Below are 72089 nucleotides of genomic sequence, written 5' to 3' on the forward strand. Positions count from 1 at the left end.
ACTAATATTAAAGATATAGCCACAGGATATAGGATGTTCCAAGTAAAATGCCTTTTGTAATTGACTGGTGGTGATTTTGTCAATACCGATGATGTTGAAGGGATCCTCCAGGTGACTTGGAATTACACCCAAGGCTTCTGTTACTATTGGTACTAGCTCGATGATATCTGGATTATTACAAACACCTGAGCATCCTTCAAACTGACAACATCAACTACACTAACGTCAAGAAGACGTTAGAAAGTGAATACATCAAGAGAAGGAAGAACATCTAAAGGTCCAAGCTTTAAGAGTGCAGGAAATGCCATCAAGGCAATTAACACCTGGGCAATTCCGGTCATTAGATCCACAGCTGGAATAGTGGACTGGATTCAAGAAAGCCTTGACCAAAAGGTCTGGGTAGGAAGGCCAGAAAAATAATGAATCATATCCTTCCTCCATGCAGCACAGATACTTAATTTTTAATGTTAATCGCTGCAGGATCTAAAATGTTCCAAGCAAAGCTGCCTTTTGCAATTGACTGATGGTAATTATTGTAATGAATTTAGATGAAGAAAAGTAATTATGAATACACTGGAAGGAAATACTATTGCAATGAATTGGGAGAGAACAGATTATGAATACATTAGGAGGCAGAAGATATTTAGCAGTAGTATATTGCTATGAATGGGGAGAGAACAGATTATGAATGCATTGGGAGGGAAAAGATATTTATCATCACCATCATTGATCATCGCACAATCAACCAGATGTTCAGACTGGGTTTGGCATTTTTGTCTACCTGTCAACTCCTTACCAAGGACCTGAGATAGGCAGATGTGGATGTTTGATGGTGTTACGGATATCATCACAGGATGAAAGCTGTTCCCAGTAAAGCTTTTTCCTGCTGCTATTATTGTTGTAATTATTATTCAGAGTATGGGACTGGTAAAAACTTAACCGTTCAAGTCCTAACCAAGGACCTAAGAGCTGTTAAGGTAACGTCTGAGTATATAGGCAGTTCCAAGTAGGGTGTTTGTTTTTTTTTGCAAAGTCAGGATGATATGATGATGATGATGAAGAAGAAGAAGAAGAAAAAGAAAAAGAAGAATTGAGAGGGAACAGATTTTGAGTGGTTTAGCACCCAAAGGATATTATTATTATTGATCATCGCACAGTCAGCCAGATGTTCAGACTGGTTTTGGCATTTTTGTCTACCTATCGAGTCCTTACCAAGGACCTGGGATAGGCAGATGTAGATGTTTAATGGTATTATGGATATCGTCGCAGGATGGAAGCAGTTCCTAGTAAGACCGCCTCTTGCAATTGACTAATGGCGAATTTGTCAGTGCCAATGGTGTTCAAGTGGTGCTCCAATTGTTTTGGGATGATGATGATTATTATTATTATCAGGGCTTTTTTTGTCATAGAACCCTCAGAACGGAGTTCCGGCACCTTTTTTGAATGGAACCTTGTAGGATAGGCAAGGTGGGTTGTATGGCATGTGTGAGTTCCGGCACATTTTTCTTTTACAAAAAAAGCACTGATTATTATTATTATTATCAGTCTGAGATTGGTAAAAACTTAAACAGTTCAAGTCCTAACCAAGGACCTAAGAACTGTTAAGGTAGCGTCTGAGTATATAGGCTGTTCCAGGTTGGGTGGTTTTTTGCAAAGTCAGGATATTATTATTATTGTTTTATTATTACTATTGTTTTTATTATATCATATTATTACTATTATTATTGTGATGATGATTACTATTGCAATGAATTGGGAGGGAACAGATTATGAATATTTTAGGAGAAGTAACATATTTAGGAGAAGTAACATATACTATTGCAATGACTTGTGAGGAAACGATACTGGTGTCGATATCATTATCATTATTTTTGCAATGCAGCAAGATTTTTTTTAAAAAAAGATACTACAATTGCATGCATGTACTGGCAGCAAGTAACAAAAGACTTCTGTCTGTTATTATTAGAGGGGAGCCGAGGAAGAACCGCCCGAGCGCAGAGCCGGGCAAGAAGCAAGGAGGAGAGGCGGGGCAGGGCAGAAAAAGGCTGCAGTGGGGAGGAGGAACCCAAAGCGCGGCTCAAGCCGCCTCACCCGAGCCTGTCGCTCCAGCTGGGCGTGAAGTCCGGAACCTTTCAGCCTCTCCACGATCTGGGCGATGGTCAGGGAGAGGCCGTCATCCGGCGCGGCTAGCATGGCGCCCACGGACCAAGAAGGGCTTCTGATTTTCGGCTGTTGCGGCACGGGGGACCGAATTCAACGTCGCTCCCAGGCAAGGCTCAACGGGCCGAGTTGCCTGGCGTTGCCGGGCAACGGCGCGGGGCGGGGGACCGCGGGGAGGCGTTTCCCCAGGAAACGCCGCCTGGGAAAGCCGCGTTCCGCCCGCTTGCAGTGCCCTAGCGAGCAAAGCGCCGGAGATTAATAATAATAATAATAATAATAATAATAATAATAATAATAATAATAATAATAATAATAATAATAATAATAATAATAATAATAATAATAATAATAATAATAATAATAATAATAATAATAATAATGATAATTGATTAATAATAATAATAATAATATTGATAATTGATTAATAATAATAATAATAATAATAATAATAATAATAATAATAATAATAATAAAGCCGTTTGTAGAGACAGAGACTGTGCAAAATCATTTCACGCATACACACAAGCATACACACGTGTCCTCGTCTCGGAGTCCACATAAAACCAACCTGGAACAAAAAAAGGGGTTTGCAACTTGGCAGGGACCCAAAATGGGTTCATGCCATCTGCCAGGTCTTTTTGGAATGCATTCAGAATAACAGCTGGAAAGGACCTTTGAGGTAGAATAGAATAGAGCTGGAAGGGACCTTGGAGGTCTTCTAGTCCAGCCCCCTCCCCCACTCAAGCAGGAGGACCTATATCATCTCTTCTTAAGTCTCCAGTGGAGTGCCCACGATTTCTGGAGGCAAGCTGTCCCACTGGTTAATTGTTCTCACTGTCAGGAAGTTTCTCCTTAATTCCAGGTTGCTTCTCTCTTTGATCAGTTTCCAACCATTGTTTCTTGTCCTGCCCTCTGGTGCTTTGGTGAATAAGGTGAACTTTGAAGAAATAACAAGAACTTTCTCACAGTTGAAAATTGTTAATATAGTTCTGATTATGTGCTATCGACCACACAGAATAACCCTCTCCAAAACCCCTCTGAATGTAAGACATAGGCATAATTGAAAAGGAAATGCAATGCAAAATGAAATAATTACTATATTTCTGACACTATAGGTAAGAATGAATCCTGATAATAGTTTCAGAAAGACCTACTTTGACTGCTTCAAACCTGAAAAACAAAAAGAGAAAACAAAGATCTTTTTGCTATGTGTGGAGTAAGCAGTTGATAATGCTACAGTTTTCATGTTAGATAAATAGCTGTGCTACTTTGGTTTACCTTCGACATAAAACTCAAGTAACTGGAAAAAATGTATTAGTCAAATGGAGTATTTTAAAGGTTAATCTGTTTTCCTTAAAGGTGACAGAGAAGAAAATGAATCTGTGCATATTATCTCTGAACTCCAGGGCTCCTGTGTTCTAATGTGGAATTTTTATGATTAAATACAGTAATGCAGATGCAACTGGTTATTATAAATCTTCCTCGAAAAAAATGGCATCACATTTAAAACATAAAATTTAATAATATGATAAATTTCTTATTGTTGTAATACACTCTTAAGACCCCTATTGTTAATAAACTAAAATGCTTTCTCCTTTTGTATTTTAGTATTCCTCAATCTTTTCTCATACACATTGACAGGTAGTCTTTGACATATAGCAGTTCATTTAGTGATTGTGCAAAGTTACAACGGCACTCAAATTTATGATGCATCAAATTAACAAGGCAGTGTCCAAGAGTCACATGATCACCCTTTGCAGCCTTTAGACAAGCAAAGTCAATGGGGAAGCCAGAGTCACCTTACAACCGTGTTACTAACTTAACAACTGAGGCAAAACTCATTTAACAACTGTCTTGCTTAGCAACAGAAATTTTGGGCTCAGTTGTGGTCATCACTCAAGGGGCTAACTGTATTTTCCCTCCGTGTAGAAAAACAAGTTGCCTAGAAAAAGAATTCTCATTATAGCAGAGAGAACAAAACCTGGAGTTATTCATTAATTACGTGGGCTGACAATGTAAAGGAATGGTCCCTCTTAGAAGAATACGGTATATTTCTTCACACTGAATGTATACCAAGAGTATACATTCATCAGCTATATGTCAAAGGCTACATCATTCAGCTCCCGCAAAGCTTTCTGCTTAAATTAAGGTATGAAACAGATCAAAACAGTTGGCAATAAGTACCATTTTTTAAAAAAAATCATTTCCCTTTTCTCTTAAACAATTCAATATCATATAGCCTTTTTCGAATCCTGTACTCTGTCCAGAAAAGCTCCAGAGATCAAGTTTAGTTTTTGTGTGTCAGACCAAATTCTATTCATTTTTTTTTTTTGGTCTGGAAAAGGTCAGGCAAATCTCCAGGAGATTCAACAGTAGCTTGATTATTTTATATTTCTATATATTATTTATTAATTTTATGAGTTGTCAACAAAGGAAATTAAACTACTTTCCTATGCCTTCCAACTGTTTTTCCAGTATCAAACTATCACACTGAAGCAAGTCTGATTTTCAAAGTGATTTTTTTTTAAAAAAAATGACTAACAGTCATTAAATCCACCATGAATTGTTTTTATAATTTCCATTAAAGTGAAATAGATTGCTGCGATCCTCAATTGTTCTTTGGTGTTTACTTCATACATTTCTTGAAATGCCCTTCCTTTTAATGTCCTAAACTGAAGTTCTAATATTATGAAATCAAACTATTTCCATCTTGACATTATTTATATAACTTACCCTCATGTCCTTTCCTTGGTTCTTTGCTCTTCCAAAGAAATTAATTAATTATGATTTTGTTTTAAGAATTGCCATATTACACTTCACATTGCCCTCTAAAGTTAGCAAATCTATTTGAGACCTTTCCTTCACTTTTTAAATGCATTTCTCAGCCTTATTTATCACCATGACTCATCTGCTGATGATGTCATCTAATATTAAATCACAGCTTTCATAGCATCAAAAAGAGGCAATGAAAAAAAACTTGGAAATATCTATTCTTACCATGATCTTGCTGAATTAAGCATTAGTCCTCTTGTCCTTTCTAACAACAACAATTATAATGTTTTTAATGTATACGCCATGTATATTCTTAGTATCTGTTTAAAATAACAATAAGCTTTCCTGGATAATGTCCATTGTTTTATGCATTTTGACATAAGACCTTTATTGTGACCAGCTTTAGACTGAACACAGTGTGGTTCTGAAACTTAGGAATACTTCTTACATATCTGAAACAGCCATTCTTCACTAAGGGTGTACACAAGATTTGGTCCACAAAGTCCAGATGGTAACCTGTCATGGTTCTGACAGATGAAATTCTTCAAAGAACCTCGAGGCATTGTTTACTTTAAGGAGTCTTTAATCAAAAGAGCATAGCTTCCGCACGTACATGGTCAAGCCGAAATCTGGATTCCACTCCTCTAAGCACACGGTATCAAAGCACAGCTCCTCCTTCTAATTAACTATCATAAATCACATTCTCCAATTAGTTTGAGAAGCTTTCCCTCCTGTTAAACAACCCGCCAAATTCTTATCTTCTCTTATTTCAAAACAGCCTTGAGAGACATTCTTCCTACTCCCCCCCCCCCAGCATCAACCAATTCTAACTCTAAAAGTAACACACAGGATTTAAAGAAGCAAAGCTGCTTCTCCACATGTTGTCAAAGCAAGAACATCTGATGTTAGCAGCGTTGACATAACCATCAAATGGACGGAGCTTCATTTTGCACTCTTGTGGCCGTTATTTTGTTTAAACTCTGGATTCATCCCTATTCCTAACCTAGCACACTCAAGCTATGTTTGACTGCAACAAGCACAAGTGGGAAAAGTGAAAGAGAAATAGAGACAGAGCATATGTTCTTGTTCATAAACAGAGTTTTAATTCCAAGGGAATTTATCATTTCCACGTTTACTCAAACAGAATATTGAAATGCAGTCATTCTTGAAAAAAAAGGTATTGAATATTTGAATCCCTCTTCAGACTTCAAAGATTTACATTAGAAAAAAATTCCTTCCTTCCTTCCTTCCTTCCTTCCTTCCTTCCTTCCTTCCTTCCTTCCTTCCTTCCTTCTTTCCTTCCTTGCTTCCTCTCTTTCTTTCTTTCTTTCTTTCTTTCTTTCTTTCTTTCTTTCTTTCTTTCTCTTCTTTCTTTCTTTCTTTCCTTCCATTGCAAGTTGGTCCAACTTATTTTTATTTGGGAGTGAGGCTACCATCATAGTTCTTCTTCCCGCAACCCTGTATGTGCGAGTGCTCACACACACACACACACACACACACACACACACACACACAGAGAGAGAGAGAGAGAGAGAGAGAGAGAGAGAGAGAGAGAGAGAGAGAGAGAGAGAGAGAGAACACAATACGCTTTTATTTTCTTGAGGGTCTTTGTAAAGTTAAAGATTTTGGGGGTGTATGTTGGCTATAATGAGGAGGAAGGGATAAGAAACATTCCCATGTGCTAAGAATTGCCTCTCACACACTGTTTGCTACAGCCCATTTTAATTAAATTGCCGATTTCTTAGCAGAATTAACAGCATAGGGCAAGACAGAAGGCAAAAAACAGAGCAGTAAAATCAAGAAGGATCTGAAAGAAAGTCCACTTATACATCTCATTTCCTTCATAGACCACTTGCCTCTTTACTGCAATGCAGTCTTATCATCCTTGACTCAGTAAATATTTCAGGCAATGGTAGAAGCTACGGTAATACAGATAGCAAAGATGGTGCTGCTACTTGGAAAAGTATAATGGAGTGAATTGGGGCAACAAACAGAATGAAGAGTATATAGAAGAGAAAGACTAAAAATAATGGATGGGGACATGTGTGAGGGGAACACAATCAAAGAGGGAAGTTCCTCTAGGTTCCACTCATCTAGTTTGATAGGAACCCCATTGATAGATATTCCTCGATTTACGACCACAATTGAGCTCAACATTTCTGTTGCTAAGTGAGACATTTCTTAAGCGAGTTTTGCCCCATTGTACTATTTTTCTTAATCACTGCAGTGATTAAGTGAATCACTGCAGTTCTTAAATTGGTTGTTAAGTGAATCTGGATTCCCCATTAACCTTGCTTGTCAGAAGATCACAGAAAGTGATCACATAGCCCCGGGACATTGCGACCGTCATAAATAGGAGTCAGTTGCCAAGTGGTTGTAAGTGTGAAAAGCACTTTTTCCAGTGCCCTTGTAACTTCGAACAATCACTAAATGAACTGTTGTAAGTTGAGGACTAACTGTATTGCTACCAGGGAAATGTCATATTGTTTCCCAAAGTCAATTCAGACCAAAAAAAAATTGTGTTCTCTTCCGCCTACACTAAACTTTATACCAGGGGTCCCCAACCTATGGTCCGTGGCCCCGGAAATAGCTAGCAAGCCCCTCCTCCCACTCACGGTAGCCGTGCGGGCACTAGCACCATTTTTGCATGTGCAGGGATGCTACCACCACTGCCAGCATCACGTGGGCGCACATGGTCCATTTGCGCATGCACAGGGATGCAAGCGCCACCATCATGCGCGGACCCATTTGTACATGTGTGCACAGGCCATGTGCACATTTCCCTGCTGTTCCCTTTCCTTCCGGGCCACCAAACCAGAAAGATTGGGGAACTCTGCTCTATACCATTCCAATAACAAAACCTTCTTCTGTTCATCTCAGGGAAAAAACAAACATTGTGTGTGTGTGTGTGTGTTTGTGTGTGTGTTTTTATCAGCATTCATCATAATTCACTCAAACTCCACATGTTGTTTTTCAAAGTAAGTTAACTGAGAACTTTAGCTTTGTTGTTGTTGTTAGTTGCAAAGTCGTGTCCGACCCATCGCAACCCCATGGACAACGTTCCTTCCTGTCCTCTATCATCTTCTGGAGTCCATTTAGGCTCAGGCCTGCTGCTCAGTGACTCCATCCAGTCACCTCATTCTCTGTCGTCCCCTTCTTCTATTGCCCTCAATCTTTCCCAGCATTAGGCTCTTCTCCAGTGAGTCCTTCCTTCTCATGAGGTGGCCAAAGTATTTTTTTTAATTCCATTTATATCCCGCCCTTCTCCGAAGACTCAGGGCGGCTTACAAGCTTAGCAGTAGCCTTCATTCTATGTATATGCCTGCTTATTAGGGCTTTCATACACCCCCCAAGCGGCATTATTATTCAGTTCTATAAACAGAAAAAAAAAATGTTGGGGGGAGGCATTTGCCCACTGCTCCACCAAGAGCCTTGGTGGAGCAGTGGGCTAATGCCTCCTTAAGTAACACCAGCTGCCTGCAATTAGTGCAGGTTCGCATCCCACCAGGCTCAAGGTTGACTCAGCCTTCCATCCTTCCGAGGTAGGTAAAATGAGGACCCAGATTGTTGGGGGCAATAAGCTGACTTTGTAATAATGCCGCTTGGTGTGTGTGTGAAAGCCCTAGTAAGCAGGCATATACATAGAATGAAGGCTACTGCTAAGCTTGTAAGCCGCCCTGAGTCTTCGGAGAAGGGCGGGATATAAATGGAATTAAAATAATAAAAAAAATAAAAAAGTTGAGAAGCATTCCAATCCGTTCACACTACCAGTGCTTTTCAGAATAGAATAGAATAGAATAGAATAGAATAGAATAGAATAGAATAGAATAGAATAGAATAGAATAGAATAGAATAGAATAGAATAGAATAGAATAGAATAGAACTGGAAGGGACTTTGGAGGTCTTCTAGTCCAGCCCCTTGCTCAAGCAGGAGAACCTATACCATTTCAGACAGGTGAATGTCTAGTCTCTTCTTAAAAACCTCTAGTGATGGAGTGCCCACGATTTCCAGAGGCAAGCTGTTCCACTGGTTAATTGTCCTCACTGTCAAAAAGTTTCTCCTTAGTTCCAAGTTGCTTCTCTCTTTGATTAGTTTCCAACCATTGTTTCTTGTTTTGCCCACTAGTGCTCTGGAGAATAATTTGACCCCCTCTTCTTTGTGGCAGCTCCTCAAAAGATGGAACACTGCTATCATGTCACCCCTGTTTCTTCTTTTCTTTAGATTAGCCAAACCCAAGACTTGTAGCCGTTCTCTTTAATGCAACCAACCTGCATTGGTTTTCAGTGAAGAAAATAGAAAATAGATTCCTTTGGGAAATCAGCATAGACTCCGTGTCACATTCCTTTTGGTCCTTACCAAAAGAACAGTAGATGTCAAGATATGAGCAAGCTGAGTGATGTCAAAATAGCCAAGGGCTCAGAACCTTTCATCTAGCCACACTTTTCTCAAGAATTATATACCAACTGCACTCTAAAGAATAGCTAGATCGATGGATCTTGCTTTTGTAAATCACGGGCAAGATGCTGAGAAGTTGTGTAACAGTCAGAGTGGTTGGAAGCGGACATCTTCAATTTTGCCCTGAGCTGCTGTGGCTTTGTCTGATAATGCAACGTATTTATTTTCCTTAGGTATTTTACATGATATCATTAATACCTGTTTGGTTACATCATATTAAGTTCACTAACCCTCTTTTGGCCTGGTTAGAAACACAGGGGCAGGGAGAGGGGAAAAAAATAGAAAGTAGCCATGCATTTTTTTAATCTGATAAAATAACCATAGTTTTTGTTCGCTGTTGGTATTTCAGTTAATTTTTTTATTTATTTATTTTTATCCCATTTATATCCCGCCCTTCTCCGAAGACTCAGGGCGGCTTACAATCTAGGAAGCACAAATCAATGTGCTTAGCAATGCTTGTGTTTATCCAAAGGGGCTTTTTCAAAAGGCAACTGGACTTTGTTTTTCCTTGAAGGCTTTTTTTGTAAAAGAAAAAGGTGCCGGAACTCACACATGTCATACAACCTGCCTTGCCTACCCTACAAGGTTCCATCCAAAAAAGGTGCCGGAACTCCGTTCTGAGCGTTCTATGACAAAAAAAGCCCTGCTTGAAGTCATTTCGCTTCTCTTCCAAGAAGCTTCTTCAGCAAAGAACTGAAGAAGCTTCTCGGGTGAGAAGCAAAATCTCTTCGAGGTTAAACAAAGAAAATTTGGTTGCCTTTTGAAAAAACACCTTTTGGGACAACCATGACCTGGATGACTGAGAATCTCCATAGACACATGCTCGTATTTACATTTTTAAAAAAAACATTGATTACTGTTAAGCTATAGAAAACCAAAACTAAAAATTAAGTCATTTTCTTCTAATGATATAGTGCCTTTCCTGCATTATCTTTTAATTTCTCTTGTTACACAAGGCAGCTCCACTGAGCCCTTTGGCACTATGCAAATCTATTTCAATGTCATAAAATAAATCAGTGAATCACATTGGTGCTGCAGTTTATATGCAGAAAAAAAGAGTCCATTCAAGCTACTGGAAGAACCTAACAAATCAAAAGTGCTATCACAAAAGTATGTTGTATTTTTATTTTTTTATTATTATTTTTTTAAGAAAATGGATTTCAGATATTTTATGTACATGCTTCTCTACTGCCTGTGTTTTTCAGTTCCTGTTTTAGATACTTCAAATATAAATACAATTTTTGAACCAAATTAGCCTTAGAAAGCTGGCTCAGTAAGAAGTACACGCATATATATATATATATATGTACTTCTTACTGACCCAGCTTTATATATATATATATATATATATATATATATATATATATATATATATATATATATATATATATATATATATATATATATATATATATATATATATATATATATATATATATATATATATATATATATTTTCTGAGGTTTTCGCGGGTGCCTGTATGTGGATCCTTGGTTTTTCGGGTTTTTCCCCGCGTAGAACTAAAGGTGTGGGCGCAACGTTGCGCCCACACCTTTAGTTCTACGCGGGGAAAAACCCGAAAAACCAAGGATCCATATATATATATATATATATATATATATATATATATATATATATATATATATAACAGTCTATGACTAATACAGATTTGATTTGATACTCATGGAAGCTTAAGTTTTCCTAGAATTAGGAATTAAGAAGCACCTGTAGGAGATGACCAGGCTGAGCCTGAGGGAGGGGTCAAATGCATCATCAGTCACTTCGCACCCACAAGAGATTTAAGTTTTTAAAAGATTTTTAAAATATTTCCTTTTTAATTCCTGCTTATTTCCTTGACCTCTAGTAGCTCAGATTCGTGTAGAGAGCTTAAGCTTGCAATAAATCTTTATACACATTTGAACATCTTCCTTCCCCTGTCCTGACCACTTTCTACAGAGGGACGATCGAGAGTATCCTGTCATACGGCCTCAGAGTCTGGTTTGGAAGCACCACTGCTTTGGACAGAAAGGCAGTGCAGAGAGTGATGAGGATGGCAGAAAAGATCATTGGCAGTTCCCTCCCCTCCATCCAGGACATAGCACAGAAGCATTGCTTGATCAGGGTCCACAAGATTGTCTGGGACACCACACATCCTCTTCATGACCTGTTTTCCTTGTTACCTTCTGGGAGGAGGGGCCTCCGTGGTATCCGAAGCAAAACATCCAGATTCAGTCACAATTCTGTTCCATACAGTATCAACCTTGTGAATTCTCGAGCTTCCTCTTTCCACTGTGTATTCAAGATGGACAGTGATTAATATGGTGGTGGGATTCAAATATCTGAACAACCAGTTCTCTGTGTGGACGCTGCTTCTGGAAGTCCATTTTGGGCCTGGGCCTCCGAGGCCCAGAACGGGCTTCTGGAAGCAGTGTCCACGCTCTTCCAGTGGGCTGTTCTGGCCTTGGGAGGCCTTTCCCAGGTCTCTGATGGTCAGAACAGACTTCTGGAAGTGGCATCCATGCACTTCTGGTGGGCCATTCTGGGCCTTGCGAAAAAGGGCTAGGGCTTCAGCCGGTTTGCTGAAGTCAACAAAAAATTAGCTACCGGGGCTGCCGAAGTGGTGCGAACTGGCTGAATCCCACCACTGTTTATATGTATTTGTAGGTAAGGGTGTAGGTATACATATGTTGTATATAGCATGTTACTCGTCCCAGCTTCTGCCAACCTAGCAGTTCGAAAGCACGTAAAAATTCAAGTAGAAAAATAGGGACCACTACGGTGGGAAGGTAACAGCATTCCGTGCGCCTTTGGCATCTAGTCATGCCAGCCACATGACCACGGAGACGTCCTCGGACAAACGCTGGCTCTTCAGCTTTGAAACGGAGATGAGCACCAGCCCCTAGAGTTGGAAACGACTAGCACGCATGTGCGGGGGAACCTTTACCTTTATATAGCATGTTTATACAGTATGTGTGTTATATATATGTACACCTTTGAGAACAGGCAACATTTTTAATGTGTGCCAGTGTGCCCACAGTAAAAAAAAATAACAATAAAGGTTATCTATTTGCCTGGATCTCCTGAATTCCCCTCCATGTGACAGAACCTAGATTTAAGGATAAATTTCCTGTCAGTGAAAACAACCAGTGGAACAACTTGCTGCAGAAGTTGAGGGTGTTCCATCACTGGAGGTTCCCAAGAAGAGATTGGACAGCCATATTGTAATATACTGGCCTTACATGCTGTAATTGCTTACTAATGTTAAACTGTTTGCTAATGGCTGAATTCACTTGTATGTGTTGTAACTGTTGCTGAGCCAAACTAGACTGGCTGTCTCCAGCCGATTAAGTAGGTTTTTGGGCAGGAAACTGCTGGTTTAAATCTATTGGTCGCTGCTTAGAGGCCAACCGTATAAATAGCTGCACAGCAGCTACTAGATCGCTTCTGTTATGTTCTGACCTTCAATAAAGCCTGTTGCTGTTTGAACCCTCCGTCTCACTCAATGCCTGCAAGAACCGAATACAGAACACATATGTCTGGAATAGTAAAAGGTCTCCTGTTCGAGAAGTCCTCCAAAGTCCCTTCTCACCCTGTTATTCTATGTTCTGTGTCAGGGGTCTTCAAACTTGGCCCTTTTATGACTTGTGGACTTCAACTCCCAGAATTCCTCAGCCAGGCACGCTGGCTGAGGAATTCTGGCAGTTGAAGTCCACAAGTCATAAAAGGGCCAAGTCTGAAGATCCCTGTTCTATGTCTTTTGCAGGTGCTTTCCTCACAAAATATCAGCTTCATGATACCAACCTAATGTCCTGAAACTTTTGCTTTTATTCCAAAGCTTTGCGACCTAAGCTAATTAAAGAATGCTTACTTTTCGAAGGAGACCTACAAGACCACACACAATGTCACAGATGGAAGGTTACTGAAGGAATCTTTAGAATAGCAGGAATTAAAGTCTTGGGGAAAAGTGCCTTAACTTTTCTCAGATATATCTGGTTACACAACTGGGGATGGATCAGAGACAGGGCCATTGTTATCTTCATTGGTTTTATCCACAAAATAAACATATCCAACAACTTAATAACAACTCTGAAACCAATAAAAAGAAATGCAAGATACAGGTGACCAACAATAATTTTCATAGGAAACCCATAGGAATGTAAATTACCTCACACCAGTTGAGCTAGCCCAAATGTAACACAGCAAAACTCATCTTGCGTAAACCCATATGTGAATATATATATATATATATGAAATATTTTTAAAAAAAATTTACTTTGCCAAACTGACATCGAATCCTTGCATTTATCAGTCTGGGTAAGATACGTTTTTGCTAAGTAAGGCCCATTTATTAATATAGTGTACATGGCTTCAAGCCTTCTATTAATTTCTCCAGTTCAGACATTAAACAATGTTACACAAATAAAGTGTCCCATAATTTTACAGTTCCATTGACTTGAAGCCAATATTTTTGTTTTGAGCATTTATCTTTTTTATTTAATGTTTTGTTTATGACCATTATAAACCACTTCAGTCCCATCTGTCTCTAAGCATTAGTGCAACAGCCTCAAGCCAGTGCAGAACCAGAAACTTAAAAAAAACAAAAAAACCAAGCTATAAAGTTCTAAACCTTTGATATCAATTTCTTATTTAAGAATGTTCCAAAAAATCTTCAACAAAGAAAGAGGATGGAAACACCCTTGCAGTCACCACATATAAGGATTTTCGGATTATTTCCACCAAAAACTAAAATAGAAGGCATAGGCCATTTGTTTGCTTTAGCGTTTACATTTAAAAATCCATTTGAATTTGTCTACAGAATTTGTAGATTAAGCCAGAGAGCCTTTTGTTTAGAAAACTACTGTATTTATTTATTTATTTATTTAAAAAAAAAGGTAGCTTGGCATGTTGTTATCACAAATCTCTGACAGAAGCCATAATGGTGGGCTAAATGATCCTGCTTGTGTCATGAGCTTCCTGCACTTGTGTGTGTGTGTGTTTGCAGTCATGTCCTGAGGTACACGGAGTCTCTTCCCTTGCTTCCTCTGGCTCTCTATGGACACGCATGATTGCAAGGAAGTGGTGGTGGTGCAGGGGTTAGAATGTAGTATTGCAGGCTGACTCTGCCAACTGCCAGGAGTTCAATCCTGACTGCCTCAAGTTGACTTAGCCTTCCCTCCTTCCGAGGTCAGTAAAATGAGGACCTAGACTAGATCGTTGGGGGCAATATGCTGACACTGTAAACAGCTTAGAAGGGGCTATAAATCACTAGGGAGCAGTATATAAATGATGGTAATAATAATAATAATAATAATAATAATAATAATAATAATAATAATAACAATAACAACAACAACAACAACAGTAACAATAATAAAGTTGGAAGGGTTAGGGTCAGGGTTAGAGTTAATAATAATAATAATGTTGGAAGGGTTAGGGTTAGGGTTAGGGTTAGGGTTAGGGTTAGGGATAATAATAATAATAATAATAATAATAATAATAATAATAATAATAATAATAATAATAATAATAATAATGTTGGAAGAGACCTTGGAGGTCAGCTAGTCCAACCCCCTACTCAGGCAGGAAACCCTACTATTTTGGACAAATGGCTGTCCAGTCTCTTCTTAAAAACTTCCAGTGTTGGAGCATTCACATCTTCTGGAGGCAGGTGGTTCCGCTGGTTAATTGTTCTAACTGTCAGGAAGTTTCTCCTTAGTTCTAGGTTGCTTCTCTCCTTGACTAGTTTCCATCTGTTGCTTCTTGTTCTGTCTTCGGGCTCTTTGGAGAATAGCTTGACTCCCTCTTCTTTGGGGCAGCCCCTGAGATATTGGAAGGCTGCTATCATGTCACCCCTAGTCCTTCTCTTCATTAAACTAGACATACCCAATTCCAGCAACCGTTCCTCATATGTTTTAGCCTCCAATCCCCTAATCCAGTCCCCTAATCCTGGTCCAAACTGTCACTAGCTGGAGAATGCCAACTGCTCCCTAACACTTCTCCAAGGTTGTGTTTATTTACACAATTTATTTACTGAATTTTTTTCAGTTTTTTAGCCAAACCCGCCCCCTCCTACAAACCCTCACAAATGAATTTACAAGATAAAGTGGCAAAACAGGCCACGTTGAAAAAAGGGAGCGAAGAAAGTTCTTAAAATTAATTTAAAATTAAATATTTCTTAAAATTCAGGGGTCTGGAGGCTAAACCATATGACGAATGATTGAGGGAACCAGGTAGGTTTAATTTAACAAAGAGAAGGACTAGGATGTGATGGCAGTCTTCCAGTGCTTTAGGGGTTTTCACTGAGGTTGACTTATTTTCCAAAGCACCTGAAGGCAGGACGTGAAGTAATGGCCAGAACATCATTGAAGAGAATTCCAACCTAGATATGAGGAGAAATTTTCTGACAGTGAGAATAATCAGCGGAACAACTTGCCTCCAGAAGTTGTTGGTGTTCTATCACTGGAGGCTTTCAAAAGGAGACTGGACAGCCATTTGTCTGGAATGGTATAGGATCTCCTGCTTGAGCAGGTTGGACTAGAAGACCTCCAAGGCCCCTTCCATCCCCACTATTCTATGTTCTACGGTCTATGTTCACTTTTCAGAGTGGTGTAGCTCATTGAAAGGTCTTCATGATTAACTGAAGGGTCTTCATGGCTAAGGGATGTTGACAGTGGTGGGATTCAAATAGGTGAACAACCGGTTCTCTGTGTGGATGCCACTTCCGGAAGTCCGCTCTGGGCCTGGGCAGCAAAAAATTAATTACCGGTTCCGCCGAACTGGTGCGAACCGGCTGAATCCCACCACAAAATTTTCATTGTCAAACCAGTGTGAGAACCTCCATTTCTTCTAAAACGTTAAGACCAATACATTATTCTATTCCACGGCTTACTGAATGCTAAACAATTGTGAAGAGTTTTGTTTAAACATTCCCAGCCCATTTCAAGAGCAAGGTGCCAAGGATATGAGTTAACAAGTTATGATTTCAGAATTTTAATTGCCATTAACCTGCTGTTTACAGCTCCAGGACTTTTCATAAGTCAGTTTTTTTTAAATGTTCCTTTCCTTGCAGACCAATCTACTGTCATTCTGCCTATAGAATGCATACTTTAGCGTTTGTTTTATGGCGCCATAACATCACAATTTAGCCTTGTCGATTTCCACAGTGTAGCTGTGGAGGAATGATTGGGCTTCTACAGATATCTGAAAGGTCAAACACCATAATCAAGACAAATATTTATTCCTGTAACCCAGATTTACCACACATCCCCTGTCATAACTCTTAACACTCAAGTTGACATGTCAGGGGGAAAGGAGAAGCAGCTGAAAAGGTAAACTCAAAAAATAGAAACACTTGAAGCATGAGTTTGAACTAAACAGAGCTGTCTTCCATGAAGGAGTTACCTTCTTGGGAAGAAATGTTTTAATGCTATACAGAGCATTGTGGCACCATAACATCTTAAGTAGCTTTTTCAATTTCCACAGTGTAGCTATCGAAGAATGATTGGGCTTCCATAAATATCTGATAGGTCATAGTCTTTGTGTCAACGCTGCTGACCCCGGATGTTTTTGCATTGACAACAGATGGAGATGTAACCATTTTCTTCTTTTGCTTTTGCTTTTAGACTTAGAGTTAGATGATGCTGGGGGAGAGGAATTTGCATGAGACTTTAGCTAGACATAACAATACTGAACCTAGTGTGAGAACCAAGGTTATTGAAATAAGAGATGATAAAATATTGGTCGGGCTGGAGAGCTGGAGGGGAAGCCTGCATTTCAAACCAATTGGGGAATGTGATTTATGACTGCTAATTGGGGGAGGGAATTGTGCTTTGATGCTATGTGCTCAGGGGAGGGGAACTCAGATTTTGGCTTCAATTATGTTAGTGCCGATGCTATGCTACTCAAATAAAAATTCTTTAAGGTAAACAATGCCTCGAAGTTCTTTGAAGAGTTTCATCTGTCGGAACCATGACACCTTGTTTGACTATCCATGTGCAGGTTTGGTCCTTGCACACTTGTGTTTTAAAACATTTAATGGCTGGGGCCAAAATGATCTAAGAAACTATCCAATTTGTTCTGTTCAGTTTTTGAGAACTGGGTAGGTCTAGTCCAGGGGTCTTCAAACGTGGCCCTTTTATGACTTGTGGACTTCAACTCCCAGAATTCCTCAGCCAGCCATGCTGGCTGAGGAATTCTGGGAGTTGAAGTCCACAAGTCATAAAAGGGCCACGTTTGAAGACCCCTGGTCTAGTCTAACAAAGAGAAGGACTAGCTGAATAAAGATGTAAAACTTGAAGGCAACGTCTGGTTTCCTGTATATTTTATCAAGCAAAACCTCAGAACCTGTACAGCACTACCAACATTTGCGCCATAGCCATTTTCCGTGTGGTGCAGGGGAGAGTGACAATATCTGGATAAGAGAAACCATCGTTCAATAGTGTCTCCATCTTCTCAAGAATAAATTTCAGTATGGACCATAATTGCATCCATTCCTGTTTTCAAGCACAGTTCCTCTGCTTCATTTGACTCTCTTGCAAACGTCTGACAGATATGGATGCTATTGGAATATTGAAACAACATGTTATCTTTCCCAGAGGCAGCAGTGCATCCCATAAATGAATCAGGGATGACACTGAATAGATCTTCTGTAAATTCCTGCTTACAAACTGGCCCTTCTCTTAACCCTATCAGGGCTGGGTGAAAGGCAGGTGTCTCGGAGAAAGGAAGGGCGAGAATGGAAACACCCCACTGGCTCCATCATATGATTGGTGAGAAGCTGGGAAGCTTTTGACAGCAGAGAAAGTTGTAGAAACATTTATGAAAGATTTCAAGCAGCATTGCCTATCGATTCGGTACCGCCTTTGCTGCCTGCTGAGAGGCTGTCAATGGGTTTATAAAATCTTCCTTTTCAGTCTTGCAAGAAGAATCAGCTTTCTAAGTCTCTGGAGAGGTTTCAGCTTGCATCCTTGCCCCAATTAGAGCAGCAAGACAGAGCGCGTTCGGAATACAGAACAACAGTGTTGGAAGGGATTTTGAAAGTCGTCTAATCCAACACTCTGCTCAAGCAGGAGACCCTGTATCATTTAGGATGTGTTGGGGTTTTTATTGCGGTTTTTTACACTATTATTTATTGTTTTAGCTCGGGCTTATATTTAATTCTCTTTTAACTTTTGTACTTTGTATTTTATATGTGCCCTGTTCACCGCCCTGAGTCCTTCGGGAGAAGGGCGGTATACAAATATAATAAACTTAAACTTAAATGGCTGTCCAACCTCTTCTTAAAAACCTCCAGTGATGCAGCCCCCATTACTTCTGGAGCCAAGCCATTCCACTGATCGATTGTTCTCACCATTAGGAGATTTCTCCTGCGTGCTTCACATAGAGACGGACACAGAGCTGGGGTGAAGATGAGTTTATTCTGAACAGAACGAACTGGGGAAACAGGGAAGCCTGGCGTCTATTTGTACCTGCCCAGGTGGATGGCATCCAATCAGTTCAAACCTGGGCTTCCTGCCAGTGCAGGTGACAATGGGTGTAGATCCTGGCTTCCCACCAGGCTGACCATGCCTGGGGCTGTCAACAGCTTAAGTCATTAGGCTTATCCTGAGTGAGCAGTCATCACCCGGAGCTGTCCAGCCCCTCTGCTGATCTGCACCATCAGCCTCCTGCTGTGCTGTCCTTTGTGTATGCTGGGAGGCATACACTGCATCTCCTTCGTTCCATCCTTGATTAATTGATTCTCTCCTTGATTCTCTCCTTGATTAGTTTCCATCCATTGCTTCTTCTCCAGCCTTCAGTTGCTTTGGAGAATAGCTTGACTCCCTCTTCTCTGTGGCAACCTCTGAGATACTGGAACACTGCTATCATGTCACCTTTAGTCCTTCTTTTCACTAGAGTAGGCATACCCAATTCCTGCAAACGTTCTTCGTATGTTTTAGCCTCCAGCCCCCTAAACATCTTTGTTGCCCTGCCTTGCATTCTTTCTAGAATCTCAACGTCTTTTTTAAACCGTGGTGACCAAAACCGCATGCAAGTTTTCCAAGTATGGCCTAACCATGGCAGTTTTTAGCGGTACTGAACTTCACGTGATCTTGATTTTGTCCTTCGGTTAATGCAGCCTAGAACTGCATTGCCTTCCTTCATGGTTATTTGACTTTTTGCTTGACTTTCTAACCTTGCCGTAGGCTTTCTCTGTCTTTTCTTAATATTACTGGAAACTTTCTGTCAGTATTTATGCCGGATTCACTAAAGCCAAGACATCTTCGATGAACAGGTGAAGAACAAAATCTATACATCTAATAGGAGCTGTGGTGGCGCAGTGATTAGAATGCAGAATTGCTAATCCTGCAATTAGTTTGAGTCTCACCATCCTTCCGAGGTCAGCAAAATGAGAGCCCAGATCGTTGGAGGTAATTTGCTAACTCTGTAAACAGCTTAGAGAGGGCTGTAAAGGACTGTGAGGAGGTATATAACTCTAAGTACTATTGCTGGTTGTAATAACCATTTTGTACAGGATCTCATGTGAGAAGATGTGAAATATCTCCTCGATTCCTAACTCTTGTCCTTGAGCAATGTGTGCATCACTTTTATATATATATATATATATATATATATATATATATATATATATATATATATATATATATATCTGTGTGTGTGTGTGTGTGTGTGTGTGTGTGTGTGATTTTCAAATGTAACTTTTAAAAACTGCCCTAATATAAATGAAATCTGATAAATGAGAAGGAATATAAGATGTGTATCCTTCCAGTCCTGCTTACTCTCTGCAGGATATAATGCTCTATAAACAGAGGACATTGTCCAGATTACTTTGCGCCATTCCCCTCCAAAATGCATTTTCTTAAGGATAATACAGACAAAGCGTTATGGAGAAATCTGATAGCCTAATCTACAACATTCGTTCTTAGCGAGACTGGAAACTTTTCTTCTGGACAGCTGGCGGATAAGCCTCTTTGATGAGGTTATGTGGAAATAATTTAGTCTAATTTCATTTTTGTTTTATTCCTAATCATAGAAAGTAGAAGGCCAGATCCTGAAGTTGAAACTCAAATACTTTGGCCACCTAATGAGAAGGAAGGACTCAATGGAGAAGAGCCTCATGCTGGGAAAGGTTGAGGGCAAGAGAAGAAGGGGACGACAGAGAATGAGGTGGCTGGATGGAGTCACTGAAGCAGTAGGCCTGAGCTTAGATGGACTTCAGAAGATGGCAGAGGACAGGAAGGCCTGGAGGAACATTGTCCATGGGGTCACGATGGGTTGGACACGACTTCGCAGCTAACAACAACAAATTAAAAATGCCACATTGCGTGTGAGACATTCCTCTGGAAATCTTGACTTGTACCTGCCACAGAATTCAGGTAAGCCTATTAAAAACGCTGCAAGACGATCAAACCGGTCAGTCCTAGAGGAGATCAACCCTGACTGCTCTTTAGAAGGCCAGATCCTGAAGCTAAAACTCAAACACTTTGGCCACCTAATGAGAAGGAAGGACTCACTGGAGAAGAGCCTAATGCTGGGAAAGATTGAGGGCAAGAGAAGAATGGGACGACAGAGAATGAGGTGGCTGGATGGAGTCACTGAAGCAGTAGGCGTGAGCTTAAATGGACTCCAGAAGATGGTAGAGGACAGGAAGGCCTGGAGGAACGTTGTCCATGGGGTTGCGATGGGTTGGACATGACTTTGCAACTAACAGCAACAAACTCATAGAAACATGCAAGCTTGGAACTAGCAAGATGTCCAGAAAATGGGGGAAAATGGGGGAAAATAGCCAGATTTAGAATGTAGAATAACCAGGGTGGAAAAGACCTTTGGAGGTCTTCTAGTCCAATCCCCTGCTCAAGCAGAAGATGCTACACCATTCCAGACAACTGGTTGTCCAGACTCTTTGAAAATCTCCAGTGATAAGTATCCACAACTTCTAGAGTCAAGCTGTTCTACTAATTCATTTTTCTCTCTCCCAGGAAATTTCTATTTATTTCTAGGTTAAGTCTCTGCTGATCAGTTTCCATCCATTATTCCTTGTGTAGCCTTCATGTGCTTTGGAGAATAAGTTGGCCCCATTTTTTTCTGTGACAGCCCCTCAAATATTGGAAAACTGCTATCACGTCACCCCTGGGTCCTTCTCTTTGTTAGACGAGAAAAACCCAATTCCTGCTCATGGTATGTTTTAGCTTCCAGTCCCCTAATCGTGTTTGCTGCTCTTCTATGCACTCATTGAGCTACCAAGAACACTCCCACCGACAGGGACAAGCCACTTGCACATAAGAAAGCAACAAGCCCCACGCCCCTCTAGCGCTGATGATGTTACCTAGTTTGGTAATGAAACGTCTGTAAAGAAAACAACCCAGCTCAGGGGGCACCAGGGACCCGACAAAAGCATCTTGTTTTTTTAAAGTGCAAAACAAAGTAACATTCAAAACTGGCTCAGGAAGACACTTCACCGAACTGTAAGAAAAAGTAGGCGGTGATACAGCACAAACTGACTTGCAAAATTCTGTTATCAATTCTGGGGGCGGGGTGGGGTGGGGGGGCTGCTTGTTATTAATCAATTAAAGTCATTTCAGCCTTCCTGAGGAGTTGATTTCATGCTGTGGTCTTCCTGGTGGGGCTGATAAGTATTGCCACGATTCCCCAACAAGAATCTTTTTAGGAAACAATAAGTAAGTAAGTAAGTAAGTAAGTAAGTAAGTAAGTAAGTAAGTAAGTAAATAAATAAACAAACAAACAAACAAACAAATAAATAAATAAATAAAATATATATACTTTATTTTATTTACTTTATACTTTATTTACTTTATACACACACGTGTTTTTGTGTTTTTGTGTGTGTGTGTGTGTGTTGGGTAGATCACCCGGTCTATATATAAATATAATATAAAGCAGTCTGTTCTGCATTTTCGCTCCAGTCTAGGAGCATCTTTTGCTGGCAGATGTCACTACTGTGAACACTGTAAATTCAAAAGGTGCCGGAACTCACACATGTCATACAACCCGCCTTGCCTACCCTACAAGGTTCCATCCAAAAAAGGTGCCGGACCTCCGTTCTGAGAGTTCTATGACAAAAAAAGCCCTGTGTATATGTGTGTGTGTGTGTGTGTGTGTGTGTGTGTGTGTGTACACACACACACACACACATGCATGCATGCATACATACATACATACTGTGATGGTTGCAATACTGAACGATGAGCAAGGAATCCCAAATTCATGACAGTCCACCTTCTGCTATGGAAAATCCTAGTGTGACTTGGGGGGCAGTCCCTGTTTCCCTGGATTGCTGTTAGTGGAAGAAGGAAGGAATGGAAAGAGGAGTGCTTTGACATTGGCAAGACATTGACATTGATAAGACATTGACATGGACATTAAGATGACACTGACATGATATTGATATCAACATTGACATGACATTGACACTGATATTACATTGACACTACATTGACATTAGCATAACATTGACATCAATATTGACTCGACATTAATGTGACATTGAAGTGACTTTGACACTGACATTGATATTACATTGATATTGATGCTACATTGACATTGACATGACATTGACATCAACATTGATATTACATTGACATTGACATCAACATTGACTTGACATTAATGAGACATTGACATCAACATAGACTTGACATTAACAAGACATTGACGACATTGACTAGATATTAACGAAACACTGACATCAACTCAGCGATCCACTTAACAACTGTGGCAGGAAAGGTCCTAAAAGGGAGCAAAACTCACTTAACAAATGTCTCACTTAACGACAGAAATTTTGGGCTCCATTGTGGTTGTAAGTTGAGGACTATCTGAACCTTCTCAAGAAGTTCTCCTCAGATCATCACTCACGATAGAACCCCTCAACCATTGCTGCCCCTTTATATTCTCTTCACCATCCCAACTTCCAGGCTCCATCAACATGGCCTCTTAATACCTCGCTTAATGGAGTTACATCTATGCAATGGGGTGAAACTCAAGAGAAGGTGGGTTGCTGGTTGCAAACTGGCTTGTTTGCTTTCCTTCTTCTTTCTCTTGCCCAGCAGTGAGAAAGGGGAGTTGGGAGAAGACCGTAGCCGGTTGGCAGACCTGAATGATGGGGAAAACCTATCACTGGTTCTCCAAAAAGACTAAATCAGGTGTGGCAGCTTGTTCCTATTGGGAGTCCAAAGGTAAACAGAGTCAGATTTGCTTAAAATGCAGTGAGACAACTAAAAAAATCCCAAGGCTGTAGGAAAAAATTCAGAAAGCAACAGGGCCAAATCAATGTCAGACAGTTTAGAAGGAGCTGTCTATGAAATTTCCGGGAATCAAGATCGACTTGAAGGAAAAGATTTTCCTTTGCCTACTAGTAACCATGGGACAGATCTGCATTCAACGCAAACTCTTGTAAGTTTAGATTGTTGTAAAACGTAACAAGATAAAGGAGTCATTGTTCATGTATAATACATTCTCACTTATTTTATGTGTGGCGATTTTTGCAGAGACAGTAGGATTTGTTTCCTGGAGGTGGCAAACCTTCGTGGCATTGCTCATAAAATTCAAGCCACTTTCATTACCTCAGTGATCTATGTCTCCATTTTATATTACCTGAAACAGAAATTGTTAAATTATTTGGTTAACTTGCTGAATTCTGACCTGAGACTATAATAAAGAACTACTACTACTACTCTGAGAATATTTAATGACTCTAAGTGTTAGACAAGGACAGCCAGGTTCCAGGTCCCACTCAGCTGGAGAGGTTTGTGGGAAGACTTTGGTCCAGTCACTCTTTCTCACTCCAACCTACCTCAAAGCCTTGTGTTGAAGGAGAAGTCTACGTCATGGTTCAGTCCAAGCCGGGAATAAACAATGTGGCGGCTGCTTTAGAAAGAAGGTTGCAGTTTATTGAAGAGGAGAGCCAGAGAGAAAAGATGGCTCTGGAAGAAAAAAAGAGAGAGCACATGTAGGGAGTGGGTTTTTATATCCTCTGGGGCTTTTGTTTGGCGTTGTTTCCTGTTCCTGTTTGAGGCTTTGTGTTTCCTGTGTCATGTATTTTGATCTGTGTCCCTTTGGCATCTGTGGGTTAATCCTATTATGTCCTGTCTTAGAGTTTGGGTGAGGTATGTAGATTTAAGGTGTCTTTGTCTTCCTAAGCTTCTAGCTGGAAGGCTATAACCTTCCTGAATGGATTATCATATCTGTATTTCTACAGAGCTGGTTTCTGCTTGGGGGAGGGAGACTTGGGGCTATTAAGAAAAACTGGGCATGCTTTTCTGCCTCTTTAAGATCCTTTGAGGAAATATATTTTTCTGCCCTTTTAATATTTCCTTCTCTGTGGAGGGGCTGACTTCCCACACATGGTTGTGGGGTGGAAATGAATGGAACACTATCTAACCACCTCCTTGAATTCCTGAAGGAAAGGCTGACCCTTAATCAGATAAAGGGAGCAGCTAGAATTCCAAGATTCCAGAATCCCATGGAAACTTAAGATCATATCTTCAAGGGCTTCCAAGAAGAAGCCTACTCAAGAAATGAATGCCATCAATGAGTGAGTAGATAGCAACATGGCTCGATTATGCATGTGCAGAGAACGTTCTAGAGAAAGAGACATCTACAAAAACCCTAATTTCTCCCCTTGCCTAGCCTTTCAGCCTGAATGGGAAGGTCTTCTGGTCTGTATGAAGTGTGAAGAGCATTTCCAAGGAATACATTGGAGAGGAGGAGGAGGAGGAGGAGGAGGAGGAGGAGGAGATCTCCTGTGCGTATGTTCGAAGTGCAGAAGAGAGGGTGGACTGATAGTGAGGAAAGGGTTTCCCCACCCACCACCACCAAGACGACACAAGGAATTTTAGAAGGAAATAACAGGAAGGAAAAAAGATTCAACATCCATCCCGTCTCCTTGCTCCTAATGAAAACCTCCCTCACCTCGCCAACCTCTACTCAGATCACAGATCCAATGTTTTCGGTTGGATTAGTAGGATCCTTGCATTAAAACTGCTGAAATTAATTCTCTGTCAAAATCCAGAGGGTCCCAAAATTAATGCTTCAAAATTTGTCATCATTTCTGGAACTGTTCTTCTTAACAGCTTGGACTATGTATAACCCTACAGAGAGAGGGTTATGGGGTTTTTTTGGGGGGGGTTTGCAGTGGGCCTCACTTCTGGGTGCTTTCTTCGAAAAGCCAGAGCTGGCCCTCGTATTACACTCTTTCCAGTGTCAGGAATTTCTCTGTCGTTTTTTTTACAAGGCTGACCTTGTCTCTGCCCACCTGCAGTTTGCACAAAGAGCTGTGCCCGTTACAGAAATCGCTTCGATTGTATTTCCGTGCCCATCGCACACTGCCTTCGGATAACAGAGAATTTAGACATGTTTTTAAAGAAGAAACATTTACACAGTGGAGAAGCCTTAAAAAAAAAAAAGGCGGGCGTTTCTGCCTGTGTAAGAGAAACGCACAGCAGATAAAAAAGGTACACTCTCTCTTTTTTTTTTTTAATCAAACCTCAGGAAACACAATTGCCTCAAGCTGTCGTGTTCTGCATCTCTTAAAGTCCAGCTGAACTCCAGGAAGCACTTCGGACAAAAAAAAACAAACCCATCTTGAAAGGGGTTCTGGAAATCTGACTTGTGGCAGTTCAAACTGCAGCTGGCCGATTGCCTCGGAGATGGAAGAGGCTTGAGAAAAAGCAAGGTTACCAAGAGCGATGGCAGAAGGGGTTAATTCTGTAATCATTCTCCAGGACGGTTGTGATCCCCACAGTGGCCACAGTCAATTATAGGGAAGGGGTGGGTCTAGCAGACAGGGGTGGGGGGGGAAATAGAAAAAGATTTGTGCGGTGCACACATGCGTCTCTTCCTGCAGTAGCCAGCTTTCTCACGCCTTTCTCAGGCTCCTCATGCGCCTCAGACTACTTTGGACTTATCATTCCATACGGCCGGCCGTAGGACAGCTGTCTTGGATAACTGACCGTCTGTTTGCCAAGGCTCGCTTCCCTTTATCCAAGGATGGATGCTTAGCGGGCAAATTATGCAGCCTGCCGTAGAAACCCACTTCGGGGGGGAAAAAAAATAAAGGATGGATCTCTTTAACGACACTCTGATTGACCTCAAGTCCAATATCTCTGCCCTCTTCTGCAAACTTGACTTGGAAAATTACACCATTGTCTGCTTGAACCAACCTCCTCGGACTTTTAAAGGTGGGTGCTATTTTTAACATCAGGAGGAATCTCCTAGGAGCTACCGGTAATCTAAACTAAACAATTTGTGAAGGCTTTTAAAGTCAGGCTGTCTGAAAAGTGACATTTGTGGATCAAGGAAAGAGGAAAAGCAGTAACAAGACTCTTAATGTTCGGGTTAAGCTACCGTGGTGGCAGAAATGTTAAAAGTTGCAGGGCAGGATCGAAAAGACGTAAGAGATTAAAGCTAAAGTGGTTAAGTTAAAATTAAGTTTAAATATTCAACTGAATACTCCGAGTGCTACTCTATGGGAGGAATTAACCGCTAACGGTTAAAACAGGCAATTGTCTATCAGTCTCCGGCTGTCTAGTAGAATCACAGCACTAGAAAAATGGTAAAACTTTAAAGTTTAGCTGCATCATGGTGCAGCAAGCAGGAATAACGTTTTAGAACCCCCTTAAAAAACATAGCGCATGTTACAAAGAAAATGGGAAGAAATCAAAAGAGCACGTAGGCTGATTAACTCTATTTTAGAGGGTAATGAAAAGAACCAGAATTGCTCCGGAGGTTGCATCGGAATCGGTCGAGCAGAATAACAGAGAGTCGGAAGGGACCTTGGAGGTCATCTAGTCCAACCCCCTGCTCAAGCAGGAGACCCTATGCCATTTCAGACAAAAAGGTTGTCCAATCTCTTCTTTAAAAACCTCCAGTGTTGGAGCACCCAGAACTTCTGAAGGCAAGCCGTTCCACCGATTGTTTGTTCTGTCAGGAAATTTCTCCTTAGTTCTAGGTTGCTTCTCTCCTTGATTTTCCATCCATTCCTTCGTAGATAAGATATGATAACCTTTGTTGTCATTTTTTTTACTGTGAGCACCCTGGCCCACATTAAAAATGAATTTCTGTTGCCTACTCTCAAAAGAAATTATATATCTACCCATACACATATACACCTGCTATATGCATGCATACACACACACACACATACATACCTACACCCATACATACATATTATTGTTGCTTAGCTGCGAAGTTCTGTCCGGCCCATCGCAACCCCATGGACAACGTTCCTCCAGGCCTTTCTGTCCTCTACCATCTTCTGGAGTCCATTTAAGCTCACGCCTACTGCTTCAGTGACTCCATCCAGCCACCTCCTTCTCTGCCGTCCCCTTCTTCTCTTGCCTTCAATCTTTCCCAGCATTAGGCTCTTCTCCAGTGAGTCCTTCCTTCTCATTAGGTGGCCAAAGTATTTGAGTTGATAGATAGATAGATAGATAGATAGATAGATAGATAGATAGATAGATAGATAGATCTTTGGTCATTTGGGTTTTTTCCCACGTAGAATTGGAGGTATCAGGGCAACGTTTCGACGAAATCTCATCCGTCATCCTCAGGCTGGTGACTTCAGCTTCGTTCTTCTGGGAGAAGTGTGTGGTAGTGGCTTCTCCCAGAAGAACGAAGCTGAAGTCACCAGCCTGAGGATGACGGATGAGATTTCGTCGAAACGTTGCCCTGATACCTCCAATTCTACGTGGGGAAAAACCCAAATGACCAAAGATCTAGATACAAACACCTGCGAAAACCTCAGAAAACACACACAAACATATATATATCACTGTCCATTTTGAATACATAGGGGAAAGAGGAAACCTGAGAGGTCAAAAGTTTGATGCTATATGGAACAAAAGTAATACTGAATCTGGATGTTCGCTTCAGGTGCCTTCAGGTGCTTTAGAAAACAGGTTGACCCCCTCTTCTTTGTGATGGCCCCCTGTATAAGATTACTGCCCCTTCTTTTGTTAACTTTACCAATGTTGAGTTATCCTCCAGTTCCACTCACTTAGAACGCCACAGTTTTTCAACCCTTTGATTAGAAACACAAAACGGAGAGCAAATATAAAATTTCCAATCAGGCAGGCAGGCAGGCAGGAAGGAAAGAAGAAAGGAACGACGCTGTAGGAGAGAAGCACGAAGCAAGGGACGGGATTAGTCCTTTCCTCTATTTATCACGCTTTCCTGTTCTGAGCTAACTAGCTCAGATTGCTCAGGATCTAACGAGAGAGAAATCAAGTTGGAGCACGTGGCTCCTTTGATCCTCTGCGTATGATTTCTCCCCTCGAAATGTCCTCGGTCCCTCTGACCTCATTCCATTCTGAACCCACCGCTTGGTACCCCATAATTGCTGACGATGATTTCCAGACGTGCTGTAGTGGAGGAGGACACAGCTGGTGGGTTTGGAGTGGAGAAGACCTCTGGCAGAGGATGGGTGGGGGGCGAAAATGAAGACCTTTTCCTTCAAGTCATTGCAGGAGTCCCGCGCTTATGGAGGGCTAAGAGTAAGCAGCTCATGGTGGAGGCATTGCGTGCCCCACTGGTTCCTTTCTAGCTTTCAAGTCTCGGTGAGAAAAGCTTACCCTTTTTTTTTAGGGTAAAAAACGAGAAACCCTGGGTCCTTATTCTCCATGCATATCATCGCCCATGCACATCATCTCTCCCCACCTTAGCACACCACCTGTGATATTTTTTTTCCCCTCCACACAGTACTTCTTCTGATTCTGATCATTGCTCACTTTACCTTGCAGAATTGGACCAGACGGTACGGATCTTCCTCTATTCCTTGATTTTTTTGCTCAGCATCCTGGGGAACGCCCTGGTGATCACGGTGCTGATCAGAAACAAAAGGATAAGGACAGTCACCAACTTCTTCCTGCTGTCGCTGGCCATCAGCGACCTCATGTTGTGTTTCTTCTGCATGCCTTTCACCCTGATCCCCAACCTCTTACAGGATTTCATTTTCGGCAGCTCCCTCTGCAAAATTACCAGCTACTTCATGGGTGAGTCTGCAAAATTGCCCTTGTTTCGCCAGGAGTCCTTGTCGATTCCAGAGTGATCCAGTCTTGAATTGTTGGCTAAACACGCATGACATCTGGTAAGAGACTAGGACAGGTAGTCCTCCACTTACGACAGCCACGGAGCCCCAATTTTCCACGGCTCAAGCAAGACAGTTGTTAAGTGAGCGTTGCCCCATTTTGCGACCTTTCTTGCCACCCCCGTTAAGTGAATCGCTGCGGTTACTAAGTGAGTAACGCGGTGGTTAAGTGAATCTGGCTTCCCTATTAACTTTGCTTGTGAGAAAGTTGCCAAAGGGGCGACACTGCAACGGTCATATATCTGGCCCAGCACTTGAATTTTGATCACGTAATCACATGGATGCTGCAGTGGTCATAATTGTAGAAAATAGCCATAAAACGCTTTTTTTTCAATGCTGTTGTAATTTCAGTCATTAAACGAATGGACGTAAGTCAAGGACTACCAGTATACACGTGCCCAAGAAAGACCAGTCAGTCCTTTGTCTAATTCTGTTGCCTTTCTAACAAATCCAAAGTGCACAGCTGCCTCCGAGTTACCTGCAGAATGAGTAGGAGAAACAGCTACTTGAAAGAGAAATTTGTAGTTGATGCGGAATTTCGAGCTATGTGTCTCCTAGCCTTGTCCAACCCAAAGACCCCTTTCTGTGCTTCCTATATATTCATATAATTACAAATGGCAGAGAAGACCACCTCAGTGTCTTCAATGATCTCCTGAGTGTTTTCCAAAGAACTCCCAGCTTCCCAGGAATAGGAGTGGAAAATTAGATCATTGCCTGGAAAATGATGGAAATCAGAACTTCCCAACCTGGTCAATGGTTGGAAATGTGAGCTTCTAGGTCAGGGGTAGGCAATCTTGGCTCTTTTATGACTCATGGACTTCAACTCCCAGAATTCCTGAGCCAGCCATGCTGGCTCAGGAATTCTGGGAGTTGAAGTCCATGAGTCATAAAAGAGCCAAGGTTGCCTACCCCTGTTCTAGGTCAACCCCCAAGGATTGTTTTGTGCAATCATCAAAATCGGTGTCAACAAACAAACTTCCAGATATGTACACTCCAACTGGTAGCCAGCATGGCCACTGCGGAGAATCTGCATGTTGAAATCCACACATGCAGACCGCACCTAGGTCAGCCGCCCCTAATCTTTTGGGCATCAGGGACCTGTTCCGTGGAGAGAGGATTTTCCATGGACCAGGGGGACCGTGGCTTCACGTGCTGCCGGCATCCTGTAGGTGGAGCTTCGCTTGTTTGCACGGACCGGTTTGTGGCATGCCGTGGCCCGGTGCTGATCCACGGACCGGGGCTTGGGGACCCCTGATCTGGATGACGCTGATTTAGATGCTTGAAATAAAAAGTGGGGGGGGGGAGAATTTCAGCACTTCTAATCTTGGGTTGTGCCTTGGCTGTTGCTATTGGCACAATTTCTCCTATTTAGAAAGAGTCAAGCTGTTCAAGAGGCAGGAATTTAGCTGGGTGGCTTTGAATACCTTATCCCGCTCTCTACAGGGGGATTTTGCCCTTTGGAACACCCAGACACTGGAAGAACTCGACAGGTAGTCCTCAATATACGACGGTTCGTTTAGTAACCATTCGAGGTTACAACGGCACTGAGAAAATTGACTTATGACCGTTTGTCCCACTTACAACCGTTACAGCCTCCCCAGGGTCACTTGATCAAAACTCAGATGCTTGCCAACTGACTCATAGTTACGACGGTTGCAGTGTCCCGGAGTCATGTGATCCCCTTCTGACAAGCCAAGTCAATGGAGAGGCCGGGATCACTTAAGTCACCGTGTCGCTGACTTAACGGCTACAGTGATTCACTTAACAACGGTGGCAAGAAAGGTCGTAAAATGGGCCAAAAGCCCCATTGAACACGTGCCTCACTTAGCTACAGAAAATCTGGGGTCAGTTACGGTCATAGGTCAAGGACTGCCTGTATTATTATAGTTGCAATGGCGCGCTCTGCAAGAGGGTGAGCCAAGCTGTCCATACGTATGTCCCTCAGGCGTAAATCTCCTTTAACGCAGTGGATCATGTTTGCAAGCATTCATCTGTAAAATCAGGTTGCCCCTGTGTGCGCTCACTTGATGTTTTTTTTTCTTATCCTAAGCCTTGTACATAGCCTTAGGTAGAGGTGTCAACTGGGTAAAAAACTATAAACATTTCCAAATGACACGTTTCTTGTGAGTTTTGCACCGAGGCAATTCTCTTCAGAAGAAAAATCTGCTCTTCCTTAAGGCTACAAGATCTGCGCCACAAACATTGGATACTCATTAGAGTTAGCTTTCTGATTTCCACCCCACCCACCCACCCACACAAAACTATCTAAGTCACAGGTGTCCAGTCTTGGCAACTTTAAGGCCTGTGCACTTCAACTCCCAGAATTCCCCAGCCAACTGTCCTATATCTTTTTGAAAACTCCAGCCACGAAGCACCCAGAACTCTCAGAAAGAAGCCGTTTCCATTGGTTCATTGCTTTCACTGTCAAGAAATTCTCCTTAATTCTAGGTTGGGTCACTCTTTGATAAGCTTCCATCAATTGCTTCTTGTCCTGCCTTTGGGAGTTTTGGAGAAAAGGTTGACCTTGTTTTCTCTCTGGGACAGCCCCTCAAATATTGGCACTCTGCCCTCATGTCGCCCCTAGTCCTTCTCTTCATTAGGCTAGACCAGGGATAGGCAACCTTGGCTCTTTTATGACTCGCGGACTTCAACTCCCAGAATTCCTGAGCCAGCCACGCTGAGAGGAAAGGGAGAGGTTTCCAAGCTGAATCGTGCTGGCTCAGGAATTCTGGGAGTTGAAGTCCACGAGTCATAAAAGAGCCAAGGTTGCCTATCCCTGGCCTAGGCCTAGGCTGCTTTATGACTCGTGGACTTCAACTCCCAGAATTCCTGAGCCAGCCACGCTGGGGGGAAAGGGAGAGGTTTCCAAGCTGAGCCATGCTGGCTCAGGAATTCTGGGAGTTGAAGTCCACGAGTCATAAAAGAGCCAAGGTTGCCTACCCCTGGGCTAGACATACCTAGTTCCCTCAACCATTCATCGTATGCTTCCAGTTTCCTATCATCACCTTATTGGATCATCTCCACATTGAAGAAGATTATGCATCAGAGCAAGGTTAAAAAAAAAACTATCTAAGGCTAGTTTTTAGTTTATTTTCTTTATTCTCATTACGTTAAGACTTTGGTCCCTCAGATTAATTGGTGGCCATTTTCAGGGTGAAGCTAAGGAAGTCTTCACTTCCGGATCACACATCCATAATGAATATATATGAAAACTGCAATAAAAAATATAATGAAGGTCATTGAAAGCTTAGGTGATTTTTAGGAGAAATAACACATTCAGAAAGTTCAAGACCTCCCATAGCTTTTTGATATGGACATTTAATGACACCTGAGGTTCAGAATCAGTTAGTCAATAAAATATCAACTCAGAATAGTGCTGGAAGGGACCTTGGAGGTCTTCTAGTCCAACCCCATACTCAAGCAGGAGATCCTATACCATCTCAGACAAGGGACTGTCTCTAACCCCTTCTTAAAAATCTCCAGTGATGGAGCGCCCACGATTTCTGGAGGCAAGCTGTTCCACTGGTTAATTGTCCTCACTGTTAGGATGTTTCTCCTTAATTCCAGGTTGCTTCTCTCCTTGATTAGTTTTCATCCATTGTTTCTTGTCTTGCCTTCTGGTGCTTTAGAAAATAAACTGACGCTCTCTTCTATGTGGCAGCCCTTCAAATACTGGAATATTGCTATTATGTCCCCCCTTAGTCCTTCTTTTCTCTAGACTAGCCATATCCAAATCCTGCAACCCTTCCTCATATGGTTTAGTCACTAGGCCTTTAATCGTCTTAGTTGTTCTTCTCTGCACTTTTTCCAAAGTCTCAACATTTGTTTTGCATGTGGTGACCAAAACTGGAAAGTGCAGTATTCCGTGTGTGGTGTTCTGTACCAGCCTGCTACCGGCCCTGCAGCAAAAGCAGGGACAACCCCTTTACAAACGGCAAGAGGCTGGAATAAAGCCTGCCAAATTTATTCACATAAAACAGAGCAAGACAAGACACCAACCATGAAACAGGAGCTAAGAAACAGGAACTATCCAAGCGGTTGCCTTCAGCAAACCAGCCCTCCCACACATTCCCCTTAAATACAGTTCAGGGCGTGGCCTCTCTCTGCCTCCTTCCGAGGTGCCCCATTGCCTTCCTCTGTTTACTCCTGATTGACTGCCACCTGCGTCGGGCGTCCTTGAACAGGGCCAGCTGTGGGTCATCTTCATCCACGCTGTCAGGCTCACATAGCTGGGTCTCCGTCGTGACCAAGTGGGAGGGGCCTGGCTGAGGGCTCTGCGGAACCTCAAGGCCATCATCAGCAAGCTCTTCAACACCCCCCTCCTCCTCCTCTGAGTCGTCCGACCCAACTGCCGAACCCACAGGCTGACCCTGAAGCACAACATGTGGTTAAATTAAGTTACGTTCTGATGGAGAACAAAATAAGGTCTATCTCTCTTTCCAAAAATTATTTCTAGATTGGGACCAACTGGACAATGAATCAGGAATGCAGAATCTGGGAATTCTTCAGCTGTTTCCACACTGGGCACTGTTCCTAGAGATGAAATTGAGTTAACTTGGAGGCTTGTTTGCACGTAGCTTAGAGGGGGTAATCCATTTCTTTTAATACAGTATAGAGGAACCATTCGTGTGTCTGGACACTGAGTAAATTTGCCTATTCTATGAGAACTGCTTCAAAAGGGCCAGGAATTTGGGCCACCCCCATGCAACCATCCATTATTAATGTGAGTTGCGCATTATTTTTCCTGCCTTTGCAAGGTAAAGAGATTTTGAATGCTCCTTTGTGTGATTCCCTCCCAGCCTCATAATCACACTGAATGGCATTTTATGCTTCTCAGCAAAAGGGCACCAAATATATTGATGAAATAGCAGGTAGACATTCTGTAAAGCACTACCCAGATATTTTTATTTTATTTTTTAAAGAAAAAAAATAGGTAGGAGGAATTGGCTACATATTGTGATACCTGCCAGTGAGAAAAGCAAAGGAATTTGCAGGAAGAAGAATTGTTTAGACAGAATGAGCAATAAATGGTGTTTTACCCTATCAATGACAGCCCCAAATTCAGCAGATATATTTCTTCAAACTGTTCCTTTCCTGGACAAAACTTAAATTGTTCTACTAGGGCAAAGCAACGTCCGGCTCTAAGCCAAGCTTTACCTGTTCCAGATTTTGGCTTTTTCAAGCAATAGGAGGTTTTTCAGAGTCAGAGGTTTCCAAAGATCAGGTTTTTGTGTCCAGAGATTTTATTCGTTTGTTTTTAACCATTTAATCAATGTCCAACTCGTGGTGATCTCCGTGCAACCTTGTCAAGCACAGTTGTTGGAGACTCATCTTTGTATCATTTTGCCGGTATCAAGGCAGTGTGTTCTTTGCTTGCCCCTTCTTCTTGCTTCACTAACCATCCCTAGCATCATCACCTTCTCCAATGAATTCTCACGCATAACATGGCCAAACTACTACTAACTACTACTACTACTACTACTACTACTACTACTACTACTACTAATAATAATAATAATAATAATAATAATAATAATAATAATTTTTTGTTTTATTTATTTTAATTCCATTTATATCCCTCCCTTCTCCGAAGACTCAGGGCGGCTTACAAGTTTAGCAGTAGCCTTCATTCTACGTATATGCCTGCTTATTAGGGCTTTCACACACACCCCAAGCGGCATTATTACAAAGTCAGTTTAATTGCTCCTAACAATCTGGGTCCTAATAATAATAATAATAATAATAATAATAATAATAATAATAATAATAATAATGTTGGAAGAGTCCTTTGAGGTCTTCTAGTCTAACCCCCTGTAGAAGCAGGAGAACCTATACCATTTCAAACAAATGGCTGTCCAGTCTCTTCTTAAAACTTCCAGTGTTGGAGCATTCAAAGCTTCTGGAGGCAAGTCGTTCCACTAATTAATTGTCCTCACTGTCAGGAAGTTTCTCCTTAGTTCTAGGTTGCTTCTCTCCTGGATTAGTTTCTATCCGTTGCTTCTTCTTGTCCTGCCTTCAGGTGCTTTGGAGGATAGCTTGACTCCCTCTTTTTTGGGGCAACCCCTGAGATACTGGAACACTGCTATCATGTCACTCCTCGTCCTTCTCTTCATTAAACTAGACATACCCAATTCCAGCAACCGTCCCTTATACGTTTTAGCCTCCAGGCCCCTGATCAACTTTGTTGCTCTTCTCTCTACTCTTTCTAGAGTCTCAGCATCTTTTTTACATCGTGGTGACCAAAACTGGATGCAGTATTCCAAGTGTGGCCTTACCAAGACATTGTAAAGTGGCATTAACACTTCACGTGATTTTGATTCTATCCCTCTGTTAATGCAGCTTAGCACTGTGTTGGCTTTTTTGGCAACACAGTAAAGTAAATGAGACAGTGTGTTAAGATTCTAGCTTCCAGTGATGTGTCTGGTTTTATACGATTTAACACCTCTCTGTTACTTACTCTGGCTGTCCATGGTATATCTAGTAATTTATGTATGGGGAGATTGTGTAATACGCTTATAATCTTTATAATATAAGCTTGATTATGAATCTACACCAGCTGATGGGAGGAGAAACTTTCATAGGCAAGCTTCTCAAAAAGTGCTGGGAATGTTGGGAAAACAAATGGAGTGAGGGTTGTTTTTTTTTAAATGATAGTTACAAATCCTGAAATATCTGTTTCCTAGCTAGATTCTAGCCTAGATCCTAGAAATTCTAGGGTATCTCAGTTTAACTGGCCAGATGCTAGCCCAACTTTCACACCAAGGCAAGAAGCTTTGTAAGGCTTCCTTTAAAATTCAATGTATCTCACTAACCTAGTTTTCTAATAATGGTCAAGCAGAGACTACATGGACCCTGAAAGTGAAGGAAAAACAAGATGCCATTTTCCTATTAGTGCAATAGGTTGGAAGTAGACTACATCTGAACACGGTCTCTTTCTGCTTTCCAATGTTTGTTAAAAATCAATGCCTTTGAAAAGATGCAGGATCTTTGGCCAGTAAACTGTGCAACAGCAGCAACAGATGTGGAAAAGGTCACATCTTCACGCTCAATCAACCCACTCCTTTCTTATGAACATCTTAAGGCCACTGAGAATTCAGTTATCCCTTAAAAAAGGGCCGAAGGTATGTTTTATGCTAAACTGTAACCCTCAATATTAAAGCTGTTAAATTCTCACCTATTCACCCAACCTTTTTGGGGAATCAGCAAAATATTTTGCATCGTAACCCAAGAGTATCTGGTTGGGCCACGCTGTGGTGCCAGCACAGCAAAGGACTTTAGCAAACGCTTCGCTTGGAAGAATCTATGCAGAAGAATGGAAGTTCGAAGGATGACAAGCAAGAAATCTTCTTTAAGCCACGGAGGACTTCCCCAGACTGAACGTGCATTTTATTTCTTCCATGAACAAACCTATGCAATTCAACTGCATTTTCCCCCCCACTGGATTTAGGTTTATAGGATTGCAATGGTTGTAATAGACTTGAAGATATTTTAACTTCATGCCCCAAAGAAGAGGGAGTCAAGCTATTCTCCAAAGCGCCTGAAGGCAGGACAAGAAGCAATGGATGGAAACTCATCAAGGAGAGAAGCAACCTAGAACTAAGGAGAAACTTCCTGACAGTTAGAACAAATAACCAGTGGAACAACCTGCCTCCAGAAGTGGTGAATGCTCCAACACTGGAAGTTTTTAAGAAGAGACTAGACAGCCATTTGTCCGAAATGGTATAGGCTTTCCTGCCTGAGCAGGGGGTTGGACTAGATGACCTCCAAGGTCCCTTCCAACTATTGTTATTGTTATTGTGTAATTGGGACATAAGATTAAAGACAACAGAGTAATATAAATAGCAACAGTTTTTTATATTTTAAGGCTCCTGCAGATCCTGGTAGTCTTCCCCTGACAACCACCATGGAGCCCATTTCTGTTAAGTGAGACATTGGTTAAGTGAGCTTTGCCCCCATTTTACAACTTTTCTTGCCACCGTCGTTAAGTGAATCACCGTAGCTGACAAGTTAGTAACCCCATTGACTTTGCTTGCCAAAAGGTTGCAAAAGGGGATCACCTGACCTTGGGTCATAAGTATGAATCAGTCGCCAAGCCTTTGAATTTTGATCACGTGACCACAGGGATGCTGCGAAGGTCGTAAGTCTGAAAAACGCTCACAGGTCACGTTTCCAGTGCCGCTTTGAACGGTCACTAAATAAAGTGCTGTGTGTCGAGGACTACCTGTAGTTAACAGATATTTAACTATGGGTAGATAGTTATAGCCCACTTTTTAAGGTTCCTGTTTAATTTTTTTTGGCGGGTCGAATCCCGAGTGCCGCATAACAGAGTGAGCGCCTGTTACTCATCCCAGCTTCTGCCAACCTAGCAGTTCGAAAGCACGTAAAAATGCAAGTAGAAAAATAGGGACCACTACAGTGGGAAGGTAACAGCGTTCCGTGCGCCTTTGGTGTCTAGTCATGCCGGCCACATGACCACGGAGACGTCCTCGGACAAGCGCTGGCTCTTTGGCTTTGAAACGGAGATGAGCACCGGCCCCTAGAATCGGAAACGACTAGCACCCATGTGTGTGTGTGTGTGTGTGTGTGTGTGTGTGTGTGTATATATATATATATATATATATATATATATATATATATATATATATATATATATATATATATTAACAAACAAATCTCCATCCTGATGACGTTGGCAGTTGGCCAACGAAAGCTTGATTTTTCAGCAATAAAAACTGTTTTAGTTTTTAATTCTATCCCAGTGTTCATTTGTTTGTATATATATATATATATATATATATATATATATATATATATGTGTGTGTGTGTGTGTGTGTGTGTGTGTGTGTGTGTGTGTGTGTTTAAGTATTTGTCAAGGTTTTTTGAGTGGACCTTGCTAATTAACTCTTTCATTCCTGTTTTGGCCCGGCTCAGGGCTTATCCGCAGGAACTAGTCAACTTATGACAGCTCATTATTTGTGCAAATTATTCAAATTGCTAATAAAGAATTTGGGAGGCTAAGATGATCATTTCGAACTATTTATGTTCTCATCAGTTAGTCATACCCTTTATCTGAGATTCGAACCCGGGCTGATTATATATATCAGGCAGTGTTTTAACCTCCTGAGCCACGGGTTCCTTCTCTCTTATATTAGCTGGAAGGCAAGCTAATATAAGAGAGAATATATATAAACATTTAAATATATATAAACATTTATCCCGTTGCAGACCCGTGGAACTCAAAATAAGAAAGATCACCCCTGTTAACATCTACACGCTGTTCAACATCAGGAAACAGAATGAAAAAAAATATTCTCGTGAGCTAACGTTAGACAGATAGTCCTCGACTTGACGGCCATAATTTAGCCCAAAACGTCTGTTGCTAAGGGAGACATTTGCTAAGTGAGATTTCATTTGCCCCATTTTACAAGCTTTCTCGCCTTGCTGGTCGAGTGAATCACTGCAGTTAGTAATGTGGTTTTGTTAAGTGAACCTTGTTCCCCCACTGACTTTGCTCGTCAGACGTTTCAGTGATTCGTGACCCCAGGACACTGCAACCGTCATAAGTATGAGTCAGTTGCCAAGTATCTGAATTTTGACCCCATAACTAAGGGGATGCGGAAACAGTTATAAGTGTAAAAAAAAAAACCCGGTCATAATTCACTTTGTTCAGTGCCATACTATAATTTCAAATGGTCACTAAATCAACAATTGTAAGTCCAGCACTGCCTGTAGTCTACAATATAAAGCTGACTGGGGCATTCCTAGTATAAAGACAGAAGAATTACATATTTTTTTCCTCCTTCTTATTGTGCATCAACATAAAACGTTTAGGATGCCTAAAGAGTTGCTGCCTGACCTTACTATAAAGCAGGGGTCTTCAAACTTGGCCCTTTTATGACTTGTGGACTTCGACTCCCAAAATTGGGAGTCGAAGTCCACAAGTCATAAAAGGGCCAAGTTTGAAGACCCCTGCTATAAAAAGTATATGTTTCCTCAATGTAAGAAAAAATATATATAGGTGAAATAACCATCTGGAAAAATGCTGTAGCTGAAGTTACAGTAAAAATATGTGTTGCGCCTGCACCGTACAGGAAGATCACCCCACGTTCCTGAAAAACTGTAATAAAAACCCCAAAGGCAAAGTCCATTTTCAGGGGAGGAAAAGGAAACTCTTTTGATGACACAAATAAATGAATCAGTAGGGAATAAAAACGACAGTCAACAACTTAAGAGGTAATTGCAGATATAAAACCCTCAAAAGAACAAAAGAATTTTTTTCCCCTGGAGATTGCCATCATAAAGGCATTTTGAGGAAATATATCAATATGACATTTACAACAGCAGCAAAACTCTTTGGAATTTGTAATATAGGAGAAGAAGACACACAATTTGTAAGGGTTAATGTCACAAATGACCTGTTCTCTGTCTCAACGCTTTGGCTGCTATTTAAATTTTATGTCTTCAAAATGTGGTACATCCCCATGAAAAATTATACTATGTTTGCTAAACAGTACTGGTTTTCTTTAATTAATGATGTTGGAAAGAAAAATGGTATCTCTTATGACAATAAATGTCATAAACCAAATTTCTCTTGTTAATCAAAACATAAATTAGGACGGATTTTTATAAACCTTTCTCCCACGTTCGCCTATAAGAAAAATGGCTAATGTCAATATGTTTTAGGCATCTGTCATTGGAAACTGGACATCTGGATTGTGTAATATTTGATTTGGCTATGGCTGCCTAATTTTGTGAAGCTTTTGAATAAACATTACTCTCCTTCTGCTGATTAATTTGCTAGATAACTCATGTTAGGAGATCCCTGCATAGACAAAAATGGTGGTATTGTACAGAGATGTTGTCTCAAAGGAAGGTTTTTTTTTAAAAAAAGGTTCTGAAATATATCAGTCTGTCACAGAGTCCTTTCAGAGACAATTGCTGGTTATAAATCTGGAACAATCCTAATGAATCATCTTTGCAAGTTTCCTTCTTTAAAGGGCATGCTAATGATCTGCTAGATACAGAATTTTGCAAAAATGCCTCAGAAAGTGACCATGGGCAACTGGGCAACCTGTTACAGGCATCGGCAGGCAGGGAAAGTAATGTCACGCTTATTGTCATGTCAACCCCACACAATTTGGGTCATTTGAGGACCCAAATTGTTGGGGACAATTAAGCTGACTTTGTAATAATGCCGCTTGGGGGGTGGGTGTGAAAGCCCTAATAAGCAGGCATATACATAGAATGAAGGCTACTGCTAAGCTTGTAAGCCGCCCTGAGTCTTCAGAGAAGGGCGGTGTAAAGTCGCGTGCTTCACATAGAGACGGACACAGAGCTGGGGTAAAGATGAGTTTATTCTGAACAGAACGAACTGGGGAAACGGGGAAGCCTGGCGTCTATTTGTACCTGCCCAGGTGGATGGCATCCAATCAGTTCAAACAGGTGACAATGGGTGTAGATCCTGGCCTCCCACCAGGCTGACCATGCCTGGGGCTGTCAACAGCTTAAGTCATTAGGCTTATCCTGAGTGAGCAGTTATCGCCCGGAGCTGTCCAACCCCTCTGCTGATCTGCACCATCAGCCTCCTGCTGTGCTGTCCTTTGTGTATGCTGGGAGGCATACACTGCAGGCGGGATATAAATGGAATTAAAATAAATAAATAAATAAATTTGCATGATGAATAACAGAAGAACAGAGTTGGAAGGGACCTCAGAGGTCCTTCAACCCCCTGCACAAGCAGAAGACCCCATGGGATTCTGGACAAATGACCTATCCAATTATGCATTTCATGATGCACTTTTTTTTCTTATTAAAAAAGGAGGAAACGTTCGTTGGATTGTGGAAGGTGATTGGTGAACTTTTCTAGAACATTCTTATGAAAGAGTGTTATTTTCTACAATGTAAATCAGGAATGTCATCTTTAATGAAGCAGATGATCAGAAACTTTAGTAACACATTTGTTGTCTGCAGTTCTCTCTCTCCCTCTCTCTCTCTCTTTCTCTCACACAGACATCTTTCTAAATCTATCGTCTGTCTGTCTGTCTGTCTGTCTGTCTGTCTGTCTATCTGTCTATCTATCTATCTATCTATCTATCTATCTATCTATCTATCTATCTATCTATCTATCTATCTATTTCTCTATCTATTAGCCTATTTTTCTTGGTTTATCCTTTCCTTGTTCCAATTCAGCATAGGCAGGTACAATCAATGGGCTTTTGAACATTGTGTAACCAATATTGTGTAAAAAAGAAAAATTATAAAATACATGGGCAGTAATCCTATTTAACTGCATTTAGTTAATTTTCATTAAAGCAAATTTAGCTTCTGTCATGGCTGTTACTACTTTTTAGAGTATGATCCGGTCCATGGAACTCTTTTCTTCCAAAAAGTAAACCATCCTTGTCATATAACAATCCTACATCCCTAGCACTTCAGTAATCCACTAAAGATTTAGTTTAGTTCCATATCTTATGGAATTTATCATTGCCTCTATCAGTCCAAAGATCTCAGCCCCATAAATTAGTTGGGGAGAGACTTTCCAAAGAGAAAGGTGGGGAAATCAAATTTCCTCTGTTGTTTGGGACAAAACTAACATGTTTAAAGGTCTCAAAAAAACCAGCTTGGTTAAGCTTAGAGATCAATTCTTTCGATATTGTAGGGAAAAAAGTGTCAGAACCTAGGGGCGGAGTGAAAAGAAGGATCAGCCTAGAATCCCTATGTTGACACAAAGTCCTAACCCCTTTGAGTGCTGTTGACCCTTATCTAACTCCTACCAGGTGCCAACCCTTAGTTGAGAAGATTCCTCTGCATAGTCATGAGTAGCAATAAATCAGTTTAATTGGACCTTCACATGTGGACCTCATCTTTTGCACCTCACAGATCTCAAGGAACTGAACTGATTTCTTTGTTCAATAAGCTAGTCATCATCAAATGATAGATAGTTCCTGAAAACAGACAGATGAGTCTTAATAAGCTTGAAATCATAGCTCTCTCTAACCCAGGGGTGTCAAACTTGCAACATCATGCGATGTGTCATGACATATCACGACTTTTTTTCCATTGCCAGCAAGGGGTTGGGCACGACGCATGGCATGACGCATCCGGCCCAGAGGCCAGCAGTTTGACACCCCTGCTCTAACCCATCAGTCAGAGAGGGACATAATCAGACATAATCAGTCATAATCATAATCAGTCATAATCTCCCAATGGCTTAGTGGTCCTTGCAGCACATTATCTTCCCATAATAATATATTCAAAGTATTAGACCAAAACATTACACAGAAAACGAATTATGATGCTGAATTCAAAACCTTGATCGAAGGAGCAGGTCTTCTGTTTTTCCTCAGATTTTTAATCTGTCTATGCCACCTTTTAACAAGGGTAAATCTAACTATCATTGTCTACGATCCATAACTGCAGCCCTAAATTAACCTGGCCAATATTATCCAACTGACATCTTTCTGACTGATTTGGGGCGTTTAAGAAAAGCATGCATTATTCTGTCCATTCCTCTGAGACGATATTACTTGGGGAAAAAAATAATTCCACATCATGAAATATGAAACAAGTTAAAACGTCTAAGAGTGATAAATGAATTTGATTGAGGCAATAGTAAAATATACAGTCTGGTTAAGTTTAGTTTAATCTTAGTTTCCTGTTTAACTTGGAGCCTTTTTCTTAAGCTGTGTTTCTGTAAGAATCTTTTCTGTTATGTAGGGAATGTAAGAACTGTAATTACTGAAAGAATTGTAAGAATGTAAGAATGTAATTATGTAAGAATATATATCAATCACCTCCACAGATAGTTTTTTTCCCCTGTTCTTTGCTTATTTGTTTCAGGGAAGAGATTTGCTGGAATGGTGTTTGCATTAACCTTTTACTTCCCCCCCCAAAAAAAGACATCAAAGCTTTCTTTGACTTTTGAATTACTTTCCACAAATTCTGGAAATGTAATTTGGTATTATCTGCCAAATAACTGAACTGCCTTACTCTGAAAGACCTGGTGAAAATTCACCCAAATCTGCATAGAAGCATTGCTTTGAAGCAGAGCTTGGATCCGAAGGAAATTATATTGCCTTATTGAAATTTTGTTTCAATCTTATTTTCACTGAGTGGTTTAAAAAATAATAATTACTAGATCAGAGGGCGGGGGGAAGAATTGCATTCTGTTGTAAATTGGACATTGAATCCAACCTATCCTTCACTACTTCTGAACTGTGTCCCATGCAGTGCCAATTTTTAAAACACTGATGGAATTGATAAAAGAGCCTTGGTGGAGGAGTGGGCTAATGCCTCCTTAAGTAACACCAGCTGCCTGCCATTAGTGCAGGTTCGAGTCCCACCAGGCTCAAGGTTGACTCAGCCTTCCATCCTTCCGAGGTAGGTAAAATGAGGACCCAGATTGTTGGGGGCAATCAAGCTGACTTTGTAATAATGCCGCTTGGGGTGTGTGTGAAAGCCCTAATAAGCAGGCATATACATAGAATGAAGGCTACTGCTAAGCTTGTAAGCCGCCCTGAGTCTTCGGAGAAGGGCGGGATATAAATGGAATTAAAATAAATAAAAATAAAAAATAAAATAAAAAAATAACCCAATACACCACGTTTCCCACTTCTGTTTCAGTTTTTCCTTGTCAGGTGTGAAGAATCAGGACCACATGTTAAGTTCCAGTTAAGATGATTTATTGCTCAAGCCTATACTATACACAAGAACCTAGTCAACTAACAGATCAGCATAAAATTAGAGCTAGATAAGAGTAAATAGACTCAGATTGCTTATGGAAACGTAATGACTCCAGGCTAATTCCTCTCTTGACTCCACACCCAGTCTCTGCCTCTTCTCTCAAATTCCTCCACCAAAGAGGTTGCTTTTCCTACAATGTATAAGAAGCCAGCTTTCTTTGGAAGAATGCCTAATTTTAGATACGATTTCCTAATTTCATTTTCAACTGTTTATGAAACTACCGAATCTCACACAATGGATCAGCTGAAATTAATTATTTTGGGAAGGACTTTTCATTGGCAATTACAATTACCTATTCTCTTTGTGTCCTAAAAAATTCCAGAATTGTAAGCTAACATCTATTCACCTCTGATCTCCTTCACCTCTATAACTAGTTGTGCCCAAACTTGGTAATAAAAATTTAATGCTTTAGCCACCATGTTATATGAATAAACATTATTGCTTTTCCTTGGAGAGAAATGTTTTTGTAGGAAAAGGGCTGTGAAGTTGTTAAAAAATGAAGAATGAATAAAGCTTCAGCTTTTAAAATAGATTAATGGTTCAGTTGCTGTTGATCACAGTCCATGAAATTAATTTTCAGGTGATCCATTTAGCATCCAAATTTTCCATGAAGAAAGTTTGCTTCTGAATAACAGAAAATCTTTGGTGTCTCTAACGGGTTTCTTCACTTTTTTGTGCTACTTTAAAAGTACCAAACTTACTGAATATACTGTCAAACTTCCCCAAAATGGAAAGATTGATGGGGGATATAATTTGGCTTTTTTTACAGGTATAGGTTTCCAAGCTGAGCCATGTTGGTTCAGGAATTCTGGGAGTTGAAGTCCACGAGTCATAAAAGAGCCAAAGTTGCCTACCCCTGGTATAGACTACATTCAGCAATTGTGAGGGGAAACAGATTTTGGAAGAAAAAATGGGTTTCCACCACTTCCATTCTCTCCAGGACTCAAATAGGACTGTATGATTACCTTTTATAATTGAAAATTCTGCATATATTTAAAATGCGGAGAGCAAATTGACCTCGGTGATCTGTTCATATCTATGTTGAAGGCTCTTTGCTAAGATGTATATTTCCTATTTCTCACAAAGAGAAAAACTCGCCGTGGTACATTGCGAGGATCAGAAAATTATGACTACGCTATATTTCCTTCTAAAACGCATTTCAGGACAGAGGTTGCAAAGACTCTATCTTCAAGGAACATGGCAACAATACTGACCTGACATCAGTGGTGGGTCTAAAGTCTGTAACAAAGTACAAATCCTACCACGGTCCAGATGTTGCTGAACAACAGTCACAGAACCAGCAGGAGGTCGAGAAGGGTAGCGCAGCAGAATCTGGAGCTCCACCACAAGCTCCTTCCTATCCGTGGTGTAAAACCAGAGTTAGAACTAACACTGGCTGTTACTAGACACATCAGCTGCTGCTTTGCCTTCTTCTGTCTTGATTTTAAGATTGTCAAAATGAGGCCAGTAATTTTCTTCTTCTCTTTCTGCTTTCCTACTCAACTAGGTGTCTCGGTGAGCGTATCAACTTTTAGCCTAGTGGCAATCTCTCTTGAGAGATATAGTGCCATATGCAAACCCCTGCAGTCTCGGGTCTGGCAGACCAAAACCCATGCCTTGAAGGTAATTGCGGCCACATGGTGTCTGTCTTTTGTCATCATGACGCCCTACCCGATTTACAGCACCCTGGTGCCTTCAGATCTTCCTAACAGCACCACATCCAAGTGTCGTCTTAATTGGCCAAGCACAGTGATCGAACAGTCCTGGTAAGAGTGGACCATAGGTCCTTATTTTTTTTTATTTTTTTAAGGCATTTGTCTTTATCTATCAAATTATGGAAAGTGCAATGATTTGTGATTTCAGTGGAACCAAAATAAGTATAATAGCATTGCAGCTAATTGCACTAATGATTGATGTCTTGATTACAGTGTTAACTGTATAATTACAGCACGTTGCACTTACGTAGCAATCAATTGAGACTTTTTCATTCTTCTATAATTCTAGCAGTTTCTGCATTTATATCATGTTCTCTACCTACTATGGACAACGGATACATTCTTCTCATATGTCAACCCAACTATCTTCCCCAAGATCAAGTCATTATTCAGATGTGGTTGCCTCCTAATAAATGGGGAGGCATTCAATTCCCCCAAAATTTCAGATACTAAAGCATTGATCAATCAAACCTAAATTAGTCAAGCTGGACACCCACATTGTTCAGGAAATAAAAATTCTGAGCAGTTAATCAGAAGTATGTTTTCTTTTCTCTCACGTGGAATTTAAACAAAAAAAAAAAGACAGAGAACTTTTAAAACTTAGTTCTTTTTCAGGTTTCCCCCCCCCCCAATCTTTTCCTCCTGTATAAAAGTGCAGAGAGGAATTCTGTCTGCAAAAGAGGATGGGGGAAGCTATTGAAAGGGATCCCCCAGGAGTGTTTGGGAGTAGGGAGAAGACACGGCAGTCGGGGTTCTGTTACAAGGGCCTAAGGACAGTGGTGGGATTCAGTTGGTTCGCACCAGTTCGGCAGAACCGGAAGCTAAATTTTGCTGAGTTCGGAGAACCGGCTGAATGCACACTGCTTCTAGAAGTCCATTCTAGGCCTCGGAGGCCTGGAGGAAGCCTCCCCAGCCTAGAACGGCCCACCGGAAGTGCGTGGATGCCACTTCTGGAAGTCCATTCCAGGCCTCGGGGGCTTGGAGGAGGCCTCCCAGGCCTAGAACGGCCCGCCGGAAGTGCGTGGATGCCACTTCCAGAAGTCCGTTCCAGGCCTCGGAGGCCCAGGCCTGCATCCAATAAGAGAACTGGTTGCTCAGGTATTTGAGTGCCACCACTGCCTAAGGACCGCCAACTCAGACAAGCAGGGAAAGCACAATTGAAATACCATGTCCCGTTTTGGTGCATCATGGTACAAAAAAAAAGATGCAGAGATCTTAGAAAAGTACAGAGAAGAGCAAAAAAGATGATAAAGGTCTGGAGGCTAAATCTTACAATGAACGGCTAAGGGAACTACCGGTAGGTGTGCTTAGCCTAATAAATAGAAATTACATGATAATTGTAATGTATTGTATTGTTAAGGGAACACCATGTGGTCATTGCTGGAAGGCTGTTTGAGTAGGGAAGCTGGCTAACGGCTCCCAGCTCCTCAGACAACCCGTCTCCAGCGCCGCTATTGGTTGCCTCTAGGGCGACAATGGGTTGCTTCAAACCTATTGGCCACCGTCTAGAGGCCAGGGTATAAATTGCTGCATCTGCAGTCCTGTTCCTTAGTTCAGAGCCTGCAAGCAATAAACCGTGATCTTTGCTGAACTCACTCGCCTCGTCTTCATTCCTGCGCAACGAACCCAGTACACAACACTGGTGACGAAGGTGGGATCCTGCTTCTCCTTCAAAGCTGAAAGTCACTAGGGGAGAGGCAGCGCACGCCTGGCGGGAAAGCAATTCCCCTCCCCTATGGTCGGCTAGCTCAGCCATGCTAGCGACCACGTGCTCAGAGGACCAGTTCCCTGGGCAACGGAGGAGCAGGATTTGAAGACGCTGAGAACGAGCCACGAAGACCAGCAGAATGCCCAAGATCGGAAAGCTGAGAGAATTCAACATCAAGCAGCCAGAAGAGTGGCCCTCGTACCTGTCCCAGGTTGAGAACTACCTTCGAGCGAACCAGGTCACCAAGGACGGACTGAAGGCCGCCACGCTACTCTGTGTGTGTGGCCCAGCAATGTTCGATTTTGACGTACCTGAGGGCAGGACAAGATGCAATGGGTAGAAGCTCATAACAGGAAGATGCAACCTGGAACTGTCAGTGAGAACAATTAATCAATGGAAAGACTTGCTTCTCAGAATTATGTGTGCTTCACCACTGGACGTTTCCAAGAAAAGATTGGATAACCATTTGTCTGGGGTGGTATGAGGATTCCTGTCCTGGGTAGGGGGTTGGACTAGAAGACCTCCAAGGTCCCTTTTATATAAGTCTCAGGGAAGGAGAGTTTCTTGAGTTATGGGTACAGCAGTTATGCTCACAGCAGACAATTCTATGAATATCTGCAAGCTTTGCAGAGCGAAAGATGCTGTAAATGACTTAAATCATCGTGAATTTAAGCAATTTCTTTTAAGAAAAGGAGAATTGAATGGATGGATACATGTGTGAGGTATATTCTCTCTCTCTCTCTCTCTCTCTCACACACACACACACACACACACACACACATTCATTATCATATTCCTTGTCAAACTAGACAGCCACTTAGACAAATTATTGAGTGCACTAGCCTTCTTTTCAGATAATTAGCACAGCTGTTTTGCCGTCACCGGTATCTTTCCAGATTTACAGCAAAGTTTACAGGCCTATTCCCTGAAATCGTCAACAAATAAATTAATAAAACAAATAGATCCATATTCCTTCAGCAGTTCCTATAATAACATCTCAAGTTATCATCTACCCTGCTTTGGGTTTTGTATGATTTTAAATCAAACCTGTGGCATGAATATTAGTCAAAAGTGGGTTTATTTGTTTGAGACCGTATTATTTAGTATTTGGAACTGGCGGGCTAGCCAAAGATCCCAGATTAATCAGCTGTAATTGTAACTGAAGCTCAAGTGGGAGATGTTTTCTGTAATATACCTCCTTCAGATGATATCCTGATTGTTAATCATGACAGCCCTGGAAAGCAAAACAATTATGTTTAAATTATGCCTTCGTACACTCTACAGTAATTTCATATTTCAGATCAGAAATAGCCCTGTAATAATAAACTTCTCAAAAATTGCTCTGCTGTTCTGCTGATCTGCTTTAGAAAAACAAAGAAGAAAGAGACATTTGTTCTGGAATAAATGTACATGGACTAAATCCTGTTTTTGTGGGGCTGGGGTCCTGCTTTTAAAATAACAGGTGCCGAGCGATGATTTGTTTATTAAATTTACATGCCACCCTTCTCGCTGTGCAGAGCAGTTCTGGGTGGCTTACAATGCAATAAAAAAAGAAGTATAAAAACAATTATAAATATCAGAATAATTAAAATTACAAACATTAAATAGATTAAGAACCAAGGGCTTGTGCAGAGCAGGGGTGGTGCTTTCTCTCTCTGCACCACCCTGAAGTGTCTCCATTGGGGCTCCACGCCAAGTCTTAAGGCCCCTTTGGAAAAACCACAAGGATGTGGGTGGCTACCTCTTCTGAGGTGGCAAGATGTTCCAAAGGACGGGGGTCACAGCGGCAAAGGTTTTTCTCCTAGAACCTGCCAGTCAAAATTCCTTGGCTGATGGGGTCCAGATGTAGACCTCTTTTTCTGGACTGTGTGGGGTGAGCCAGTTCTATTGGGGCGAGATGGTTCTTCAGATATCCTGGAGCCATGCCATAAAGGGCTTTAGAGGTGATGACCAACCTCTTGAATTGAACCCAGAAGCAAATCGGCAACCAGGACAGTGCCCCTAACAGTAGTGTTATACCTCAGGAGCCTCCAAAACTGTCCATCGCATTCTGAACCAATTGTAGCTTCCAAACAGTCTTCAAGGGCAGCTCCATGTAGAGTGCATTGTGTTAAGACAAGAGATGACCAGGGCATGAGTGACCGAATGCAGGGCCTCACAATCCAGGAAAAGGTGAAGTTGGCATGTGTAGAAGGAAAAATCTTCATCATGGTTCAGTTCAAGCTGGGAATAAACAACATGGCGACTGCTTTAGAAAGAAGGTTGCAGTTTATTGAAGAGGAGAGGCAGACAGAAAGATGGCTTTGGAAGAAAAGAGAGACCACATGTAGTAGGGCTTGGGCTTTTCTTTGGAGTTGCTTCCTGTTCCTGTTTGAGGCTTTGTATTTCCTGTGTCATGTACTTTGACCTGAGTCTGAGTGTCCCCCTTTGGCATCTGTGGGTTAATCCTATTAAGTCCTGTCCTAGAGATTGGGTGGGGTATGTAGATTTTAGGTGTCTTTGTCTTCCTAAGCTTCTAGCTGGAGGGCTACAACCTTCCTGAATGGATTATCACATCTGCATTTCTACAGAGCTGGTTTCTGCCCATGGAGGGAAACTTGGAGCTATTAAAAAAAACTGGGCATGCTTTTCTGCCTCTTTAAGATCCTTTGAGGAAATATAATATTCTGCCCTTTTAATATTTCCTTCTCTGGGCAGGGCTGACTTCCCACACAGCGAACATAAAATTCACATATACCACTCCATAGAAGCATGCACGCCTCCTCATCCTTGTAACTTTCTCTTAAAATGCACAAAGTAAGGCAAAGTAAATTTTGTTCATGCTCTCTGAGTAAGACACTTCAGTCATTGGAAACCTTACGTCAGACGTCAAGCCAAACCGTGATGAAATTATATTTTTCCTGTCTTTTTTTGGAGTGCCACGTTCTAGGCTTTGTGGCTAAAGAAGTCAGCTCTTTCAAAGCAGACTTTTGAGACCGAGGACAACAGCTGAACTTTATTGTTGCAATTGGCCACCGCAAAATAGACCGATTCGGCCTCTGTGAATGTTGCGCTCATCATACTCAGCACCATCACTGGTGTCCTAAAAAATAGGCATACTACTGTTGTGGACACTAAGCTGATGTTGAACTTAATTACGGCAGCGAGACTTTTAGTAGCGCAATATTGGAAGAAGGAAGAACTGCCGACCATAGAAGAATGGACTTTAAAAGTTTCCAATCTGGCGGAAATGGCAAAGATCTCAGCGTACTTGAAAGATCAGTCGCAACAGAGATATATTGTGGAGTGGACAAGATGGATTGATTATATCCAGAATAAATATGGGACTAAAAAGTTTCATCTAGCATTTGAATAAGTATTGATGTGATATTTAAACTGCTTGTAGTTATTTTATAAGAGTTAAAGTGCGATAGATTTAATATTTTATTGTTGTTTGCATAAGGTAGACTATGATTGATTGTATTTTTATACCCTGTATTGAGCTCTGGGAAGTTGGGGAGGGGGGAGGGGGAGGGGAGTGAGGCTGTTGGGGTGGGTTGGGGAGAGGGGAGGGGGCTAGGAGGGGTTTTGTCTTTTTAAAAAGTGTATTGTAAAACTTTTCAATAAAAAAATAGGCATTGTCGGTAGCCCCACCAGAGATACTTGGACAAGTAATCATTTCAATCATTGAAATGTAAATGTAAAATTGTATTTAGAGAGTCCTTGAGGCTCTCTGGGCTTAAGCTGTTTTCTTGAAGACATTTTCTCACCTGGCAAGGTGGAGTTTGCTCCCTTTTTGTATACAATAGCTCACTCTATTGGTGCTTAGGGGGATGTGGTTTTCTCCTTGGAATTCCTCACTGGCTCACAGTTGACTCAGCCGTCCATCCTTCCGACGTGGGTAAAATGAGGAGCCAGATTGGGGGGGGGGCAAGTGGCTGACTCTGTAAATCGCTCAGAGAGGGTTATAAAGCACTGTGAAGTGGCGTATAAGTCTAAGTGCTATTGCTATTACTATCAAAGCCATGGTGGCGCAGTGGTTGGAATGCAGTATTGGAGGCAAACTCTGCCCACCGTCGGGAGTTTGATCCTGACCGGCTCAAGGTTGACTCAGCCTTCCATCCTTCCAAGGTCAGTAAAATGAGGACCCAGATTGTTGGGGGCAATATGTTGACATTTGTAAACTGCTTAGAGTGGGGCGTAAAGCACTGAAAAGAGGTATATAAGTCTAGGTGCTATTGCTGTTGACTAGGCTGTCGTTCAACGATTGCTTCTCTGAGTTGGTAGCTCCTTGGTATTTACTGATGTCTCCTGGATAAATGTTATTATCCAATATAGATTCGGACTATACCATAAGTGTATTTATCACCTTTCGATAAAGATTTTCAGTCATCCAGGTGGAATTGTTTGGAAGTTGCATCGTGGCAACTGGACGACTTTCTTCTTTGTTTTTGGTTCAAGATGTTTTACTGCTTCTCCAAGTAGCTTCTTCATTCTGAACAAGTTGGTTAGAGGAACCCCATAGACGTCTCCAGGGTGGTTGCATTTCTCACCTAATCCAAACACGCTTGTTAGGTGAGTAGGCAGAGAGTTAAGACTTGTGCTCCTAAGAGCCTTGGTGGAGCAGTGGGCTAATGCCTCCTTAAGTAACACCAGCTGCCTGCAATGAGTGCAGGTTTGAGTCCCACCAGGCTCAAGGTTGACTCAGCCTTCCGTCCTTCCGAGGTAGGTAAAATGAGGACCCAGATTGTTGGGGGCAATTAAGCTGACTTTGTAATAATGCTGCTTGGGGTGTGTGTGAAAGCCCTAACAAGCAGGCATATACATAGAATGAAGGCTACTGCTAAGCTTGTAAGCCACCCTGAGTCTTCGGAGAAGGGCGGGATATAAATGTAATAAAAATAATAAATAAATAAATAAATAAATCCTTTCTACTAGGTGGTCTTTAAGTGTGGTCTTCCTGGTGAACCTGTAAAGTAGTCTTTATCTTCCTGGGGATTGGTGCAAGAGCAGTACAAAAAAACAGGTTGTTTTTTTGAGGCCCTCCCTCTCCATTCGCTTAAAAGAAATCAGGCATTCTTTCGGGGTTCACAAAGTTCACACTTTGGATAGGGTAGACAGATGGTCTGAGAGAGGAGTGAAGGAAGCCATTTAAAATGGGAAATCCTTCCCTCAATAGTGGTGGGCATATATGGGGACCCTCTAGCCAACTTGCTCAGTCCGAAGAAGCTACTTGGGTAAACATCAAAAATGTTTCAAACCCCCAAAAAGAAAAAAAATCCTGTATTTATCGTTGTTAATTTATAACCATTTTTTTTAAAAAAATACATGCGTTGTAGTATTCATTTGTCTGCATTTTGATTTATTTCTCCCTAAAATTAAGTCCATCAAGACACCCCTCATCTCAAAGACAAACATCGATACCTAAAATTGCTGGACGCTTTCGGCGTCCAACTAGAATAGTTTTAGCAGGCAACAAAATCCGCTCGACTTTCCCGCAGTGCTCACTCTTCCCTTACCATCAAGTTGGAATCTTTGACCAACACTCTTCATTTTTTTACCTGTTTATTTATATACAGCTGCAAGGAATTGGGTCTGTCTATTCCCCTGTGACTATTACTTTCTCTTTCTTTCAAATTATCACCTGTCTTCAATTCCATAGAGCCGAAAATAGTGAACCTGCACTTGACTGAGGACCAACTGTGGAGTAGGCAACTTATGAAGGTTGAGTAATGATTCCCCATCCCACCTCAGATTTCAGATTCAATTAGAGCACCATTTTTTATATCTAACGAGCAATAGCCAAGTTGCCATCTTTTCCATTATAAATAGGAACTGATAAAGGTAAAGGTAAAGGTTCCCCCGCACATGCGTGCTAGTCGTTTCCGACTCTAGGGGCCGGTGCTCATCTCCGTTTCATAGCCGAAGAGCCAGCGCTTGTCCGAGGACGTCTCCATGGTCATGTGGCCTGCATGACTAGACACCAGAGGCGCACGGAACGCTGTTACCTTCCCACTGTAGTGGTTCCTATTTTTCTACTTGCATTTTTTTACGTGCTTTCGAACTGCTAGGTTGGCAGAAGCTGGGACAAGTAACAGGCGCTCACTCTGTTACGCGGCACTCGGGATTCGACCCGCCAAACTGCTGACCTTCTGATCGACAAGCTCAGCATACTAACCCACTGAGCCACCGTGTCCCTAGGAACTGATACTCTCATTTTTAAAACACAGTATAGTGGTGTTAGTAGAGGCACGCTGGGAATTGGGTTGGCTGAGAGGCGGGTAGGAAAATGTGATTATTAATTTTTTTTGGGGGGTGATCTAAATCTTGCTTTTGGCTTTCCCAGGTATATTTTCCAACTCCTCATCCTTTTCCTTATCCCGGGGATCGTAATGATGATAGCGTATGGATTAATCTCCTTGGAGCTCTATAGGGGGATAAAATTTGATGTGAGCAACCGAAAACCTTCTCGAGGTAATTCTGAAGACTGAACTGGTCCATTTGCTTTCCGTCTTAATAGCTTGACATGTACAGGCACAAAAAATGAGATAGAGATAGAGATAGATAGAGATACTGTAGAGATAGAGATACTGTATAGATAGAGAGATAGAGAGTTATATGGATATGGATATGGATATGGATATGGATATGGATATGGATATGGATATGGAGATGGAGATGGAGATGGATATGGAGATAGAGATAGCTGGAGACTGGGAGTTCTAGTCCTGCATTAAGCACAAAAGCCAGTTGGTTGATTTGGGGTCAATCACCTGGAGACTGGAAGTTTTAGTCCTGCCTTAAGCACAAAAGCCAGCTGGGTGACTTTGGGTCAATCACCAGGAGACTGGGAGTTCTAGTCCTGCCTTAAGCACAAAAGCCAGCTGGGTGACTTTGGGTCAATCACCAGGAGACTGGGAGTTCTAGTCCTGCCTTAAGCGTGAAAGCCAGCCGGGTGACTTTGGGTCAATCACCAGGAGACTGGGACTTCTAGTCCTGCCTTAAGCACGAAAGACATCTGGGTGACTTTGGGTCAATCACCAGGAGACTGGGAGTTCTAGTCCTGCCTTAAGCAGGAAAGCCAGCCGGGTGACTTTGGGTCAATCACCAAGAGACTGGGAGTTCTAGTCCTCCCTTAGGCACAAAAGCCAGCTGGGAGACTCCGGGTCAGTCCCTCTCTTCAAGCCCAACCTTCCTCACAGGGTTGTTTTTGTTGTGGGAAAAACAGGAGGAGGAAGGCGTGTTTGATCCGATCGCCACCTTGAGAAATTTGTACAAATAATAAAGGCAGGGTACGGTTCAATCAAAATAAAATTAAAAATTAAGTTCATCCCCAGAGAATGACGTTTTAGGGAAACACCCCCCCCCCCCGACTGCAAAGGGGAAAGGGGAAACTCCAGAGGGAGGATTAGGGGCTGGAAGCCCAGAGGCCAAATTGTGTTGAATGCCAACGAGCGTTGATGTCGTTGCTCCTGCTTTCCATATGCAGAAAGGAAAACGAGCGGGAGCAGTAGGTACGAAGATGGGGATGGCTGCTACTTGAAGAAGAACAAGAAGCAGCAGCAGCAGCAGATACCCCTTCGTCAACTTTCCTCCATCAGCTCCTGCAGCAACAACCAGAAGATTGACAGACCAAGGAGCAGCACTTCCTCGGCCAACCTGATGGCCAAGAAGCTGGTGATCCGAATGCTGATTGTGATTGTGATCTTATTCTTCCTCTGTTGGACGCCCATCTTCAGCGTCAACACCTGGAGGGCGTTTGACTCCACCTCAGCTCAGCTTCTCCTCTCAGGAGCTCCCATCTCCTTCATCCATTTGCTCTCCTACACCTCCGCCTGCGTGAATCCGATCGTCTATTGCTTCATGAACAAGCGTTTCCGGCTGGGTTTTCTCGCAACCTTCGCCTGCTGCGCCAGGCGACGCCTCCCAGCCACCCGAGCCGACATGGGAGAGGACGAGGAAGGGAAGACAACCAGGGCATCTCTTTCCAGGTATTCTTACACCCACATGAACATGGCTGTCCCTCCGTGATTTGGAGAAAAAGAGAAGGACATTGTAAACATTGCCACTCCCACCGTCCCCTTCATGCATTGAGCCCATCTCAAATGGTTTGGTACTTTAGGATTTCCTGCTCGAGCGGTGTGTGTGTGGGGGGGGGGTTGGACTAGAAGAGCTTTAAGGTCCCTTCCAACTCTGTTATTCTGTTATTACTTCTACAAAGGCAGCGATAGGACTGGGAGATGAACAGCATACTCATTGATCAAAGGTCTCCCCCATAGGATTCTTCTAAGGCCAGTTCAATAAATCCGGTATCATATTGCCATCATCTGTGACAAAATACCCATAAGAGGGAGAGTAAAATTCATCCGTACTTTTCTACTCTCCTAATTAATTGTGCTGCTGGGCTTCACTGCCTTCAAATTAACGGCGTGAAGATAAATGGAATGTAACAGCTATTTGGGAAAGTAAAGAGTTTAATGTTTGGGGAATAAACAATTTAAGTCCCCAACTGACTCGCCCGTAACGCCATTTTTCTACGACAATTTAATGGAGCTTCGATTCAGAGCAGGGGTGGAACAAAGAACTGATTTGACTGCAATGTTTTCACTCTTGTGTCTACCCAGCAACTGCAGGAGATACCACCTAGGTCAGATCAATAGAAACCACCATCAATACACAGAAATAATACCCTTGCCTTTGGGATTCATGCACCAAGAACCAGTGTTGATACTGTACATACTGCCTATGGAGAGGAAAGCTTTGTTAGCTAGCCCAGGGGTCCCCAACCTGCGGGCCGCGGCCCAGTAGTGGGCCGTGGCCTGTTGGCCACCGGGCTGCGGGACAAGCTGGCCAGTGCATACGTACCCCCTCACTCGTGCTAGCGCAGCAGGGCGTGAAAACAGAAGCCTGCGCTGCGGGATATAAAAACAGGACACCGGCATGCCTCAGGGTATGAAAATGGGATGATGATGCGGCTTGGGATGCAAAAACGGGGTCCCGCCACCGCATCTTGGGGTGCAAAAACAGGATGCCATCACACCACGATGTGCAAAAATGGGTGCCGCCATGCCGCATGGCACAAAAATACGCCACCACCACGCTGCGAGGCCCAAAAACGGCCGCTGCCGCACTGCACAAAAATGAGGCACTGTGCCACGCAAGAATGGGGCAGGGCTAGTGAGTATCAGGTGGGCGCTAGCCCAACCCCATTTGCAGCACGTGTGTGCTCACGGCCCCATGTGTACACACGTCCGCACACGCGTGTAAAATGCTGAACCCTCCATTTTCCTTTGGTCTGCCAACCTAGAAAGGTTGGGGACCTCTGAGCTAGCCTGACTGAGAGCTGTTGATATTCCTTTCTTCCAATATGTAATAGGTTGCAACTTTCACAGCCTTTAGGCATACATGGAGGCTGGAGAGAGAACACTGCGCTTGGATGATACCTGTAGTTTTAGATTCCAGAACTGGGATCTTCTCCCAATTTTTTTGTGAGATCCACTACTATTTTTACTGTCCCCCAAAGTGCTTTTCCAAAAGGCTGGACATTCTTGATTTTTTTCCTTGAAAATGTTTTGCTTCCCATCCAAGAGATTTCTTCAAATCCTGACTGAAGCAAAACATTTTCAACGAAAAAACTAAGAAAGTCCCGTCGCCTTTTGGAAAAGCATCTTTGGGACTGGATCCCCATAGACTAGGGGTTGGCAACCTCGGCTCTTTTATGACTCGTGGACTTCAACTCCCAGAATTCCTGAGCCAGCATGGCTCAGCTTGGAAACCTCTCCCTTTCCCCTCAGCGAGGCTGGCTCAGGAATTCTGGGAGTTGAGGTCCATGAGTCATAAAGCGGCCTAGGCCTAGGCCAGGGGTAGGCAACCCTTTGCTCTTTTATGACTCGTGGACTTCAACTCCCAGAATTCCTGAGCCAGCCTGGCTCAGCTTGGAAACCTCTCCCTTTCCCCTCAGCAAGGCTGGCTCAGGAATTCTGGGAGTTGAAGTCCACGAGTCATAAAGCAGCCTAGGCCTAGGCCAGGGGTAGGCAACCCTTGGCTCTTTTATGACTCGTGGACATCAACTCCCAGAATTCCTGAGCCAGCACGGCTCAGCTTGGAAACCTCTCCCTTTCCCCTCAGCGAGGCTGGCTCAGGAATTCTGGGAGTTGAAGTATGCGAGTCATAAAAGAGCCAAGGTTGTCTACCCCTGGTATAGACATTTATTGGTTTTATGGCCCATATGATATTCTATTTGGCACCCAACTCCTTGCGGAGATTTGTTGTGTCTGTGATAATTATGATAATTATTATTTTATTTATTCCATAATTTATCTGGCAAAAATTCCTGACAGGGCACATTAAAGGCAAACTAAACAAACAGGAAAGAAATATGATGGGAATAATTACAGATGCCAAAGAAGGACATGAGAAATTTAAGGACCCAGCTAGCTGTTTAGGAGATCTGATGGGAACTGAGCAAATTCAGATCATAAAAGATTGCCCAAGTCAAGGCACAATGTAGACAGTTGATGAAGGAAAGGAAGACGAATTAGGAAAAGGAAAAAAAAAAGAAGACAGTTGGTGGACATTTGAGAACATCTAACTTAAGCTGGAGAAAATTATTCCCTGGGGGCTTTTGATGATTTGAGAATTCATTCCACCAAACCGAAACTCAGCGAAAAATATACATTTCTTCTTGAATTAAGGACAGGTGCTTCAGTTTATCGCTACAAAATATCAGTGAGAATCAAAGGTGGATTTTTTTAAAAAAAAAGTACTTAAAAATAAATGATGGCCATTTTGGTTTCCTGAGTGGAGGGGGAGGGGGAAATCTATACCTAAATAATAGCTTTGTTAGCAAAGTATTCACATGAGCTGAGTTCAACTTTTGGCAATTTTTATGGGATGTCTACTTACAGTGATGCAGAAAGTCTTGTGAAATCTATTTTGCCTTCCCAGCTGCAACTGGTCTCTCATCCATGAATGAAGCTGGTCTGATCCTGCTTACTTTTCTAAGCTCAATTGGATTCCAGTTTTCCCATCCAGGCAGAAATATTAACACCGGGGGGGGGATGAATTCCAAACAGATGGAACTGCCAATAACATCAAGAAAAAATGACATTCACCCAGACAAAAAGAAGGGCTTCTCTGAACAGGTTAATGAAGCCATTGAATCCCCTACCACAAGATATGAAAGCATTAATTGAAATGGAGCTTTGCGTTACAGCTGCTGTTACCCTTTCAGCAAATTGGTTCGGATAAGCCATATCCCTAAGGTAGATCTGGGAGAATCTAAAACGTTGGAAGGAAGGAAGAGAAGACGGGCCACTGAGAGGTTAAGATATTAGATGGCTTCCTTAACTAGACCAAAGAAAACATAGCTTTGATTAGGTGAAGGAACTCAAATGAGGGTTACACAACAGAGACTGTAGTATGGTATTGTGGTTTGGTATGCTGGTCTGACAGCCGCGGATAGGGAAGTATTGCAGAGGGTGGTGAGTGCAGCACAAGACATTGTGGGCTGTCCCCTGACACCATTGGATGACATCGACAGGGCTCGCTGCCTTGGAAGAGTGAGGAAAATTCTCAGGGACGACTCACACCCTGGACGGTATCTCTTTACGCTCCTACCATCGGGTAGGAGATACAGGAGTATAGCCAGCCGCACCAACAGGCTGAAGAACAGCTTTTATCCGTGGGCTGTTAGGCTTTTGAACGGGAAATAATTTTTGTAAACTTTATGCAGAATTGACTTGCGAGGCCGGTGTGTGGTGCAATCAGTTCACATGGTGTAATAAGATGGAGGGTTTGTTGTCACTGTGAGTTGGCGGGTGGGAGCACGAAGGGAGGCTCAGCTAATCTCAATGTATACATGGTTGCACTTTGACAATAAAGGTTCATTCACTGTGAAAAGTTGAAAGGAAGATCTGGAAAGCTGTAGATATCATGGGAAGCTTCAGGATAACTACCGCTATAGGTGACTGACATATTTCAGTAGGCATGTAAAGCAGATCAAGGTCTGTTTTCCTGTCCTCTTACATCAGGGGTCTTCAAACTTGGCCCTTTTATGACTTATGACCCTTTTCAGCCAGCATGCCTGGCTGAGGAATTCTGGGAATTGAAGTCCACAAGTCATAAAAGGGCCAAGTTTGAAGACCCCCTATCTTACACGATTATTTTCATTTATACTCACTCTCCACTGCTGTGTCGGGCCACTTAGATCACCTTCTTCCTTTTTTCGAGCAAGATAAAAAGGGCATTGAGTGATTTACCTTAAATGTGTGTCCTGTATGTGTCCTGTGTCTCCTTGCTATTGGACATCCCAGGTGTAACTGTATATTTTTAACGTGTACCTTTCATATGGTATGATATGCTACAAATACATTTATTAAAAAATATTTCACCTTGCGGCACTACCTCCTGTTTTCAGTATAAAAGCTGAAATCCTTGTTGTTGTTGTTGTTGTTTCGTTACTATGGGGGAAAAAGTGTAAAAAGGTAGGATCACACCTTCTTAAAAATTGCAACTCCCACCTCTCCCTATCCTTGAGATCATTCAAGGTAAAGTCTTCTTCAGGGTGAATTCAACTCTTGGGGATGTAACAGAGACATCTTTGTGATTCGCCTATCAATTCTCCTATCAAGGTTGACTCAGCCTTCCATCCTTCCGAGGTAGGTAAAATGAGGACCCAGATTGTTGGGGGCAATTAAGCTGACTTTGTAATAATGCCACTTGGGGTGTGTGTGAAAGCCCTAATAAGCAGGCATATACATAGAATGAAGGCTACTGCTAAGCTTGTAAGCCGCCCTGAGTCTTCGGAGAAGGGCAGGATATAAATGGGATAAAAAAAAAGGTGGCTACAATGGAAGGCCTACTTGCGTCTAGTTTTCCAACAGTTGACATATCAAAACAGAACTAGAGCTGCAGAATTCAAATTTTATGAAGCACTTCTATACCCATATGCTTCCCTTTGGACACATCCTACTTAAGAGATGAGGAAAAATATTAAAAATGGGGTGAGCTCATGTTCGAGATTCTCCCCTTTCATACACGTTCTATGTGCCTAGGAAAAAAAAAGCATATTTGATCTCTTTGGGGTTAATATACCTTAATTAGTTATCATTCAACATACCACGCTGGACGATTATAACTGTCCATCTTCCCTTTTCATACTGCCCTGATATGAAATTTCAGTCTGCAATGAGCATTGGCTGCTGTGCTTTCAAAAGGAGAAAACAGGTTTTAATATGCAGATAGGCACTAATCAAATTATATAAACACAGGTTTTGTAAATTATTCAGCCCAGCATCCTGGCGGTCCTAATTTCCATCTTCCCTTCAGTTTGATTTGATGCACGGAGCTCATGTGGTCTTATTTGTGAGAGGTTTTTGTGATAATCTTTTAGAGAGCACTCTGCAGAGTAATTAGTGGAACAAGACTGGGCTCAACGCTAATCAGCTGCTTTGGGATTTTTTTTCCTTGCATTCTTTAATAAATGAATCTTCAATGCTGAAAGGCAGCAAGTTATCATGGCAAACTCTTGACTGCAACTTACTGTGCATCTATGAGGCAGCCTTGGTGTTCTCTGAGCTTGCTTCTTTTCTTGAGACGTCTCAATACACAAACTAGGTAACATCATCAGTGCTACTAAGGATGGGGATTGTTCTAGGTTTATATTCTAGTGCAGGGGCCTTCAAACCTGGTCCTTGTATGACTTGTGGACTTCAATTCCCAGAATTCCTCAGCCAGCGTGCCTGGCTGAGGAATTCTGGGAGTTGAAGTCCACAAGTCATCAAAGGGCCAAGTTTGGAAGACCCCTGTTCTAGCGGCTTGCTCCGTCAGTGTTGGTGGTGAAAGAAAAATCTTCATCAGGGTCCAGTCCAAGCTGGGAATAAACAACATGGAGACTGCTTTAGAAAGAAGGTTGTAGTTTATTGAAGAGGAGAGCCAGACAGAAAGATGGCTCTGGGAAAAATTGACCACTTGGAGCAGAGTGGTGGGCTTTTATTTATTTATTTATTTATTTATTTATTTATTTATTTATTTATTTATTATTTGGATTTATATACCTCCCCTCTCCCGAAGGACTCGGGGCGGTGTACAGGGCAATTAAAACACTATATACAACACATAATATACAAAAGTTAAAATAAATTAAACCAAGTAGCCCTCTTGAGGTTGTTTCCTGTTCCTGTTTGAGGCTTTGTATTTCCTGTGTCATGTACTTTGACCTGAGTCTGAGTGTGCCCTTTTGGTATTGGTGTGTTAATCCTATTATGTCTCCTGTCCTCAGAATTTGGGTGGGGGGTATGTAGATTTTAGGTGTCTTTGTCTTCCTAATTTCGAGCTTCCTAGCTCCAACTTTCCTGAATGGATTACTGAGTTTGCATTTCTAAAAGCTGGCCTCTGTCAAGGGGCTAGGGCAGGGGTAGGCAACCTTGGCTCTTTTATGACTCGTGGACTTCAACTCCCAGAATTCCTGAGCCAGCATGGCTCAGCTTGGAAACCTCTCTTTCCCCTCAGTGTGGCTGGCTCAGGAATTCTGGGAGTTGAAGTCCACGAGTCATAAAAGAGCCAAGGTTGCCTACCCCTGGGCTAGGGCTAATTTCTGGGGGTTGGTTTCTGTCATTTTTTTAAAGATCTTCTCCATTATTCCTTTGGGAAAATATATTCTGCCTGTTTAATATTTCCCAAAATATTTCTTTCTCTGGATTCTTCCCACAGTGAGGATGATGGTCTTGGAGGTCCTTTGGTTGGGCTGTTTACTGTTGTCTTCTTTAGCTATTGATTGGGCTATTCTTTACTTGATTGTTAGTCTGATGTTAACCTTGGAGTTAATTGTCCCCAAGGTGCTATTTCACGAATCAACTGGACTTCCTTTTTTTCTCTTTGAAGACGTTTCGCTTCTCATCCAAGAAGCTTCTTCACTTCTTCTTCAGCTGAAGAAGCCTCTTGGATGAGAAGCGAAACATCTTCAGAGAGAAAAAAAAGGAAGTCCAGTTGCCTCGTGAAATAGCACCTTGGGGACACCCATGACCTGGATGACTGAGAATCTCCATATTTAGTCACGCACTTGGAGTTAATCTCTTTTCATCTGGGTTCTGATTGCTAGTGGGGAGGTATTTTGGTTTTTTTGTTCCCATTTTGGCTTGTTGGTTGTCTCTTTTGCATACTATATCGATATTGTTTATGTCTATGTGTCTCTTGAGCGCAAACCCCAGACCTTACTAACACTGATGGTGTTACCTAGTTTGAGTCATGAAACATCTGCATCTTGGTTGTTTTCAACCAAGCTCAGAGTGCGCCAAGGACCCCTTATTTCAACTCTGAGCTACAATTATTCTCCTTTATTGATCGACATCTATGAGTAAACTACTTAAAATTAGAAAGCCATCCGTAACTCTGCTTGCGTTGGACAGAACTCCTTGATCCAGGCCAGGCAAGCTCCACCAAGGCACCTTTCAAGTGCCTGGACCTCATTTCCCAGAATTCCCCAGCCAACAAGGCATTTCAGAGAATTCTGGATAATAAATATTTCAGGATTCAGGGAAATGTTCTGTGCAAAAAGGTCTGGTTCTGGATGAGTGGTGAGTATAAATGAAGCTATTTATCATGTTGTCTGTGGATTCATTTTGACAGGCTTGGTATTGCCTTGATCAGGGGTCTTCAAACTCGACCCTTTTATGACTCATGGACTTCAACTCCCAGAATTCCTCAGCCAGCGTGCCTGGCTGAGGATTTCTGGGAGTTGAGGTCCATGAGTCAAAAGGGCCGAGTTTGAAGACCCCTGACCATCATTAGACAATGCTACATTCAATACAATAGGGGGAAAAAAATCATTGTTTTTTCATCTCACTTGCACCTCCAATAAGCTGCTTATGTTCTGCTTTATAAAGGCAGAGGTATATTATTTAACTCTTTGATTTATATCCTATCTGTGGTCTAGGAGCACAAGATGGCATTCAGCTTCCTATATCTTTTTCTCCCCAATTACCTTGGAAGGCTGAGTAGGCAGAAGAGAACAACCCTTTCGGATTTTGAGGGAGAATTTGAAACTTGATTGGAAGTTTCTCCAACTGCCTTTCTAGCTTCCTTGAAATCCTTTGATTTATAGAGTTCTAATTGGGCATTTTTCTAACAACACCGTAAATTACCTCCGGGAACATTGTTGTAAATATCTCTGTGAAAGGAGTATAAAGTCCTAGCTTTGCATTTGCAGCAAGATCTCCAGAAATACAAGAGGCAGCCGGCTTTTGAAAAAAAGAACAAAATTACTCCAATATGATGACTTTGTGAAGCTCCACAGCCCCCCCCCCCCCACACACACACACGCACGCCCCCAGGGAATATATCTTTCACCCAAAGAGAAACTTCTGTTCGTTTTCCCTCTATAGGCAAAGAGCATGGATGTTTTTAAGATGAAGAGAGAGAAAAAGACAGAAAAAGCAGTGAAGAATGAAAACATGAAATTGCACAGCAGGGGGAATTGCCTTCTGAAAACTGAATTTAATTGGGCTCGGGCTTGGCATTCATATCGATCTCTTGGAAACGTTGTAATTTCTCAGTCCCAATCCCTAGTTCCTGGAAGAAATGCTTCAATATTTTTAGGCCACACTCTGAAGATCAAGATTTAAAAGCTGGGGGTTTCCTCCCCTCCTTGTTCAGCTCAGCTCGTAGCCCATCACCCAGGTTGGGACTCACAAACGTTTTGCCCAGGAAAAAGGAGAAGAGACAGTTCTACTACCAAGGTCCTTGGTGCTCTCTGAGCTTGCTTGTTTTCTTGCAGACATTTCATGACCCAAAATAAGGAACATCAGTGCTTTTTTTGTCATAGAACCCACCGGAACGGAGTTCCGGCACCAATTTTTTTTTACGGATATCATTTTCCAAGTTTTAAAAGTAACTTTTGAAAATGTGATGTTTGGTCCACCTGGACTTGAATTGCCCTGTTGAGCATAGCAGGTCTGCGGCAAGATTATTAAAAAGGTGCATGCAGGCTGCTTGTGTGTCGAGTCCAATGCGTGCGTACTTTGTCCGCGCTAGTTGTGATGGCGCTGCTCGGCTTGTGACTGGTTGTGTTGTCACGCGCCGAGTGCTTACTGCAGGCGGCGACCGTTATGTTTCTTTACAAAACTGACATGTGTAGGTGTGTGTACAGTGATCGACTATGTGCGAAAGGTAAATAATTTCTTTATTTTTTTAAAAAAAAAATCATTGAATTATTTTTTTTAAAATTTTTAGTGTAAAAGTAGACTGCAAATTTAAAAATGAAAAAAAAATATTAATTACTTCTCAACTACTGGTCCTGCTAAGAACTAAATATATATTTATTTTTTAATAAAAGATTAACAAGATGTGAGTTCCGGCACCTTTTTTTCTTACAAAAAAAAAAGCACTGAGTAACATCATCGGTGTTTTGGATAATGAAACATCTGCAAGAAAACAACCAAGCTCAGAGAGCACCAAAGACCCCCCTCATTTTAACCCTGAGTTACAAATATTCTTCTTTATTGGTTTTTCAGGTTGTGGAGACCTAAAAGGTTGGTGTACAATAAGAGTCACATACAGTGCTGAGCAAATGGGTAGAGTAATAAAAGCTTGGATTTCCTCGGAGTAGCACTCAACCGCCTGTGACATCATGAACATATCTATGTACTGTGGTTTCTCGGCAAGAGGACAGAAATAATTTGCTAGTGTCTTCAAGGATTTTTTTTTCCAATTTCCCAGATTAGCTTCCAGCCATGGAGTATTCTTTATATATATATATATATATATATATACCGGTATATATATATATATATATATATATATATATATATATATATATATATATATATATATATATATATATATATATACCGGTATATATATATATATATATATATATATATATATATATATATATATACCGGTATATATATATATATATATATATATATATATATATATATATATATATATATACCGCTATATATATTTGTTTTCGTAGATTTCGTATATATATATATGTGTGTGTGTGTGTGTGTGTATGTATGTATGTATATATGTATATGTATATATGTATATGTATATATATGTTAAATGTTTGTTAAGCATTCAGAATACACTTGCTTAGTCCCAGACACGGGACAAATCTTATTTCCTGTTTCAGCCTAGCCCAAGGCCATCTGCAGGCAGTAGCCACAGCAGTGGCAGCTCATATTTGTGTAAAAAATTTTTTTTTGGCTTGCTAACATATCGGTCTCCCTTTATTCTTTGTTAGCAAGCCAAAAAAAATTTACACATCAAAATCTTAGCAGGAACACATTTTTCTTTCTATATTTCCAGGGGAGCGATTCCCCATATGAAATGGTTTCCTTTTGCCTTCAAAACAAGTTCAAGGCAGAAAACACAATGCTGGGGTGCTACATTTCTACTTGTCCATCTTGCACCGGGGGCAATCGGCATAATGGGATTCAGTCCAGACAGTAGGGAATTAAACATCAAGTAGCCAGCTGCCGGAGAAGCATTAAATGGGAATTCAAGAGATAAGGGATTACCGCTGGATGGAAGAAGAACAAGCATAACTGCAGCACCTGAACATGGTAATTATGCGGCCAGATGCAGACACACGCGTTACGAAATCCAACAGGGGAATGAGAAAGCATGGATTTTGCTAAGAGGCCCGTTTCCATCAGGTTTAGAACAGAAGGCAGTGTTATCAAATCTTTCAGTGTCTGGTGTTTTCCTAAGCCGAGCTTGCCAAAAATATTGGGGAAAAAATATCAAACTTGAGTCTCCCATCCCATTCAAATTGCCGTGCCCGCAGCTGAATCGCCCTTCAGGGCTCAAGAGGGGCATTTGAAATTCCGACACAATTTGCAATCATACACAACGACCCGTGGGTCAACGCTGAAGTAGCCTCTCCTGAAGCTTCACTGCAATCAAAATATTTTAGAATTGAGTAGAGCGACAGGAAGAGAGGCTTCAAGCTATAAAAGCAAGGTTGATAACAGAGCCCCCTTATATGGAACGGTGGCAGGTCCTCCTTCATTAGAAATGATCGTCAAAAGATTACAGTTCTAAGCAAGAGGATGTTGTTAGACATGTCAATCACCAAATTGGGTTAATTAGGCCTTAATTCTCATCCAGCAGAGCAATTCCTAGTTGGTTCACAACAGCCTAAACCTCACTTGCGCGCTGCAATTCCACCTCAGTCCTGGGAATTTTTTATGGGAATGCTAAACTCCCGAGGGAATAAATCAGATTATTGATTGCTGCAGTTACTAAATTTACAACCCCCTAGCTCAGTGATGACGAACCTTTTAGAGACCGAATGCCCAAACTGCAACCCAAAACCCACTTATATATCGTCGGGTGCCGGGTGGCCGTGGCCCATTGGGTGGGTGTGGCCAATTGGGTGGGTGTGGCCCATTGGGTGGGCATGGCTGCGGTGGGCAGACTGGGTGGGACTAAAAAGTTCAATCAATCAATTCCAACCTTGCAAGATCTTTTTTCCCCCCCCGTGATAAGTTGAAATTGATTGATTGATTGAACCTTTTTTTTTTTTGCACATGGCAGCGCAGGCCAAAGCAAAAAAGTTTTATAAAACCCACCTGAAGACCTAGGACTGGGGCGACAGCGTGCGTGCCCACAGAGAGGGCTCTGCGTGCCACCTGTGGCACGCGTGCCATAGGTTCTCCACCACGGCTAGCTCATTTGCTGCCTAAACGGCATGCGGGGGGGGGGGCGAAAGCCATATTAAAACTCAACTGTGGAAACATTAACATGAAAATATTTATTCTAGCAGAGGAAAATAAAAGGCACCCATTCAAAAGTATAACAAATTCAGTTCATCGGTAAAGACCCTGTCTCTTCTTTTTTTCAACTTATTTAAAAAATGCAGGCTGTTATTTTTTAATAAATCACCAAAAAAGACAATATAAACAGTGCCAGCTGCGTTACTTCTACAGCTAGGTAAAAGAACCAAAAAGACTATCTTCTTAGTAGCCGTACTTATATACCTAACTAGACTGGGAGTAGGTGTGTGTGCAGGTATCTGTAAACACCTAGTGGGAAACCATTGAGTGAAGTTGCACTAGGGGTAGGCAACCTCGGCTCTTTTATGACTCATGGACTTCAACTCCCAGAATTCCTGAGCCATCATGGCTCAGCTTGGAAACCTCTCCCTTTCCCCTCAGCATGGCTGGCTCAGGAATTCTGGGAGTTGAAGTCCACGAGACATAAAAGAGCCGAGGTTGCCTACCCCTGCACTAGTCTCTCACAGTCTGACATATGGTTGAAAATGGGGAGGGGGGGCGGAAGTGAAGAGATCATTACTATTGTAGCAACTAGAACTAAGCTAGTAGGAGGGATAGAGGTCTTAAATTATGTTTCACAGGATGCCTTCCATCCAGTGATGGGATTCAGCTGGTTCAGTAGCTAATTTTTTTGTTGCCCAGGCCCAGAATGGACTTCCGGAAGTGGCATTCACACAGAGAACCGGTTGTTCACCTATTTGAATCCCACCACTGGGTTTTCATCTTATCTCCTGTGGTCCCTTGGGACAGTAGCTCGATAATTTCCATGGCAACTACCTACCTATCTTTCAAAAAGACACCTCCTGTGGCATGCTCCCCGCTAGCTTTGCTATAAGTGTTTAGTGTTTTCAATTCTGGGAGTTGAAGTCCACAAGTCATAAAAGGGCCAAGTTTGAAGACCCCTGGTGTACTACAATCGTATATGCCATGATTGCATAGCTGGGACTAGTAGTAAAAGGATTACTCAATCTCACAAGGAATAAACAAAATTAAACTTTGGGTGTGTTTTTTTAATGAACGGATAAGTCTGTAGAAAAATCCCCATCTTTAAATATTAAAATGCAGGCAATCAGTGTTGGAAAAATATAGTTTACAGAACTAATCTACTCAAAGGATATGGCAACTGCAAATGAACCCACCTAAAAATGCATCCAAGAGAACATAAAAAAAAAAACAAGAATTTTGGCAGACCACAAGAAGGCACTAAATTGCTGCCTATAAAAATTTCTTTAAGGAGACAAACACCAGAGATTAGCTGAAGGTGTACTTCAGATTGACAGCAAATACATCGCCTTAAATCAGGTAGAGGAATAAACGTGACTGTAACACAAAGAAAATAAAAATTAAACTTGGAGCAGTTTCTAGTGAGACCTTTATTCCCATCCAAGGACCAAACGCTTGAATCAGATTTTCCCTGTTTCAATTTACCCAGACTCCTTTGCATTTCTTAAAGTGCCCGAATTTAAATCAGGAATATAGGAGATCTTTTTCACTTTATCTCTCTGGGATTCTGCCTGTCTGATCGAATAGATAAAAGAAGGTTGAAAGTTAGTTAGATTTGCTTTTCTTTCTGGAGTTCAATGCAGAAAGAAGTATCAGTAAGGGGCACTCTCTGTTTTCCCCAAACAATTATGTACTTAAGTTTTAAATAATAATAATAATAATGATGATGATGATGATGATGATGATGATGATGAAGAAGAAGAAGAAGAAAAGAAGAAGAAGAAGAAGAAGAAGAAGAAGAAGAAGAAGAAGAAGAAGAAGAAGAAGAAGAAGAAGAAGAAGAAGAAGAAGAAGAAGAAGAAGAAGAAATTGGAAGGGACCTTGGAGGTCATCTAGTCCAACCCCCTGCTCAGGCAGGAAACCCTATACCATTTCAGACAAATGGCTGTCCAGTCTGTTCTTAAAAACTTCCAGTCTTGGAGCATTCACAGCTTCTGGAAGCAGGTTGTTCCATTGGTTAATTGTTCTAACTGTCAGGAAATTTCTCCTTAGTTCTAAGTTGCTTCTATCTTTGACTAGTTTCCATCCGTTGCTTCTTGTCCTGCCTTCAGGTGCTTTGGAGAATAGCTTGACTCTCTCTTCTTTGGGGCAGCCCCTGAGATATTGGAAGACTGCTATCATGTCACCCCTCACCCTTCTCTTCGTTAAACTACACATACCCAATTCCAGCAACCGTTCCCTATATGTTTTAGCCTCCAGTCCCCCAATTGTCTTTGTTTATTTATTGTTCCAACTTGGACACTGCCCCATTTCCAACACTAACTAATAAATTGAATAAACAGCTGTCATCAGGATTCCAAAAAGGATGGTACATGTGGAAAACTATCCTGGCCTTTATAAATGCAAGAAAATGATGCAAGTAAAAAAGTAGACAGGCATACTGATAATCATTCCTCCCACAGATCAATGCCATTTAATAGCCCGTTTTCCTCCTATAATCTAATCAGTTACCTGAGCTTGCAAAGATTGTGAAAGAACCCCTTTCCAGCTCTTTCAAGAAACATAACAAACTAGCCTTAAAAGGGCACAAAGCTTTGAAGATTTAGCTGGCTCTTTATGCAACCTGAAATCACACACACACACACACACACACACACACACACACACACACATAACCCCCCCACCTCCACCCCCAAAAGAAACACACCCTGGCTCCAACAGAAAAGTGGGTTATACTTGCTCTCTTCAGACAAAGCCTTGATCTCTTTCGCTCCAGTCTTTCATTTCTAAGCCAAGAATTCTTAATGTTTGCTTTTAGTTGTCCTTGGCATCTGGCACAGGGGTGGTTACATTGCAGTTGATTCTCAGTAGATGTGTGAGATCTTTCCACCTGGACTTGTTTTAAATTTCGATAGCGGCTAAAAAGTCCTTTGAAAGCAGAGACAAGTTTTATCAATAATGCATTGCTTCAACTTTTAGGTGGACGCACCTGTTTCCAAGCAATGATGAAGCCAATTTCTACATTTGGCCTTTTTTCTTGCAAACCCACTTAGGCAATAATCAATTCTCAAAGTTCCAGAGCAGGGGTCTTCAAACATGGCCCTTTTATGACTTGTGAACTTCAACTCCCAGAATTCCTCAGCCAAATCTTTTTTTTTTAACAATGTAAGGTATGGAAGTTGCGGGGAAAATGCAGGCAGCTGTTTATTGAAGCGCCCATGGAAGATACTAAATATTGTACAGATTTTCTAAGCATTTTGTTTTCTGAACTGTACAGAAAATCCTTCAAATGAGTTTGACCAGCCCTTGTGCATGAAACAGTTTCACTGTACCATCTTTTCTGTATTTGCATTTAGATCTGTTTTTCATTGACGCAAAAGACAACCTCTTTACTATTTGGAGGTTTAGTATGAGAAATTGGCACAGAAAAGGTGAGAAATGAAAAGAAACTCAGCAAATTGAATGTCTGGCAGCTGAGGTTACAGCAATCCTTTGGTAAAGTCACCCTTAAATGTCTCACAAAGACAAAAGAGGAACCATAATTTGCCAGAGATAATTATAGAAAATGTGTAAGAAGATTCTCAGTCATCCAAGTCATGGTTGTCCCAAAGATGCTTTTTCAAAAGGCAACTGGACTTTGTTTTTCCTTGAAAATAAGAATAGAATAGAATAGAATAGAATAGAATGGAATGGAATGGAATGGAATGGAATGGAATGGAATGGAATGGAATGGAATGGAATGGAATGGAATAGAATGGAATAGAATGGAATGGGATGGGATGGGATGGGATGGGATGGGATGGGATGGGATGGGATGGGATGGGATGGGATAGAATAGAATAGAATAGAATAGAATAGAATAGAATAGAATAGAATAGAATAGAATAGAATAGAATAGAATAGAATAGAATAGAATAGAATAGAATAGAATAGAACAGAATAGAATAGAATAGCAGAGTTGGAAGGGACTTTGGAGGTCATCTAGTCCAACCCCCTGCCCAGGCAGGAAACACTATACCATTTCAGACAAATGGTTGTCCAATCTCTTCTTAAAAACATCCAGACATTTCACTTCTCAACCAAGACGCTTCAGAAATGAAGCAAAAGATCTTCAAGAAAATACCTACAGAAAAGACTGTGTTGTTATATACCGACCACTGGCATTTTTGTGATATTCCCATGATGGTTAACGTGATGCTTTTCATAATCAACTAAGAGAATTTTTTTCTGCCACCTGTAAAAGGCAGCAACACTTTTACATGTTCAAAGGTGGAAATAGCCATAATGGGAAAACATCCATCCAACATGTCTGGAGTTGGCAGAGATGGTGACATTGACTGGTTTGATTAAAGAAAAGATTTTGACTAATTAAATTTCGATCTGGAAACCCCATTTGGGTTTTTGGGGAGAAAATGAAATGAAATGCTGATTGAGATGTGTCAGTTAGAATTCTAGAATTCTAGAAATAATGTAGACAAATGTTAACCTTACAGTAAGAGTTTGGTTTTTTTTTTAAAAAAAACATATCTGTACTAAAGAAAATCAGAAGGCTTTAAAGATACAATTTCAAGATAAAGTTATTAAAAAAATAAGAGCATTTAACTCTTCAGAACTTAAGCACATTTTACACATTATCTTTCTATATATATATTTACCATCTGTCTTACTTATATTAGCTGTCCAGGTCTACTTTCACCAAATTATCCAAACACCCCCAAATAAATC

General features: G+C 41.6%; 3 protein-coding genes across 3 annotated transcripts in view; 1 reads left to right on the forward strand and 2 right to left on the reverse strand.

Annotated features, from left to right (window-relative positions):
* The window catches only part of TBC1D19 (TBC1 domain family member 19), a 67009-nt gene extending 64805 nt beyond the window's left edge, over nt 1-2204 (reverse strand). The window contains exon 1 of the mRNA XM_083367916.1: nt 2092-2204. Coding sequence (XP_083224042.1) covers nt 2092-2193 — 102 coding nt within the window. The 5' untranslated portion in view covers nt 2194-2204. The remainder of the gene's footprint in view (nt 1-2091) is intronic.
* A 23734-nt stretch (nt 2205-25938) lies between these two features.
* Nucleotides 25939-57362, forward strand: CCKAR (cholecystokinin A receptor). The gene is made up of 5 exons (XM_083367949.1): nt 25939-26584; nt 29144-29395; nt 45740-45998; nt 53981-54108; nt 55124-57362. The coding sequence occupies exons 1-5, from the start codon at nt 26464-26466 to the stop codon at nt 55663-55665; spliced, it is 1302 nt and encodes a 433-aa protein (XP_083224075.1). The 5' UTR covers nt 25939-26463; the 3' UTR covers nt 55666-57362.
* Nucleotides 57363-70073: 12711 nt separating this feature from the next.
* Nucleotides 70074-72089, reverse strand: part of RBPJ (recombination signal binding protein for immunoglobulin kappa J region) — a 55257-nt gene continuing 53241 nt past the window's right edge. Inside the window, exon 12 of the transcript XR_014493085.1 lies at nt 70074-70292. The gene's annotated coding sequence lies outside the window, so the exon portion shown is untranslated. The remainder of the gene's footprint in view (nt 70293-72089) is intronic.

This window comes from Vipera ursinii, assembly GCF_947247035.1.
Source record: "Vipera ursinii genome assembly, chromosome: 7".
NCBI classification, from domain to species: Eukaryota; Metazoa; Chordata; class Lepidosauria; order Squamata; family Viperidae; genus Vipera; species Vipera ursinii.

Excerpts from the sequence above, each read along its gene's own strand:
- CCKAR (XM_083367949.1), top strand. The coding sequence starts at position 26,464 with ATGGATCTCTTTAACGACACTCTGATTGACCTCAAGTCCAATATCTCT. Across the intron at positions 26,585-29,143 it reads ACCTCCTCGGACTTTTAAAG|AATTGGACCAGACGGTACGG; the intron begins GTGGGTGCTATT and ends TTTACCTTGCAG. Across the intron at positions 54,109-55,123 it reads CAACCGAAAACCTTCTCGAG|AAAGGAAAACGAGCGGGAGC; the intron begins GTAATTCTGAAG and ends TTCCATATGCAG.